This window comes from Brachycentrus maculatus, unplaced genomic scaffold, assembly GCF_059751285.1.
Source record: "Brachycentrus maculatus isolate JH-2025_06_01 unplaced genomic scaffold, ASM5975128v1 h1tg000454l, whole genome shotgun sequence".
Taxonomy (NCBI): Eukaryota; Metazoa; Arthropoda; class Insecta; order Trichoptera; family Brachycentridae; genus Brachycentrus; species Brachycentrus maculatus.
Window position 1 is genome coordinate 1,265,759 of NW_028281201.1, and position 72,089 is coordinate 1,337,847.

At 33.0% G+C, this 72,089-nt stretch overlaps 2 protein-coding genes across 2 annotated transcripts; both read left to right on the plus strand.

The window, feature by feature from the left end:
- Positions 1-7,698: 7,698 nt before the first annotated feature.
- On the plus strand, positions 7,699-44,051 carry LOC148302420 (uncharacterized). The gene is made up of 2 exons (XM_088271651.1): positions 7,699-8,513; positions 42,496-44,051. Exons 1-2 carry the CDS (start codon positions 8,066-8,068, stop codon positions 42,552-42,554), a joined length of 507 nt encoding a protein of 168 aa, XP_088127777.1. The 5' UTR covers positions 7,699-8,065; the 3' UTR covers positions 42,555-44,051.
- Positions 44,052-55,800: 11,749 nt separating this feature from the next.
- Positions 55,801-56,817, plus strand: LOC148302421 (uncharacterized). Its single transcript, XM_088271674.1, has one exon. The coding sequence runs from the start codon at positions 56,378-56,380 to the stop codon at positions 56,765-56,767; it is 390 nt and encodes a 129-aa protein (XP_088127800.1). The 5' UTR covers positions 55,801-56,377; the 3' UTR covers positions 56,768-56,817.
- The last annotated feature ends 15,272 nt before the right edge of the window (positions 56,818-72,089 follow it).

The window sequence follows — 72,089 nt, forward strand, 5'->3', positions numbered from 1 at the left end:
TTAGAAAGACAAAGGAAGTCCTGGCTCCAAATACTCGTATGTGAGGGAGTGGACCGGTATTCAACATCCTAGCGAGGGATTGTTCAATATATTCCATCATGGCAGCTCACTTATTGGAAAGACACGAGAAGAAAAAGAACTACAAGAAACGATTTGTGGAAAGAAAACCAAAAACGCAGGGTAAACAACAGAATAAACATGGTAGGACTCGATATACGACAGTTCGAAGCTAAGTGGTGCGTATCGCTTAAGTGGATAACTGCAATACCGAAACAAGATTCGAAAACCCGGATAAAGAAATCTCTATTACCTTTTCATATGTCGCTCACTCCTTTCAAGAACGTCAAAAATCAAAAAAAAACTTGTTTTTTCAGGAGAACGTTTATCTAGTTTAAAAATATAATACAATGTATTAAAAATAAATGTCAAGCCACTTATTGAACTTTTTACTGTGCAACAGATCTTTTTAGGTAAAACCTGAAGGTTTTTTCTCCATTTGAAAAATATTTAGCATACTTCAAAAAATAATTAAACAAAACCTTTTCTTCAAAATGCAAAAACAACACCTTCTGCTCTGTAGCGGGTAAATATATGCCGCTTTTGCTGGAATAGAGAACATTTTCTGGACATTCAGAAAACATGCACACATGTAAATTGACGATTTTTTATTTATGACGTTCTTGAAAGGAGTGAGCGATATGTACTTTAATTCCACTTTCCAACCGTTGAATCGTTGTCACTGTAGACTTATGTTTTATTATCATCGTGATATCCACAATTTTAAACATGAATAACTTTAACTCACTAAAATGTATAGTCAAAATCTATATCCTGTACATATATCCTGTACATCGGGAATCGAACTAAAAATATGATTACGTTTCAGGGAAAATTCGAAATATTTGTACAAAAGCTTTCTAGATGTAAAGGAACGAAGCCGTATAACATTACAGATGTTTCTTTCAAAATAGTAACCGACCCAAAAACTGGAGTTGGTATGTTTTACGGAAACTCGACCAATAAAAAGGATGACCTAACACCGACGAAGGTAACAACAATAAAAAAATAATAATAATTTAAACATCGCTTTGTAAAATACTACCTCAATGGCCCAGTCGGCTTCACACAAATAAATCATATTTTCCAGGGGATATTGCGCTTTTCAAAGTTTACCAACAGCACCGGAAAATCTAAGGTTGCAGTCAGTTTTTCAAGCAACGACGTATGCCAATTTGCAGATTTAAGAACCAAAGTATTTGACAAAATCGTCAAGATTGATAACCGATGTCATATAAAAAAGGTATGTATGTATGGTAGTTTAATAACATATATCGATAGTGTAATGGCAAAGAGGTAAATCTGTCAATTTTGTTCCACAAAATGTCTAAAATAGTGTAAGTATTCCATAACCTGGCAAAAGGATATAGCTGTAGTTGCAATACTTTATAGTTTTATTAAGATATGTACATATAAAAATACATAGAACAAATGAGTTATTTAATTTCACAAGTTTGTTTTGCTCTCCTGTAAAATTTGGTCTGAGACAGATATACCTATTTGCCTTTACACTACCGATATCTCTATGGGGGGAGAGATTGACAAAGTACGACCTAATGATTCTTAAAATGTATATGTATATGTGTGAATATATATATATATATATATATATATATATATATATATATATATATATATATATATATATATATATATATATATATATATATATATGTATATATATATATATATATATATATATATATATATATATATATATATATATATATATATATATATATATATATTTATATATATATATATATATATATATTTATATATATATATATATATATATATATATATATATATATATATATATATATATATATATATATATATATATATATATATATATATATATATATATATATATATATATATATATATATATATATATATATATATATATATGTATATACACAGGTGTCCCAAAATCAAACGTATTCCTTTTAAGGGCTCATGACTCACCAAAAATTAAAATATGACCTCGGTAAAAGTGCCTTAGTTTTCGAGATATTTCCACTTTTAATTATTTCCCGAACGCCTTAGATCAGTTTTTTGGGTGCCACTTCTTCAAATTTTCATATTTTAAGATTCTAATTTATGAGCTGGTCTAACACCCTTAAAAGGAATACCTTGGATTATGGGACACATTATATGAATAGTTCAATTCTATTGTGTCCATTGTTATACTCCAAAATGTCCAAATCGACAATGACAAAAAATAAAGGTGGAAACTGACCGGAGCATTTCGTCGTAACGTAACACGTTACGATGCGAGCATTCAGGCAGTCAGTACAGCGAGCCGAGCGCTCCATCCATAGTTTCGGATGCTCGGTGATGCTCGCCGCGAGCGATGTTACGACGTTATATTACGACGAAATGCTCCGTTCAGTCTCCAACTTTAGATGAGCTAGTAGTTGTTCCAAAATTAGGAAGTAGAAGAGATTAATTATTAAGTCCGAAACAAATTGAACGCTTTTAACATTTTTGGTTTCAGGGTTCAAGGCAAATAGTTGGAAATTTCAGCGAAGTATCGCACTTGTTTCTGGGGGAGCGTTTTTTCTTTGGAGTTTACACGACCAAAATGTATTTCTACACATCCAGCGCAGACATATTCTGTTTCAATTCAGTTGTACACATGATTGATGCCAACATTCTGGAAGACTACATGAAATCCGTTGAAGTGGATGAAATATTTTACGTTTAATACTCTGTATGTCAAAAATTACGAATTAAAAACCTTTGCACCAAAAATTTCATCATTCGTTGGTAAATGCACATTTTCGTGCCTTTTTTTGTCTTGTTTTGTTGACATCTCAACATAGATGAAGAAGAATATCGTAGTCATACAGGAGAAAGTGACCAAGTGCATTTTTGACAAAAACGTGATCATTGACTATTTGATATCTTACTAGCTTAATATTGACCTGAAAAAAATCCCAAAGGATTTAAACTTGGAAGTATAATTTATCGACTTCTTAAAAATGACTTACTGCATTGATGTTTATTTTCTTATCAAGCAAAAGTGATTTAAATGGCCTTCCTGAATATTTTGCGTTATGTTAGTTAATCACTTTCTCCTGTACGACTACGATATGGAAGTCTGGGTATTAACAAAGCTTATTACCTGCCATAAGCTGGCTAAGTGATCACTTTACACACGTGCAGCATTCACCATTCTGACAGGTCATTTATGACAGGTCATAAGCCCTGTAAATACCCAGACCTTCATTAAAAAACACACGCGTATTCGAATGCTACGTTGTGTCAAATTTCAGATCAATTGGTGAATAAATGGGAGAAAAGATTTATTTTTAATTGGTCTGGGTGTTAATGACGTATTTTTCACATTTACCTTCCCTATCCTTACTATCCTACCTACAGACAAGCCCCTAAATGTAGATGGTTTGCGGGTTATTCTTTTTTTTTAAACGTTAAGAGATTTAAGATTCTGAATAAACTAACATTTATATTTTTATTTTTATACATAGATTTACAAGTTCCCAGTATCTAGAATTAGTTCAGGTGATGAGATTGAAGACATATCATTTTTCAATATTTTTTTTGACATCTCAACACAGATGAAGAAGAATATGGAAGTCTGGGTATTTACAAGGCTTATTACCTGTCATAGGCTGGTCAAGTGATCACTTTATACAGTGCAACATTCACCAATTCTACCCATGATTGACAACCACACTACACAAATTCTTGGAACATCTAATTATATTGATTAAAATCGAAACAAGCTGTTTGAATTAACTAGAGACACTGGAGACATCTATGATGACATGAGAGAAGCTTTTTATTAAGCAGAAACTCTTTCATTTGTATGAGAGATCAGAATCCTGGATTATATTCACATACTCAATAAACGCTAGGAAATACCCTTTTCATTTTTATTTTCGACTTATAATTTGACCAGTTAGTTTATTTACAACATTTAGATTGTGACCAAATACTTGTTCACAAAACTGGATTATCTCCAAATACAGATTTTTTGAGTCTACTGAATTGCATTTTATTAAAAACACATAAAAATTAATATTGTGACAATTGTTTCGCTTAGTTATGGCATTTTCAAACGAATGACATTCGTTTGAAAATGCCATAACTAGGCGAAACAACTGTCACAATATTAATTTTTATGTGTTTTTAATAAAATGCAATTCAGTAGACTCAAAAAATCTGCGTTTGATTTAAAAATTAATTCATAAATTAAAATGGAGTTCTACAAATTAAACGCCAAATCAATAAATAAATGGATTATCTCCAATTAGGAGTTTTTTTATATCTCAACATAGATGAAGAAGAATATAGAAGCCTGGGCATTTACTGGGCTTACGACTGTCATAGACCGGTTTAAGTGATCACTTTACACACGTGTAACATTCACCAATTCTACCCATGATAATAACCACACTACTAAAAATCTAAGAACTCCTAATAATATTGATTAAAATAACTCCTAATTGGAGATAATCCAGATTTGTGAACAAGTATTTGAACACACTCAAAATGTTGTAAATATATCCTTTTGTTTTGTAGTAGTTTTGTCCGCCTCCGTAGTATAATGGTCAGCACGCTCGGCTACCGTTCTGGAGGTCCCGGGTTCGATTCCCAAGGGGTGATCAAATAATTATAAGTGATTTTTTTCACTCTAATATTTATTCAATATTACCCTGGAGCGAAGGGGTGATCACCTTTCCTTCGTGTGTTAACGATCAAGATAACACTGTGTTTATATAATGCAGTGCCCTATGCACCATTGGGGTGTGGATATGGGTTTGAATGAATTTGTAGTATAAATCTTCTCTCAAACATGTCTATACTTTTCAATCTACTTCATACAAATAAATACGACTTCATACATAATACATAATATGTATTCATCTCTTGAATGTACTCGTATAATGCAATCATGGAAATACAGTTAGGATAGCAATACGGCTATTTAGTGTAAATACCCACGTATGTATGTATGTATGTACGCAAGTTAGGGCATGCGTTACCGGTTGTAGATAAACCGTTTTGCATTTTTTTAAACATAAAACCGATTTGTCTCATTAACCTGAATCCCAAAATGAGTAATGGAAATTACTCATCGAGATTTTTTATTTTTTTATTTAATATGTTTATATTTTTTTTAAATAATTTTATAACATTTCTTCTTACAATGTTAAAATTAAAAACGCAATTCTCTCCAAAAAAGAGACTGAGCTCTTGTACTTGGAGAGGGACTTACACTTACACTTACACTTATTATGTATATATCGCTCACTCCTTTCAAGAACGTCATAAATCAAAAATCGTCAATTTTCAGTTGTGCATGTTTTCGGAATGCCCAGAAAATGTACTATATCCCAGCAAAAGCGGCATATTTTTAACATAATATTGTATTTACCCGCTACAGGGCAGAAAGTGTTGTTTTTGCATTGTGAAGAAAAGGTATTGTTTAATTGTTTTTTCAAATATACTAAATATTTTTCAAATGGAGAAAAAACCTTTAGCTTTTACCTAAAAAGATCTGTTACACAGTAAAAAGTTCAAAAAGTGGCTTCATATTTATGTTTAATATATTGTACTATAATATTTAACATTAAAAACGCTCTCCTGAAAAATCGAGTATTTTGATTTTTGACGTTCTTGAAAGGAGCGAGCGATATGTGACTTTTGTAAATAAAATGTTTTAAAATAAATAAATTATACATTATTATTAAACACAAAACAATGAATAGGAAAGCTTGGAAAATAATCAAAATTAATAATATTTTTTTGTGTTCTACATCATGCCTGAATAAATTTATTAATACAAACATTATATTTTAAGTATTTCGTTTAGTTTATTATTATTAATTATTTACTAAAAGAAACAGATTTAAGTACCTTCTTCTTTTAAACTTTTTACTCATATAGTACATATTCGTTTACTGTTTTCGTTTTCATGTTTTTATTTTTTTTCTGTTAAAATCAAATATTTATAGTTTATATTAGCGCTTTAAATCTAATTTTATTTCTGATAATATCTATTATATTCTTGTCAGCGTTCTTTATGACGTTCATATGACCTTAAAAAATATTATTTCACACTTTTATAATTAACATTATACCGGTATTAATGGCTAATTCATATTTTACATTTTTGACATCTCAACATAGGTGAAGAAGAATACCCAGGCTTCCATATTCTTCTTCACCCGAGATGTCAAAAATGTAAAAGTGGAGAAACCCAGATTCATGAACAAGTATTTGGACACACTCAAAATGTTGTGAGCTTCATATTTTTACCCGATTTACCGGTATTGCCGTTTTCCGGCTATTGTGCATGCCCTAATACAAATGAATGTGTGTGTATTGTGTATTGAACCATAGTTGAAGTCGATAACCAATACATAATGAGTTGAAATAAGATGCAAGATGCAATGTAACAGAGGCGGATTGTCTAACAGGCGCATTATTCTATTTTTTTACGTAGCGCTAATAGAAACTACTCCCACAATCACGTCATTTCAGTGCAGAGGTAGGCAAAGAGGGTGAAACGCCAGATGTGCTGCCATTGCATACAATCCTAGTTACCTCATTCCACACATTTACATAAATGTACTCTTCGGCTACGTCTTCCAGCACAGCCAAATTATAGATTATGATTTATTTAATCATTTATAAATATTTGTTTATATAATTCATGGGACGCGGATTAATTTATTAAGACAAAAACAAACATATTGATTTGATTGATCGAAATGCCTAGTCTTGCTTGGCCGTCCTCGCTCTTCTCTCCCATTCTGCCAAATTTGCGTTCTTTGCCATTCTCTTTTCGTCCATTCGATCCAAACCATCTTCAAAAGGCTTACTTTATCTTCTCAAGTATAACTAACTCGGACTTACACACCTTTCAAATTTATTCATTATTGACTATGGTCATTCATACATTTTTTTGCACATTCGTCCAAGGGATCGTATTTCAGCACCATTCACGCTTTTATCATCCGTTTGCCAATAATTTCATGTTTCACTTTCTAAATATTTTTTTTGTTAAATTTACACATGCTGGAACACGAATATAAAGGAAGGTTATACCAATAATATCTCCAAAATAATATTAAAAAGTACTTACGTATTGAGGTATGCACGTTCCAATTTTTAGCAGCTCAATGACATTGAATTTTGTCACTTTCTAGTGATGAAATTACGGAAAGTCTCTTCTCAAGTCGAATGGCACATATAATAATAAAATAATGACGTAATTACACGCACAGTAAAAATAAGTTTAAGTAGAATTCTGCTATTTTTCAGCGTTTATTATTCACACGTGCACGTGCATAGAAAAACTACAATAAAAAATGGCATTTACTGGATGACGAAATTTAAAAATAAAAGGTCAATTTCTGCCTTCGCTGTTCATCTCCCTCGCACGCATTGTAAAAGTATCCCGCTCGTAGAAGGCCCGTCCGCGCAGGCGCAGTAGACCGATTCCCGAAGACCATCTTCAAAAAGTAAATAACGTTTGTACGCACAAAAGTTCTTGATGGATATCGTGATATGTGACGTTTTTACGCTGTGCCAATGTATATTTTTTTGTTACTACCTGCATCCACACGTTCCTTTATTTTATTCCCGCCGTTTGCCGTAATCAGTTTGTTGCCAACCAGATAGAGGGGCGGTCGCGTTCAGCAAAAAGGCGGGAAACGTCACCAGGTGTAAAAGCGTCATAGAAAAAAGTGATTTTTTTCGCTGGGTGCCATACGATATTTGTGCTCACTCGCTTTACTGATTGATTTCCCGTTTAGTTGTTGAAATATTCATGTAATTATTAAAGTATTTTTAAATATACTTTCGTGTAAATTGTTGCAATAATATTTGTGCATTCGTTTTGCGGCGTAAATAGACTGCGTCTGTCTTATCGTGAGTTTTGTGAACCAGTTCGTAAATTGTCTCTAATTGGGTTAAATTGTGACAATTATACGGGTGTAATAGATTTACTTCCTGGTTCCTGTGTGATATGCTATTTGGGAACAGTATGCCCGGGGATACGAATTTCCTGTCACCAGCCACGATGTCCGTCCTAAGATCGGTAGAAAATATCGCCAGATACCCTAGCAGTAGGATTTGCCTATTCGGAAAGCCAGACCAGGCCTTCACTGCTAAACTAATATCCGAACAGTACGACAGGGAGAGGCAGAGAGTGATCGAAAGATGGGGCTTCGACATCTTTTCGGAAAGCTTGATAGCAAACAGCGAAGTAGACGAAGAGAAGACGCCTAGGAAAAATTCTAAAGTTCTATTAGAAGATAAAGAAAATATTAATGTGTCCAAAGGGAAAGCATCTTCACCCGCCTGTGTATCAAAGAAAGACAGCAAGAAGGACAAGTCAGAAAGTAAAAAGAAGTCGCTGAAGATGAGCAACGAGAAGTCCCACTTGAGGAGAGCGAGGCAATCTCACGTAACAGGTGCGTTTAAAAAATAAACATTTTTATTTTAATTTCTTACTGTAATACCTCACTTTGTCCTGATTCTTTTCCACTCGCTATCTGCCTTAAAAACCACTGAAGTAAGTGAAAAATTGAAGGTGAATTAATTTATTGTAAAATCGAGACACTAATAACAATTTTTCACCTTCCCATTTCAAGTCAAGGCCTAATAATAATAATGTTGGAAGGAATAATATGAAGTAAAAAAATTGTAGCGAATGAAATTTTTCACAAATATATATATATATATTAAAATTTGTGATATATCGTTACTTCAATACAACAAAATGACTTTTTTATTTATGTAGTCTCATTTTGAACGCTAAAACAGCAGAACGGATGAAAATGTACTAAATTTATCCGAGTTTTGAAAGAGCTGAATCATTAACAATAGTATTTAAACAGAAATCTGAATGTACTTATTTATTTTCCGTACATGAAGATTAAATAAATAAATAAATAATATAATATATCGCTTTGCGCAAATTATTTTTATTTGATTAATTTTGTGTGCTCAAGTCGCAATTTATTGAGGTAGAAATATATAGAAATTTACTGTCCCCAAAATTTTATACTAGTATTGTATATTATTAATTTTAAATATCAAAACATAATTCAAAACCTAGTAATTAAAAAAAATACATAGAAATAGTTGTTTATTTGAAAAGAATTCATTATTCAACCTTCTAATAGAAGACATTTTATCGTCAGTCAAAATTATTTAAGTATTTAGTAACGCCAGAATCAACCTAATATTAAGTGTTAAAACCAAACACTCTTTTTTAGAATCTAGCAAATTGTATTTTATAGTTAACCCGATGGTTGCCAGAGACGAGATATCTCGGCAAATGGCGGAGTGCCCGTATGGCCAGAGACGAGATATCTCGTCAGTACTTTTGATGACGTATTACTCCGCAGTTTTAACTCATATTGACAATCTGTCAAAAACGGAACATACATTGCCATCAGTTGAAGTTGTCACAAAATATTTTATAAAGTTTTTAAATACTTTTAAGTGATTTATCGGTATCACTTTCAGCTGACAGTTGACAGATGTCATTAGGGCTACCACTCAAACCACTTGAAATATTGATTATTTTAATCGATTGTTTTGAACGCCAGGGGTTTTTATTTTGCTCAATTTTTTTGTGTTTTTCTTATTATTTTAAAATATTCCATTGATAAATAATAGTTGTGTGTTAATATTAAATTTAATAAAAACTTGCGTGTGCGACTTAGTGTGACAACCCTGAAAATTTGAAACTGGTTTAACTTCAAGAATAAAACTCTAACAATCGATGCGGGATATAATATTTGGTAAGTAAATTATAATTCAATAAAAACAACAAAAAAAAAATCTTTAGACAACTTTTTTTTTTCAAAAAAATACTTGGCCTGTTGAGCACTGCGGCGTAATTTATTTGCGGCTATGAAAAGGTTAAAAACACATAAAAAATTCATTTGTGACAATTGATTCGCCTGGTTATGGCATTTTCAAACAAATGACATTATTTAAGTAGTGGAGATCTACGAATTTAATGCCAAATCTACAAATAATATAAAGTTACTTAAATTTGGACTAACGTGCTCATTTAATTTATTATTAACACTCAGAGAAGAAGGTTTTTACAACTCAATATCAAGGTGTTATAAAAAACTTATTTTCGATTCTAAGTTATCATGAATGACCCAAATTTAAACTGATAACCCAAAATAACGCTTCTAGACTTAGTAATTTATTCCACTTTACGTAAGTTATTTTTTTTCTACATCAAACAGTTCGAAATTTTTGTGTGTATTATATTCGGACTAACCGAAGTATACCTGTTCATCGCGCTTTGCTATTATTATTACTTTCCTTTATTGGCGTGCCATGTGTGTTAACTTCGTATTAACATAAATGAATATTGTTGTATGGAAAATTAACATAAGGGTGCATGGCAACACACTGGCGACTCTATCATCGCTCCCACGCATAAGGTCGAAAATTGAATTAATTACGCCGGTTATTAAACAGCCATCTTGAATTGAAAGTGATTTTGATTGATAAGCGAATATGTACCTTAAAGAAGAAAAAATACTAAAAATTAATTTATGACTGCATTTGAAGTGTGCGAACGTTCGAATTGTGAATTTCTCAAATTATGATAACTCTAAATTCCTACAGCTGAATTCTTTATTTAAATATAAGAACGTTTTATTTTTCATTACCAAGACTAAAATTCTTTATTCAAACTATCAGTAATTTTTGAGAAGTAGGTACCTACGCAAGAATATTAAATTGTAAAATGCTAGAAAATCGAAACACGAACACTTAAATTAACTAACTAACTAACCATCACGCTGCTTTCCGCGGGGGTAGGCAGAGAGAATAGAACGCCATAACAACCTGCCTTTTCATACATTCTTCGCCTCTTCGACATTCATGCATCTCTTCATACATACCCGCCGATTATTTCGATTCCTAACCCGGCCGCTTTCAAGCAATTCCTGATTGTGCCAAGTTTTCTTTGGTCTTCCTCTGCCTTTTTTTCCAACTACATTTGCCTAATTTTTTTAACCGTTCTTTCCTCACTCATACGTTCCACATGTCCAAACCAGCTCAACAAACCTTTGTTAATACTATCGATAATGCTCATCTAAGCCTTGCATTCTTTCCTTATTTCATCATTGGAACATCTATCATAAATCTTGTAAGCCGCACATTCGTCTGAGGGATCGCATTTCGACTGCTTTCAGTCTAATTTCAACCTTCTTTTGAAATGAACGTTCTCAAAATTATGACAACATTTGATGCCTACGTATAGTTGAATTATTTATGTAAATGTAAGATTTTTTTTTAAATTTGTTTTGTTTTTTTTTTCATTGCCAGAAGTTAAATTCTTTATTCAAATTTTGAGAAGTACCTACGTAAGAATGTTAAATTTGAAAATGCATCAAATGAAAACCAAAACACGATTAGTTAAATTCTTTATTCAAATCAATAATGAAGTTTGAGAAGTAGATATATGAGAATATATTACACTTTAAAATGAACTTTCTCAAAAATGTGAGAACTCAAAATACCTACGTAAAGTCGAATCTTTATTGTAATATTTGTTTTTTTAAATAAGTAAATGAGAATGTTTTTTTTTAATTGCCAGGAATTAAATTCCTTTTTATTTTTTTACATCTCATCAAAGATGAAGAAGAATATGGAAGTCTGGGCATTTACGGGGCTGACGACCGTCATAGGCTGGTTTAAGTGATCACTTTACACACGTGTAACATTCACCAATTCTACCCATTATTGACAACCACACTACTCAAATTCTTGGAAGTTCTATATATATGAACCAATTTAGAAACCTTGTTCTTGAATCACTAGAACTTCACTAGAGACATCTATTGGTGAGATGTAAAATTTGGACACACTCAAAATGTTGTAATTAAATTCCTTGTTCGAATTTACGGTAAATTATGTATCAAAAGTACCTGCGCAAGAATGTTAAATTTGCAAATGCATCGAAAATGGAAACACGAGAAGTCAAATTCTTTATTCAAATTAAGAATGATGTTTGTGAAGTGGACACGAGAGAATGTTACGCTTTGAAATGGATCTAAAGCCGAGGAGGAATTCTTTATCGAAATTTAGTTCGGATTCCCAAGCTCGAGAATACCTCAATGATGATTTTATGGCCTCCTTCCGTCTGTGAATGTTTTATGGACAATGCACAAATTTATGAGCAGGAAATGAGAACCTGCGGAGAACTAAAATAAAACATTATGTTTGCTATTTCCTTTGTTATTTTCAAATGCATTGTTTATTGTCTTACTAGTACTTGATTTTTGCCAGTCTAAGATAAAATTTCTACTTACCAATTTAAATTCCACATCTATTTTTATAATTTCACGTGTAGTAGAAAATGCCTATTATCGCATGACCAAAACTACGCGACGTCGTAGTACACCTGGCTGGGTTTTGATCTTAGTTCACGCTCGGTTAACGACTCACCAACAGTCTTGTGTTTTATTACTGTTAATTTACAATATTTATGTAAGTATGTCCAAATACTTCTTCACAATTCTGAATTATTTCCAGTTTTATATGTTCTCTTCCGTGGTGCAATGGTTAGCGTGTTTGGCTACCGTGCACATACCGTGAGGTCATGGGTTCGATTCCCATGGGGGGTGAAAATAAATATTGATTTTTCACTCTATATTTGTTTAATGTTACCCTGGACTGGTCCCTGAATCGCAAGAGTGATCACCTCGTCTTCATGTAACGATCAAGATAACACTGCGACAATACGATGCAGTGCCCTATGCACCATTGGGTGCGGATAAGGGTTATAAGAAGAAGAATGAATATATGTATATATTTATATTCTTTCTGCCAACCCCTGCGGGAAGCGGCATGATGATTTTTTATAATTTTTTTTTTAATTTAAATAAAAAAATGAGTTGATGAAGGCATATGGACGTTTCGAATAAACTCACTATATCTCATATTCAAGTTGTGTTGCAATTCTCGCATCTGGTCTTTTTAATAGTTTATGCTTCGTTGCACAAAAATTCTGACGTGAATTACAAAATCATTAAAATCCAATTCTCTACGCCCTGGTTAAAATACCCCATACAGAGTTTTGAAATATACGTCGACTTATTCCAGAAACGTTTTTATAATTCGATCCTATCTTTAAAAACTATCTTTGTACCGTCGGCAACCGAGCGAATCCAGTGAGGTGGATTCAAGCGATAATATACCTTAGTGCCTTAGTCATAAAGACTAGATGTTTTATGAAATCGTAGCATGACGGAAGGTGGGGTTTGGTTTACCATCATTATGTTCCCAGATTTTTAAATATTTTTATGTGATTTAAAAACACGTCTGGTTTGGTTACTGAGATTTTTAAAATTTATTCTACAAAGGGTGTGTGTTTGAGGGGCTCATTATATTCGCTTTAAAGCAATATATTCCAACCAACCAAAAGAAACTAGTATGAGTGGACTGATGTTTGTACCTTTTTAGGCAGTGTGGGTTATTGGGTAGATTCTACTGTGTATTTCAAGGTCAACATAATTTTAAAACTGCCATTAGGAGGTATGAAGAGGAAGGCATATGAAATAGGATAGAGTATTGGTTAGGAGTTGAGGGGGAGAGAGGGAGGATCCAAGGAAGGGGTGATATGGTGGACAGTTAGGGTTCCAGAGAAAGACAGTATTAATGAATTTAATTAAATATTTTTTTGACATCTCATCAAAGATGAAGAAGAATATGGAAGTCTGGGCATTAAATGGGGCTGACGACCGTCATAGGCTGGTTTAAGTGATCACTTTACACACATGTAACATTCACCAATTCTACCCATTGATGACAACCACACTACTCAAATTCTTGGAAGTTCTATATATATATATTAACCAATTTTGAAACATTTAAGGTAGAATCCTTATATCGCTCACTCGTTTCAACAATGTCATATATCAAAAATCGACAATTTTCAGTTGTGCATGTTTTTGGAATGCCCAGAAAATGAACTATATCCCAGCAAAAGCGGCATATTTTTAACTTAATATTAACCCGCTCACAGGGCAGAAAGTGTAGTTTTCGCATTTTGAAAAAAAGGTATTATTTAATTATTTTTTTTAAATATACTAAATATTTTTCAAATGGAGAAAAAACCTCCAAGTTTTACCTAAAAAGATCTGTTGTACAGTAAAAAGTTCAATAAGTGGCTTGATATTTATTTTTAATACATTGTACTATGTTTTTAAACTTTTAAAACGATCTCCTGAAGAAAAAAATAGTTTTTTGGTATACGAATATAACGTTGTTGAAAGGAGTGAACGATATGTTATTTAATGTATGTACAACATAAAACATTTGCCCGATTTGGTCATAAGTGTGACTGATCTCACGTGGGTGGTTTACATACAGACTGTGGAGTGCTCTCTTGACCAATTGCTTAGAGTGATAAGCCAATATGTTTTTCCAGGGTCTTATATGCTTTTTATTTAATTTCTATATATTTTTCCATTTCAATGGACACGTTAAGGAGTGTTTCGATTGGCCAAAACTCTTGGACCAGTTCCCCTATAAGGACAGAGCAAAGGCCTGAAATTTGTCGTTTTTCAACGGCGTAGGAAGATGTGAACAGTGAAGAATTTGAAGCGTGGGATTCTCAGAGCTTTGATTGTGCTAAAGTCATGGTTGATAGCAAAATAGCACTTAACTTTTAATACTGATTTCCGCCTGGTAACAACAGACTTGTACCTAGCTACAATTTATCGTACCTACCACGAAATGGAATACTCCTATCTTTTGAAACTCTTACGAAAACTATACAGTAGATGCTCCAATTACACATTGAACGTATTATTATGTATTTCTCGAATGACTTCGTGAGTCCTTGAATTTTATACGAATATACATTTTTCGACTATCATATTGTATTACAATATTTTCAACAACTATCATTATTTTGGGCTTCAAAGAACACGAGATGGACTATTATTACTGCTCTTTGAAATTCTCCGAATGCTCTCTAACCTAAATTCTCTACTTGGTCACAAATTATAATAATAATAATAATAATAATTTTGGATGATTTAAATAGCGCCATTTTCGTAAAATACTACCTCAAGGGCGCTTATACAGATATGGATTATGATATGAAAATGAGAATGACATAAAAAATATATTATAGAAAAACATCGGGGGGAAAGCGGAGCCGCCGTATTATTGCGCCTTTATTAAATTACTCTCTCATATTACAGTTTTATTTTAACAATTACGATGAATGCATTAAAAAACATTCATAACGACATTCATCAATTTTTACCACATTTTACATAAAAAAATAAACCGACTGACATCTGAAGAGTTTAACCTGTCCGGGAGTATGGCCGTACATGAACGGCCGCGCTTGTAATTAAATTGAATATTCATATCTAAAATGACACTTGTAATCACAAAAAAAAAATCATGTTTAATAGTGAAAATATATTTTTTATATTCAATAAAATATGTTGCTTATAGCATCGACTGTAATATAAAATAATAAAAAGTAAAAAAAAATAATAAAAGTCACTTCTCAGATACAGTTTTGTCCGCAAAAACTCACTCCTGGACAGCTTAAATTATAATCACGCGCAAGATCCTATTTCATTCCGTGTAAGACCAATTCCGTGTAAAAGACCAATCCAGACCATTCCGTGTAAAATACGAAGAATCATAATTTGTCAACTTGTAGTTTTTGCTGAATCGACTATGCCATGCTCCTCATACCTTCAACTCGAGCCGTTCAATACCTCCACTGGATGAATATGGTATAATAATTTACAATGTCACAATGCGCTTCGTGCGAAATATTATCTCTAGAAAAACTAGTCATTAGGTTCATATTTCGATGCCTTAGAGAGCAAACGTACTAATTGCCAGTTGTTTAATTTTCCTGGAATGCAATTAAAAGTTTAACACGAACACAAAAAGACTGATGTAAAGTTTTCGTGTTTATTCTCAAGTGATCAAATCTTTACATAATAACTATAGAAAACCAATATAAAAATGTTTTTTTAAAAAAAACTTTAATATTCACCTTCAATATATTTTTTAAAATTTTTGCAACAACAAAAAATGACATTACAATCTTTGTGTGCTTTTAATCTAATACAAGTTTTTTTTTATAAATGCTCTTTGCCGATAACCATTGTCAAAATGCCAATTTTTACCACCCTGCATTAATTTATGGTATTCAAATTTTGACAAAGGCAACATCGGTAGAGTGTTTATTTAGTAATTTATGTATTGATAGGTTAAAAATCCATAATTTTGTAGTTGGTATGTTTGCTCTCTAAGGCATAGATGATATTTTATGTCAACGTCGGACTTTTGCAAGTCGTGCGCAATTTCAGCAATTTAAGGAGTTAAGCGATAAATTATTTTTTCACAAAAAACGACCGAATTGTATCAAAGCAAGCTGGCGTGGAGGAATTCTCACTAATTCATCTCGACAAAAGACCTTTTGAGATAATTTCGATGGTTTTGAGCTAGCATCGGTGTCGTGATGAACTGCTGTGACTGGTGACGTCACAGGCGTCTCACGTTGGCAATGTTAGCGACGTTCTCACGATCTGAGAACTCAGGTTCTCGGTGAGAATGGACCGCTTCCGATACACCGTCATAGGCTTGGTTAAGTGATCAATTTACAGAAGTGTAACTGGACCGGTACCTGAAGCGCAGGAGAGATCACCTTGCCTTCGCGTAAGTAACGATCAAGATAAAACTGCGTCAATACGGTGCAGTGCCCTATGCACCATTGGGTGCTTATAAGGGTTAGAAAAGATAGTGCATTTTGCCGGAAAAAAATATACTTGGATGTAGGTCTTTCCAGTATAAAATGCTTTACATTTTAACTTAGCTGAGGTGACTGTTGACGTCACAGGCGTCTCACATTGGCAATGTTAGCGACGTTCTCACGATCTGAGAACTCAGCACCGTGAACAGAAGAGTTCTGGGTGAGAAAGGACCACTTCCGATCCACCTGCCGACCGCTGACTCGCTCACCTACAGGCCACGGGCATTGTCTCACAGCTCACAGCTGTTCGTGTCCGACTAACGAACCAACCCCGCCGCACATAACCCACACCGTCTCCGCCGTTGGTAATACAATATTAGCAAGGAGAAGCTAATTTCGTGGGTCACCTTCCGAATCCCCAAAATTTAACGTCCACACATCCCTCCCGAATATGATAAATTTGTTTTATTTTACTTGGGAATTTAGCAGATCAGGAACAGGAAAGTATAATATGAGCAAGGAGAAGCTAATTTTGTGAGTCACCAGTCAAAATTTAACACCCACACATCCCTTTCAAATATGATGAATTATTATTTTTTTTTATTTGGGAATTTAACACATCGCTCACTCCCTTCAAGAACGTCATAAACCAAAAAATTGATTTTTCAGGAGAACGTTTTCAAAGTTTAAAAATATAATGCAATGTATTAAAAATAAATATCAAGCCACTTATCAAACTTTTTACTGTACAACAGATCTTTTGAGATGAAACCTGAGGGTTTTTTCTCAATTTGAAAAATATTCATTATATTTAGAAAAAATAATTAAACAATACCTTTTCTTCAAAATGCAAAAACAACACTTTCTGCCCTGTAGCAGGTAGTTATTATGTTTAAAATATGCCGCTTTTGCTAGGATATAGTACATTTTCTGGGCATTCCGAAAACATGCACAACTGAAAATTGACGAATTTTGATTTATGACGTTCTTGAAAGGAGTGAGCGACATCAGCAACAGCAAGTTGCACACATCGCTCACTCCTTTTAAGAACGACATAAATCAAAAATCGTCAATTTTCAGTTGTGCGTGTTTTCAGAATGCCCAGAAAATGTACTATATCCCAGCAAAAGAGGCATATTTTTAACTTAATATTTACCCGCTACAGGGCAGAATGTGTTGTTTTTGCATTTTGAAGAAAAGGTATTGTTTAATTATTTTTCTTAATATAATGGAGAAAAAACCTGCATATGTGTTAGTACCCAATATTTACGATTTGATTGTCTGATCGTATTTATTTAAATGGTTTTCTGATATGTGCGAAAAAACTTTGACTGATATAGTTTGTGGTGCAAAACCAATTAACTTTTGATGATGCCTTCGGGCATATATATCTGTTGGCTATCAACATAACTAGAATTCGAAAATAAATCACATATGTACACGAAATCACTTATTTATAATGTGCATGTGCACAAATACTAGATTCCAAGCAATGGTAATGAATTTGGACGGGTTTTACTTGAAATAAGCTGAACGTTAGATTAAAAATACAGCCGCTTGAATGATGCTCGAATATGAATGAGACAATTGTTGATTAATCGGTTAAAGGGTGCAGTGATTTGGCTTGAACATTCCTGACGATGAAAAAAATATATTAAAAAAAAGAGGTGTATAAATTAATATATCGTTAGCAATCAAAATAGCGCAGAATTACAAATGTTACAAATACACTTTTATTCATCGACAAACATAAGTCATCTAAACTATACAGCATGGATGACTTATGTTTGTCGAACAAAACACTATTGAATTTTTTCACGGGTCAGTTTTATAGACTATAGACTAAGCTCTTGTGCTTGGAGAAGAACTTACTTACACTAGTTGTTTGTTGAGTGAAATAATTTTAAATTTTTTAATTTTTGGGTTTTTTTCGTTTAACATGTCGCTCACTCCTTTCAAGAACGTCATAAATAAAAAAAATCGTCCATTTTCAGTTATGCATGTTTTGTGCATGCCCAGAAAATGTACTATATCCCAGTAAAAGAGGCATATTTTTACTTAATATTTACCCGCTACAGGGCAGAAAGTGTTGTTTTTGCATTTTGAAGAAAAGGTATTGTTTTATTATTTTTTTTAAATAAACTAGTTATTTTTCAAATGGAGACTTCAGAAACTTCAGGTTCAACCTAAAAAGATCTGTTGCACAGAAAAAAGTTCAATAAGTGGCTTGATATTTATTTTTGATATTTATTTATATTTATATGTTAAACTTTAAAAACGTTCTCCTGTAAAATCAAGTTTTTTTGATTTATGACGTTCTTGAATGGAGTGAGCGATGTATATAAGGCGTTCATATTTTTTAGAATTTTGATGTCTCCATTTTTTTTCATATGTATGAAGATTATTTAATTTTTCAATGTGAATTAATTCACTTATAAGACATGTAACCAATGGTTTAAAAAGGATAGCCAAAATTATCACCTTCAACAATGCATTTTGCAGGAACAGATTATACAAGAATGTAACATCTTTTCCAGCTTAAATTCCCATGAATTTGAAGTAAGATATCGTTTGGCAGTCAAGGGGCGGAAACCTTCCAATTCGGGAATTATTTAGATAAAAATTTTGCATCCTGTTTTATACCAGCAAATTTAAAGGATGTCGGAAATTAAATGCCTCAAAGGATGTTTAAAAAAATATAAGTAGGTCGGTACTTCAAATTGTTTTTTTTTTTGTTAAGTAGGTATTACTTTTACACATTTTGAGTGTGTCCAAATACTTATTTTTAATAGTTATTTTTAATTTTTTGATATCAACATAGACGAAGATGTATATGGAATTTCTTTATTTACAAGGCTATCAACCTGTCATAGACTGGTTAAGTGATCACTTTTCACACGTTTAACATTCACCATTCAACTCATGATAGATAAACACACTATTTATATAATAAAACAACAACTATATATTTTTTTTACACATATTTTATTTGATTAGTAACCGGGTTTGATGATGTCGATAACGACGACACCCGGTCACTGGTCGAATAAAATATATTTGGAAAAAAACTATATATAATATGTAGTTGTTATTTTATTATATAAAATGCAGTTCCCCCAAGAAATGTCAGTACAAAACTGAAAATATTCTTTTCTTGAAGGTTTTTCGCAGATACTATGTGGTACATTTTATAAACTTTATAAAATAAAATAAAAACTTCATTTTAACCACTTTTTTATTGGAACAAAAGTACCAATAAAAAAATGGTTAAAAACAAAATTGTTTTATTTTGAAAATATTGTCAATATTTATCCTACTACCTTTTTTGTTTTATCATATATTTCGAATATCGTCATGATCTTTCGAAGTACAAATTGTCTCTACGCGACTTAACGCTTCTTGCGTGTGAAACACTCGATCCTTTTAGTTAACAGTCAAAAGTATTGATAAAAGGGCGCACAATGGCAAGACCTTTGATCCGAATGAGATTAGGGCATCCGTTCCCAAGTAGAATTTGTATCTTAACAGTGGTAAAATGTTAAATAGGGCGATATCAATTTGTTGGATTTTGTTCGGTGCATTTTTATCTTGATAATATGCTCTTATATATGTACATCTGTATATCGTCCAGAGACCTGTTTTCAAATCAAATCACAGAACTAAAATACATACATATACACAAGTTTTTTTTTAGACTTGGCGTTTAATTTGTAGAACTCCATTTTAATTTATGTTGTAAGTATTAAATTCAAAACGCGTTCATTTCATCGTTCACTTTGATATTAAGCAAAGTGAACGATGAATGATGAGGAGAGTGTTATATTACTATACCACAAAGTTAATAATGCTTTTAATATACAAAATATGTATATTTAATTCAAACACTGATTTTTAGAGTCTACTAAATTGAATTTTAGGATTAATAACACATAAAAATAAAACTTGTGATAGCTGTTTCGCCTTGTTATGGCATTTACGTTAGTTTGAAAATGCACATAACAAGGTGAAACAATTGTCACAACTTTTACTTTTATGTGTTTTTAATAATAAAATACAATTTAGTAGACTCTGAAACTCGGTGTTTGATTTTAATATTCAATTTAAAAAAAAAACATATACATTCATAAGTAACTTCATCGCTAACATAGAATCGTTATTTAAAATTATGCCTTTAACGAGATATTGAGTGTTTTTGCCTACAATTTTTACATGAAATTGTTGTAACTTTAAACAAGAAGATTAAATCCACTCACAAGTAGGTATAGGCCAGTGGTCGGCATTTTGATTTTATTTTATATATTTAAAAAAAATGAGAGCCTCTTATGAGCATTGGTTTATATTTAAATATGTATCAGTAGAAGACAATCTGTTTGAGCCCACCCTAGTGAATAAGCGTCGTATAATTAATCCATTCGGCGATTACAAGGTTACATTTTAAAATCATTTCCCGCCCTAACAGAATGCCCTTGTCTCGAATTAAATTTATGTACCTGTGACGTCAGAGGATCGCGTGAGTCAAGGGCCCTAGCTCAGAAGAAATCCTTCTAACAAAAGAGAAAGACGAAAGATTCCTGCTCGGTGAATCACAGGTGTTGGAGACAAAAAAAAATTGCACCTTTACCCGCATGCACGCCGAGTATGATCTCATAGCAGCAGTCTGCTAAAATAACATCCCCGCATAGAAATGTGCGCATTGAGTTCACCCTGATCTGTTTATTGTCCATAGACACAATGCTCCTTTTTATTAGTTCATTCCTTTGGGGGTGTTCGGCCGGGGCACATGTTCCACAAAAGGACTAGTAAGAAAAATCAGCTGATGGTCCCTCTTTTCCCGCGCTTTCATTCACTTCTCTTGGCTTTATATGGCTTTGGCGGGAACACGCGTGGACACGTGGTTCGAGGAGGAAATATTTCACATCGGAAGTCGATGCGTTCATGTTGCAACATTGCGGGAATTGGAACGCTCGTTATTTTGAAGAATTTTTTCACTGTTACTCATGAGGATAAATTGTTCAACATCGAAATCTGCCTCGGATGATTTCGAATGAAGCAATTTACAAATTTTAAAGGAAAACCATTATTTACATAAGTATATGTTCTGTAGAATGAAATGTACTTAAATGTTTTTTTTACCACATTTTAAACCTTTATATTTTTATTTAATATATATATATATATATATATATATATATATATATATATATATATATATATATATATATATATATATATATATATATATATATATATATATATATATATATATATATATATATATATATATATATATATATATATATATATATATATATATATATATATATATATATATATATATATATATATATATATATATATATCACAAAACAAATGAAGGAGATTATAATAGCCTTGGAATTCACAGGGCTTACGTCGTGGCTGGCACCATTATTCTATGAAACAATAAATTATCATGTCCCAACCTTCACACCCTACAACAAAGAGTATACAACTTGGTTTATCAAAGACTTATACAATTAATTAATTAGAAATTGCTACATAAAATATTCAAAGAAAGCTTAACAGCTACTGAACTATATATCAATATTTTTGTGTATTACTTAATATAAAACACTGTTCTTAATTGTTTTATATTCAATTGTAAACGCACCTTGTGCCGTATAAATAAATTAATCAAAATAAATATATCGCATATATTCAATTTTGAGTTGTGCATGTTTTCGGAATGCCCAGAAAATGTACTATATCCCAGCAAAAGAGGCATATTTTTAACTGAATATTTACCCGCTACAGGGCAGAAAGTGTTATTTTTGCATTTTGAAGAAAATGTATTGTTTAATTATTTTTTTTAAACATACTAAATATTTTTCAAATGTAGAAAAAACCTTCAGGTTTAACCCAAAAAGATCTGTTGCACGGTGAAAAGTTCAATAAGTGGCTTGATATTTATTTTTAATACATTGTATTATATTTTTAAACTTAAAAACGTTCTCCTGAAAAATCAAGTTTTTTGATTTATGACGTTCTTGAAAGGAGTGAGCGATATGTCAAAATAACTTATCAAAAATATATTTTTCTTAAGATCATAAATCTTTCTCTCACAAGTGAACAAATTTATTAAATACAATAAAATAACATCTACAATGTTTTTTTCCGCATAAATTTGATTTGACCAGTGTCTGGATTTCATCCCGACCCATAGACCCATCGATGCATGAGACACGAAAATGCATCCGCTGTATCATCAATAACTTGGCACATTGAGGGATTAGCAGATGCAAGGGTATTATTTTGTAAACATGTGCAAAATCCACCCTTGCAATTCGGCGCCAAAGGGGTGGAAAATTATCTATTTACCATTTGCACATTGCACCTCGTACCTGCCTATTGAACAGTATAGATATGCATAGAAATATCTATTCAAACCTTCCAGGAGGGGGGGACCTACTTTGAAAAAAAAAGTGCCAATTGCAACACGAGGTCATCTGTTTATTATAGTATCTATGGAGATACGTACGCGTGGAGTGTTCAATAAATAAAAATACATAAACGCAAGAGGATTGATAGTGTAGCTTAGATGTTAGTCCAATGAATACTTCAGACGGTTTTGTAATATGAATATGTTGTTGAACCCTCCCCGGGAACCGAATCCGGGACCACCAGCATGGTAGCCAACGTGCTAACCACCACACTATGGAGGTTCCTATCTCAATCAAATTAAATTTACTGATTTAAAAATATGTTTATTTATTTATTTAAACTTCATGTACAGAAAAGAAATAAGTACTATTGCTAAAAAGCAATATCTTCCAGCCAACCAAAAGCAGACTAGTGATATTGATCAAAACTTTTTATACCAAATATAGGTGTTTGCAATCAGAGGGTAGATAGTACTTGAACATTAAAAAAAACATAAATGACAAATTGATAAAAATAAGGAAGGCAGAGGAAAAAGGGAGTTTAGGGAAGGGTAGAGGGAAAAAAAACTAAGGGAGGAGGTTTGATGGACAGTTAAGATTCTAATGATAAATAGTAATGTGTCAGACGTTTCTTAAAAGTATAATACTTATATATTATTGTATGGAAGACAACATGCTTGGGATCTATAAATTCATAAAGTCTATTGGATGTTTGAATTATATTTTTACTTTCGGCCATAGATTAAGCTCGGATGGAGCTAGACAGTTTACAGATTAAACCGACAATATATTATACAAATATAAAGGAGTCATGAAAAAAATATTCCCAAAAATAATGTGCATATGTTAATTCAACTAGCAGAAACATTTGGGCAAAATCATAGTAGTTATACATATTTATTGATTTGGCGTTCAATTTATAGAACTCCATTTTAATTTATGTATTACTTTTTAAATCAAACACAGATTTTTGGAGTCTACTAAGTTGTATTTTTTTTTAAAAAAACACATAAAAATTTATATTGTAACATTGTGTCGCCTAGTTATGGTATTTTCAAACGAATGACATTCGTTTGAAAATGCCATAACTAGGCGAAACAATTGTCACAATATTAATTTTTATGTGTTTTTTTAAAATAAAATATAACTTAGTAGACTCAAAAATCTGTTTGATTTTAAAATTAATACACAGTTAAGTTTTTTATGTGTTTTTCTGATAAAAAATGTCTTTTTAGCTTTTTGGAAAGCTTATGAAACGAGGATGTTTTTTTAAGCAATTTGTACGTTTAATGTTTTAGTGTTTTTTAAAACTGTATTTTTTTTGGCAAGTAACGTAAAAAATATTATTAAAATTAAAATCACTTTTAGTCATAGTAATCAAATTATAACTGTTTTTCGGTATTTTATTGCTTATTAAGCTTTGTTATTAGGTCACCTATCGATAAAAAAATATGTTTATGGCATTCAATTAGCCATTTACCATAACCCTGTATATTACATTTTGTTTTAAAAACTTTATTCGTTTCGCTCATTCGTCCATGTTATTACGTATTCCGCGTTGCCCCGACGTTTCGGATATGTGATGCGGCACGTCTTCAAGCTTCCGTTTATGGGAACCGATTTTAGACACATCTCTACCGGTTGTTAATATTTTATTAATATATTCTGTTTATGTAAAGCTTTCTTCACGATTAGTATGCAGGACACCGAAAGACAATAGTAAGAACGTCTTTCTAAGGTACAAAGCAATATTACTTGAATGATATTTACATATTTTCATTGTTTTTTGTTATTGTAATGTTTAAATTATTTTCGGTGGATGAACTTGTGACTCTTTTAGCCTTTTTAGTGTTGAGATATTTTTCTCAAATTTATGCTCAAATTGCCAACGACTTTTTCGCAAAAATTGTACTTTATATTAAGGGTGTACAAGATTAATAATCTTGTTCTCAAATATTGACCAATTTTAGTATTTCATCCTGGTATCGGTGAAAAACACATCAAACTACTCAAATAAAATAGCATTTCGTCATAAACGTACCTATTTAAAAATGTTTTTTTTTTTAATAAACAGAATTAGAAAAAAACAGTTTTTTTTTGTTCGTAAGAATGTGTCAAGTCTTGTGAAATTGGCACGTCCTTGGATTTTCATTTTTGATGCGCATCCTCCGATTGGTGAACATTCTAATTTCATCGTCAATATCACTACTTTCTAACTTTGGGTATTACAGACATTTCTGTGCGCTTTCAATATCACTATTGGATGAATCCGACATTGCAAGAGTACAATAGGTTTTTACAACAAAAAAATCATTATTAATTAGCTAAATCTGTTACTTTTAATCGCCTAAAATTGCATCTTAGCAACGTCATTCTGTACCCTTGGCAGTGTAATGCACTTGGACCCCTGCCTGTGCTACCCACCCACCCACGACAGTAATAAATTAATGTAAATGGTCAATAAAATTAATCATGAAGATTTGGCAATTTCTGGCGTTAAAAATATTTCGCGTCCAGCGTTTAACCTTCATTCAGTCCCGCAACGTTGTTTATCATTAGAATCCAAACCTCCTCCCTTAATTTTTCCCTCTACCTCCTTCCCTAATCTCCCTTTGTTCCTTTGCTTTCCTTATTATCATCAATTTGTAATTTATGTTTTTTTTTAATGTTCAAGTAGTATCTACCCTCTGATTGCAAACAGCTATACATGGTTTCAAACTTTTTGACCAATATCACTCGTCCTTTTTTGGTGGTTGGAAGGTATTGCATTTTGGCAATAAGTCCGCCAATGTACTTATTTCTTTTCTGTACATGATGTTGAAATAAATAAATAAGCAAATAATTTTCTCTAAATCCAGGTTACATTTTACGTTATTTATTTTTTCCTTAAAACACCGTTTTTGTATTGAAAAAAAAATTCTATCGAAATAATTATATGATTATGAAAAGAGTTATTGGAAGGTAAGGGGTTAAAAAAATATTTATATATTGAATATGTATTCTAAAAAAAAATTATACCAATGTATGTATTTTTTTAAACGAGCGCGAAAAGACGTCTATCCCTTAGCGATGCCGATCGCGTTCTGTATTTGTACGTTCGATATCTCAGCCTTACGTTCGTTTAAATTACACAGCATAAAATATAGTAGGGGAGAGTGCCCATGGATGGGACGTTTTTGATTTTCCCTCTCTAATTCTTCTCTGTAAAATAAATCACAAAAAGTAAACGTGGTTTCTCTTTATTCAATCTTTTAGCTACAAATATGCCATACTTTGTTTTCTGGAAAAAGTAACCTAACTGCCTGAAAAATCGATTTCAAATAATGTCCTAAAATGTCCCATTCATAAACACCCTCCCATGAGAGGGACACCAGTATACCATGAATGGGACATTAATTAAAATGCTAGATTGATGGAATAATTTTATTTTAAAACAAAAATCATCTGTAGACACTTTCGTATAATACGTAGACACATGTAAAAGAAATTTTATTAAACATTTTTGCAACATTTTTGGCAATTTTTTTTTTATTTTTCATGGGCCACAAAATTTACATTTAAGCCATTGCATAAAACTATATTGATATTCTCCTTCACATATGTGACACTAATTATCCTCCTTTCCTTTTGTTTTTGTCAGTGATACACCTTCTATTTCAACTGATTTATCTGAACTGATCTCTGTCATCACTCATTGAAATATTTTGTTGAAAACTGAGTTTTTTCAAAACTCTTTTAGCGTTAGGCTTATTTTATGGTCTATCTATAGGTTTTCATTTTCCATTCTTCAATAATTGTATTTTCAAAAACTTGTCCTTTTCTGAAGTGTCAGATATTATACTTGATTTCCCCTTACTGATTTATTTCTGTACTGTAGAACATATTCTTCCAGCTGAATTTAAATACGTGGAAAGTATTTCTTCTCGCTTCAGACTAAACTAACTAACTAAAAAAACTAACTTACCATCACGCCGCTTCCCCGCAGGGATAGGTAGAAAGAATATAACGCCACACCACTCTGTCTTTGCAAACATTCTTTTCGCCTCTTCCACGTTCATGCATCTCCTCACTCATACCCGCCGATTGTTACGACTCCTAACCTGACCACTTGCAACTATTTGGCTTACCTGATCGTGCCATGTTTTTTTCAGTCTTCCTCTGCTCCTTTTTCCAATAACATTCGCCTAGTAAATTTGTTTAACCGTTTTATCCTCACTCATTCGTTCTATATGTCCAAACCATCTCAACACATTTTTCTTAATTTTATCGATTATGCTTATCTTAGCTTTGCATTCCTTCCTTATTTCACTATTCGAACATCTATCATAGATCGTTTTGTCGCACATTCTTCTGAGAGATCGCATTTCGACTGCATTCAGTCTACTTTCATCCATCTTTTGCCAACTCCATGTTTCACTTCCATACATTAGAGTTAGAACCAGGACTCCGTTATGCACTGCCAGTTAAGCTTCCGCTGATAGGCTCTTTTATTTCCTATCAGCCTTTACTTGTTTGACATGCCTATAAAGAGAAGATTTTCCTATTGCATATGTCTTTGCAACCGACCTAATATTTTGCTTTTATTTAAAACCTCTTCTACAGCAGCTTCAATTAAAACGTTGGTGATTGATGGTTAGTGAACGATGCCGTGTTTTTGGCATTATAACCTAAAAACAATATAATGTTTACAATGCGTGTAATACAAACGAGTACAAACGATTTTTAATATAAATTAAAAGTATTCGCCATGAATGGGGCAATTTTCCCTTGAGTGGGACCGTCCCATTCATGATCACTGCGCGCGTCCCATTCAAGGAAATGCGTGATTTTTAGAAAAATAGATAAATCGATACATTTATTCTAAAGTAAATTTGATGAAACATACTTTATAATATCCTGAGAGAACCAACTTAAATAATTGTATATATCAATTGCAGCACTTATCATAACCTACATGTACAAACAAATTCAAATTGCAATTTATAATTTACTTTTTGACGCAAAAAAATTGTAATACGTCTTACTCGCTTCACTGTCAGTCGAGAACTGAGGTTTGAGGATTAATCTGTCTAATATCGTAGCGTTAATGTTAGGTAATTTTCAATTTTTTTTTGTAACAATAGTTTGGGCTGGAGGACGATTGTCCCATTCATCCTCTGTCCCACTCATGGGCACTCTCCCCTAAATAAGAAAAATGTATAGCGTCCTTGAGACAGTAGTTCGTAAAATGGCGCTATATAAATTAGCCAAATATTATAATTTATCACGAGACGCGAGATGCAAGATGCAAGATGCAGTGTGGGCTGCTACGTGCAGTCCTATCCTTTTAGTAGGACACGTCTGGACGAAACATCTTGCGAACCCACCACCTGTCAGTAGTCACTTCATGGTATAAACGAATGCGCGAAGGACCAATTGCCTCTCAAAACACAGTGGACATGGGTCTAATTATAATAAATATAATAAATAAATTAGGATAATTTATATATCGCCATTTTCGTAGAATACTACCTCAAGGGCGCCTCACTGTGAATGAATTGGGGAAAATAAGATAGTGGATATGATTTAGCAAACAAATGTGTTTTTAGTTTTTTTCTAAAAATCATCTATTTCTAACTACTATTTATTTATTTATTTATTTTATCATAAATCTCTCTCTATTTCTAACTCCTGGTGACAGAGCATTCCAGCATTCCATGCCATCGGTTCCGCAACAACAAAGGCACGCTCGAAAAATTTTGTGCGCTAGCTGCGACCTGGTAAAATCACCCAAAAACTCCTACATACCACCTTGATAAAAAAAGTTCCCGGAATGTGTTCAGAAAATTAAAAATAAAATATTATTTACAACATTTTGAGTGTGTCCAAATACTTGATCATATATAGAACTTCCAAGAATTTGAGTAGTGTGGTTGTCAATAATGGGTAGAATTGGTGAATTACACGTGTGTAAAGTGATCACTTAAACCAGCCTATGACGGTCGTCAGCCCTGTAAATGCCCAGACTTCCATATTCTTCTTCATCTTTAAAAAAATTAAAAAAAAAATACAAGATTATTAATCAAAATTGATAGTATACCTTTCATAGTGCTCCCCATCGATTATTTACCTTGCTTATTATGTACAAGGTTTATAGATTATTTAGTGGATTTTTGATTCTTCTAACTAAATAAATAAGTTTTTATTTGAATCTGTGTTGGGAACAGGAGGGATAATCAAGTGTGGGCCAATCATGAACCTCTCAGCATTTGCTCATCGCTGGGAGGAAACCACGTTGCACTCCTCAGGAGAAGGCAGACTGTTGACTGTCATCAGCAGACCTTCCGATCCACTAGAAGAGGGTTCGACATTTCGTGTCCTAGCTTGGTTTATGTTACTAATGCCCTTCAAGGCAATCCGATTACTCACATGTCCACTGGGCTCCCGCGCGATGCGTGGCTTACTAGTTTACCTGGACCGACCCAAATAACACATGTTCCAACGGTTAAATCTTTTTTATCCCCCATTTTATCACTGTTCAAACCACACACCATCACACTACGAAGAAAACGTCGAATTAATCTGCACGTACTGTGTTAAATACACAAAGTAATTTATGTATGTATTTAGTAAGTAACGGTATATACACGGGTCTACCAAACAATAAAATGACTCGACTGCAATCAGTGTTAAACGCAGCAGCGAGACTAATTTTTGGAATTTCTAAATTCAGTCACATCACCCCACTACTTCACAAACTCCACTGGTTACGCTTTCCCCAAAGGGTTGAGTATAAACTCTGCCTACTCATGTATAAATCAATACACAATATGGCTCCAGAGTATCTTAAGGAGCTGTGTATTCCAGATGAATTGGTTGACAGACGTCTCACGCTTCGATCGGCTACAACATCTGCAATGGGCAAAGTGATCTTACCAGCTCGCAACCAACGCACTAAATTTGGCGAGCGTGCCTTTGCTGTTGCGGGGCCGACGGCGTGGAATGCTCTTCCACCAATGGTTAGAAATAGTGAGAGTGAGATGATCTTTAGAAAAAGACTAAAAACGCATTTGTTTGCTAAATCATTTCCACCATAATATTTTCCCCAATTCATTCACAGTGAAGCGCCCTTGAGGTATTTTTTTTTACGAAAATGGCGCTATATAAGTTATCCAAATTTATTATTATTATTATTATTATGGATTTCTCTCGATTTTCATCGAGAGGGTCGAGTGTTTCAAGTACTTGGGAGTGTTCACAACAATAAGAGGCAATCTTTAAAATGAACTCCGACGAATGATTTTTTTCACTGTAGTGTATTCGAATTTGGTGTAATTATTTCGAGTGACCTCATGCAAAAGTGTGCTTGATTTCTTATTAGTTCTTAGACAACAGCTGGGCTCCTGGCATATTGTTCTTTAAATTCATTTTCGTTCGTCGGGCACATGCCACTTGATGCAATCATCACGTTTTTTCTTGCCAAAATAGATATTACGCGGCAGCGATTATACCTCATTGGCCTTCTCGTTTATATTCACGAGAAATGATTTGCATTCAAGTTAGATTTACATAATTAAACCGAAAAGCGTTATATATTGTATCAGACATGGGTCGTTTGTGATCTACTAGATAATTTTTTGAGAAAAAGGCATTGCAAAAGTCAATCATCTATTAGTACAGTAAAACCACGATATAAACGATCTCGTTTTAACGAACTTCGGATATATCGTAGTCGTACAAGAGAAAGTGCACTAACAAAACGTAAAATGTTCAGGAGGGTCATTTAAGTCACTTTTGCTTGGCAACAAAATAAACATCAATGCAGTTAGACATTTTTACCAAGTCAATATATTATACTTCTAACTTTAAAATCCTTTGGGATGTTTTTCAGGGCAATATTAAGCTAGTAATATATCAAATAGTCAATGATCACGTTTTTTGTAAAAAATGCACTTGGTCACTTTCTCCCGTACGACTACGATATGTAGGTAACAAACTAAAAGTCCGACAAATCTAAAAAAAACTAAAACGTCATATTAATATTATACTTGCTAAAATTCAAGTGTTGCCGCATGTGAGTAATTTTTAGCGGCCATGATAATCACGTCATACGTCTAGCACTAGAATTTGAGACATAATAACTACACTTAGCCGGAGCAACAAAAATGTCAAAAATGAAGTTATCAGTGGTAAGATCATATCCTAGTAACATTTATTGAGTATCCGTCAGATAACGTTAGATAAGTTCAGCTATATTTTACGCATTTTTGTAATTTTAGAGTTAATTATTATTAAAAAATTGCCAACAAAACTTTACACCTTTTTCAAAGCAGGATTATTGATAGCAACGCGTCGGTATCAAACAGTAACGTCACTTCACGACGAGTGTCCGAAGACAATAAATAGATTTTTTGTGTTTTGTATTGTTCATTTATATCGAAATACAGTGTTAAAATTTGAAGAAAAAATTTTTTTTACCTTTTTTTGTATAACGGACTTTCGACTTTAACAGACACCCCCTCCCCCCCAATAAGTCTTTATATCGAGGTTTTACTGTATATTAATTCAACCGAATGTTACTAAATTAGTAAAAAAAAAATCAAATGTCGATTGTCGGCGATTGTTTGAGGTTTCTAGTTTGAGAGAACTGAGTCCATGTCGATGATATTCTTTTATTGTATCCTTTTATTATAGAAAATTGCATTTAAGTCTTATTCCCACTGTCGACCCTTGGGCGTTGATTATTTCTTGCGGTCACCGGTCCGTGCGGTCACTACTCCGGGGACGAGCTCGCTAAACCGCACGCGATATGGATAATCTGACTTCTCATTGGTTAACTAACTAACTAACCACCACGCCGCTTCCCCGCAGGGGTGGGCAGAGAGAATAGAACGCCACACCACACTGTCTTTGCAAACACTCTTCGCCTTTTCCAAGTTCATGCATCTCCTCATACATACCCGCCGATTATTACGACTCCTAACCTGACCACTTTCAAGTATTTGGCATACCTTATCGTGCCATGTTTTTCCCGGTCTTCCTCTGCTCCTTTTTCCAATTACATTCGCCCCATAAATTTGTTTCACCGTTCTTTCCTCACTCATTCGTTCTACATGTCCAAACCATCTCAACACACCTTTCTTAATTTTATCTATAATGCTTATCTCAGCTTTGCATTCCTTCCTTAGTCGGTTCTCATTGGTTTATATTGATTATTGTATTCAAACAGATATTCTATCTTCAAAGCGTTTTATGATAGATGTACGAACTAGGAAATACGAAATATAGAAAGGCTGCGTTGAAAATTTTGGATAAAATTGAGAAATACGTTTTTGACTCCCACCAACAAGATGATGTCGGTAACGATGAAACCGGGTCGCTAGTCAAATAAAATAAAATCGGGAAAAATAACAATTTAGAGATTATTATACTTTTATATGAATACATGCATTCTTACTTATCTTTTTGATAAGTTGTCCTTGTTTTTCAGAGAACTAAACTCGATATTTTTTTAAAGAATGGTAGATTGGTCACATCTAGTATGTGTTATTTGAAATGTAATATGTATGAAACTTTTTAATCGAGAATAGTCTACAAAAATCGTTTCATTATGAAATGCATCTAAATATTAAAAGGGCAAATAAAAAATATTACAGTAATAAAAAACTCCAGGAACTCTGCTTCCTGGGTAATAATTCAGATAATTCTAGTAAGTTTTAGTGTCACAGTTAACAAAAAGGAGAAGAAAAAAAACTATATTCACCGACTAGGAATGATCGTTAATATTTTGCATCTAACCTAAACATAATTTAAAAAAGTAGAAGTGTTTAAATCGGAATATTTAGTTAATTATATTTAATTTGACATCATTAGCTGAAACAAATAAATAAACAAAAATAAATAAATAAACAAAAGGGCAAAACGTGGATTTTTTTTTAAGAATTTAAGAATTCAAACTTTATTTGGATTTTGTTACTTATTAATAATACACTTAATTCAAGTAAATTTCGATGTATGAATGAACATATTTATAGACACATTTATTTAGTACGTTTTAGCAGTGCTGTAAATCAAAAATACTTTTCTTATGTAGCAAAAGCATTGTTAACTTTGTGATATGGTAATATAACACTCTCCTTATCATTCATCTTTCACTTTGTGTAATACCACTTAAAAACACTACTTCACGAATACCGGTATTGATAATTTGTAGTATGTCTAAATATTTACTGGCATCCAGTTTTTGTCACCGTGTATACATTATCTAACTCATGAATATATTAGCAATTAGTATTTTATGTAATTCGCGATGGTTAATTTATCGGCCAATGACGACACTGGTTCACCATTAGCAGTTTATGGGGTGCGGTTTATGGGCGCGCTCCGAGCGCTACCTGAGTTACGCGCTGCGGGCAGACGTAATAACGAAGTAACGTAAATAAATAATACAGGAGGCATTTAGAAATGTTATGCTTATACTCGTATATCATCTTCATCTTGTAAACGTCTTCAACCCTTTACGGCTCAGCTCTGGCGAATCGGACTCGACATTCTCGATCTTATACAGTACAATTATTTTTTTTTAGAAAAAAAAATATATCTAGTAAAATATCATTCGAATTATCATGTTCGTTGGAGTTGCTATGCTGTTATTGTAAAAAAATAATTGTTATTAATATTTGTAACATATTTTTTTTTATATGTGTTATTTTCCAATATGAAGTTCTGGCTTATGATATAACTAACCAACTAACTAACCGTCAAGCCGCTTCGCTGCAGGGGTTGGCAGAGAGAATAGAACGCCATACCACCCTGTCTTTGCAAACATTCTTCGCCTCTTCCACATTCATGCATCTCGTCATACATAACCGCCGATTATTTCGACTCCTGAGTCGGCCGCTTTCAGGTATTTGACATACCTGATTGTGCCGAGTTTTCCTCGGTCTTCCTCCGCCTCTCTTTCCGACTACATTTGCCTCATAAAACCATTTTTTACTCACTCTTGTCCCACTTGTCCAAACCATCTCAACACACCTTTCTTAATTTTATCGATAATGCATTGCATTCCTTCCTTGTTTCACAATTTGAACAACTATAATACATCGTTTTGCCGCACATTCGTCTGAGGGGTCGTAATTCGACTGCAGTCAGACTGCTTTCGTCCTATTTTGCCAACTCCATGCTTCGCTTATAACTGATTTTAGTGCACCATTCACCCTGTATGACAAAAAAAATGTAGAGATATTTGTGTTTACAAAAAAAAAATATTCCAAAAATATTCAATATAAGTATGCTTGTATCATTTTAGACGGTTAAACGGGATTTTATACGTTATATAAGTTTAAAAAAACTTCATTAAAAATTATTTTTAATTTTATATTTTTATAGAATATTTCATAGTTTTGCATAAAAAAGATATATTTTGTCAAATACTACAATTTTTACAATCCCTTTTTCCTTACGTCACAAGTCTCGTACACATTAGCAGAAGCTTGTACGAGTAGGGGTATGAAACCCCGAGTACCCCAAACATAGCTGGTATTCTCCTTTTCCTTTACTTTATTAACCATACCTCTTACATTTTCGTTCCCATATGTCAGTAATGTCCACCCTGAGCTCCTTCACTCAAGTCATCTGTGTAATATCAAATATTATATATTCCACTCCTAGAGTCACAAATCTCGAATCCAGGAGTGATCACCTTGCCCTTAAAATAATTAAGCATAGGAAATTGAATTATGTCATATTTCTGATAACAAAAATACTTTCCCTTTTTTTAGTTGCTATCATATGTAATTTTTCAATGGCTTTTCCACATTACTCGTATTAATGTCAAACTTGTGCCTATAAAAAAGCCTAATTGTGTGATCGACTACAATTAAAGTATGGGACTTGTTGATAAGACCGATATGATGTTAAGTAGATTGAGCTGTATGAGAAAATCGACGAAGTGGTATAAAAAAGTTTTTTTTTCATTTTATAGATTACTTAATGCACATATTCTGTATATGTTTATCATGGAAAAAAAGATAAGCCTCTCTGAATTTCAGTTGGCTGTAATTAAACAGTTGATTGGGAAATACCAAGAAAGTGTAATTTAAAAAAAGTTTAATCATCCATCTACATCATCTGATAAATCCTCGAGGTTGATTCCAAAAGAATTTTTAAAACACCAAAAAGTGTACATTCCGAAAACTGCAAAGTGTAAAAATCCACGTCGAATGTGTCGCCCATACAAAATTTAAAGATAAAAAACGTAAGGTGACCAAATTTATGTGTTCTGAGTGCAATGTGCCGCTATGTTTCGAACCGTGCTTTAAAATATATCACGAAAAAAAAACAATTTTGATAACTTATAATAAATTTAAATCCCTTAGAGTAATTATTCGGCTAGAGTTATATCTGTTTATTTAAACTATCTTCGTCTATATTATAAACAATATATTAAGTGTAAACCATTAATCACTCTTGAAGTGGGTGCGATGGAGTGCGACTCTGTAACGTGTCTGTACGGGCCTAATACACACATGCATGCTTACAGACGGCACACACACACGCGTCACCGCCAGCGGGTAAGTGTGACACACGATGCGTGCTTTTATTTATTTATATTCCGACCTTATTTGTTTATATTACGATATATTTCAAGAATGATGCGACTCAAGTGTATTATAGAGTACCAAAAAGGTACAATAAATCCCATTGAACGTTTTTGTTTAGTAAAATAAATCGTTTCTTATCTAAATACATCGTAAAAGTAATCATTTTAAAAACGACTAAATACCGCCGCGTACGGGCGACTCTCACGAACATCCATGTTAACGTTAGATCCATGATTAGATGACTCATTAATTAATTTTTATTTTAGCGTTGAAAAAGATAGATTTTTTCGATAATTACTTTCACCTTGAAAACATAATAAGAATGTTTACTTCGGAAGAATAGCTCGTTATTGAACCAAATTTATTCCGAATCATAAGAATAGATTCGTCGAGTGAAAAAATTATGTCTCAAGTAGGTACCCATTACGTATGTATAAAGTCCATTCAACTACTCCTGGAATAAAAGTGTTTTGATTGGTTGGCAGCGGTTTCCCGCGTTTTTCGCTGACACGTGACGGCGCATGCGTGGCTTCCATTTTTGTTTTAGTTTACGTTTCCACCGCGTGGCGGCGCCACTGTAAGTGTTTACAATAATGTTTGATTATTTATTAATAAATTTGATAATTTTACAGTAAACTAATTCTAACGCTTTTTATAATAACTCGAGAGTTTAACCTCCAAATGTGAAATTTTAAGTTAACGTAGTCTAAAATCGAACGGTTCATATGTATATCCTCTCATATTGGTTTCGCTATTTCCCGCCTTTTTTATGCTGTATCTTTTTTATCTACCTTATACTAATATGTCGACCTTTATGCTAATATATTGACATATTTTGTAGTTATTTCGCGCTTTGTATACAGCTATTGAACCACTTTATGTTTACAATACAGAAAGTGAAGCGATTTCCCGCCCAAAAGGTCTCCTTCCCGCCTTTTTCCTTGGCATCGCGCCATCTTGCTCGCTTCCTATCTCAGCCTGGGGTGTTGTTGTCACGGAAATAACTCTGTTCTTGCTTTACCGAGAAATCTAATTTCGTCACATCTTCACTTCCCAACTACCGAGATTATTGTATGTATTTATCAGAAATACCGCTTTGGTATATTATGACTCGGAAAAATGTTATGTCCGAAATAATTTTAAATGTTAACCTTACTTATTTATTTGTTAATTTTTACTTCATGTACAGAAAAGGACCTTGGCGGGATTATTGCTAAAACGAAATATCTTCCAACCAACCAAAAACAGACTGTGATATTGATCGAAACGTTTGATACCATATATAGCTGTTTGCAATCAAAGAGTAGATATTACTTGAACATTTAAAAAAAAACATTAATAACGAAAGGAGGGCAAGGGAAAAAGGGTCCTTATTTTTTTTATACTTATCATGTATACAAACATGAAATATTTTTGTTGTTGTTGCTTTTCAACCAATATTAAAACAAACAATTTTTAGTTAATTATATACTGGATTTTCAACTTGTCTGGTGATAGGGTAGTGAGTATGGAAAAGGTAAATGTGAAAAATACATCACAAACACCCAGACCAATTGATTTTTTTATTAAATTCAGTTTGCAACTAGCGGGAATCGAACCCGTGACTCCAGTTTCGCAGTTGAGCATCATCTACCTAATTACGCCACGGCGCCAGACTATCCTAAACTGCATAGATAATTTCTAAACAACCTTTTAAATATTTAATAAACCTTGTAGATAAATTGCACGATATTTATACACAATGTAAATTTTAATGCAACTCCCACTTGAAAATAAAATAAAATAAAATCTACAATATTTTGAGTGTGTCCAAATACTTCACAAATCTGGATTATCTCCAATTATAGGAGTTTTTTTTTCAAAACAGTTTCTGCTTAATACATAGCTTCTTTTTATCTCACCAATAGATGTCTCTAGTGGTGTTCTAGTGATTCAAGAACAATGCTTCAAAATTGGTTCATATATCGCTCACTCCTTTCAACAACGTCATAAATAAAAAAAATAGATTTTTCAGGAGATCGTTTTTACAGTTTAAAAATATAATAAAATGAACTTAAAATAAATATCCAGCCACTTATCAAACTTTTTATTGTGCAATAGATCTTTTTAGGTAAAACCTGAATGTTTTTTCTCCATTTGAAAAATATTTAGGATATTAAAAAAAATAATTAAACAATATATTTTCTTCAAAATGCAAAACCAACACTTTCTTCCCTGTAGCGGGTAAATATTAAGTTAAAAATATGCCGCTTTTGCTGGGATATAGTACATTTTCTGGGCATTCCGAAGACAGGCACAGCTGAAAATTGACGATTTTTGATATTTGACGTTCTTGAAAGGAGTGAGCGATATAAAGAACTTCCAAGAATTTGAGTATTGTGGTTGTCAATAATGGGTAGAATTGGTGAATGTTACACGTGTGTAAAGTGATCACTTAAACCAGCCAATGACGGTCGTCAGCCCCGTAAATGACCAGACTTCCATATTCTTCTTCATCTTTGAGGAGATGTCAAAAAATAATATGAAAAATAACTCCTTTAATTGGAGATAGTCCAGATTTGTGAAAGTATTTGGACATTATTGTTATAATTGTTATTATTTACTAATTCCAAGTAAAAATTAAAATAAAATCTAAATAATTTCAAGTAAAAATTACACGAACACCCAAGACTGCACCGGAAATACCACAAAATTGCCGTTTAGCTGCGTTCAGTGAGGGTGCATGGAACATCCCCTATCTAAATCATTAAGGGTATCTTTTTTACAAATGTAATATTTAATTCACAGTACAATACTTGTTGCATTCTAATAGCTAATTAGCTCAGCAGATGGCCCCGAATCGAGCTGTTGGCCTTTACGAACTCCGTCACACTCCGAAATTCGAATGAAGATCGTATTGTACGGCATTTTTGGTGTACCTCTCTCCGCACCAGATGGTGCTTAGGGCACCGCATCGATTATACAAGATCGACCAAGGAGACAATTTTTTTTTTTGTAATGTAAGACGAAAAACCAAAAGTTTAGAAAAAATGCAAGACCTAACGTGAGAGGCTGTACCCTCACCTTTCATATTTGTGAGACTTTGGTTCGTCTATAATATATTTCGGTCTATGGAGCAGTCTTCGAAAGATAAAAAAAAATCCAAAATATAGTCGATATTGAAAATTACCTCATCCGAATTCAATTCAGATTTTCATAAAAGCGGTATTAAAAATTAACCAATTAGATGGAGAGAGGTTATCAACAATGATAAAAATCATATTTTGGTAGTTTTGACAAAATATTTTTTTAACGAATAGTGGTTGAATTCCCACTAGGTAAACTTAATGCTTGAAGGCAGAGGCGTGCATTCTATACAGGCTGAAAAACAGTGCCTACCCTGGTTTACTCGTGTTCCAAATAGAAACACGACCAGTGCCTACTATTCCTCATCCTTACCCAACCTATACCGGGGTTCTTCTAGAAAATTTGGTGACGGATTTACAAACTTGTATTTATTTATTTTGGCAGTGACAGGTATATTGAAAGCTTTTAAATGTAAATTCACAGTAAAATCGGGATACAATTGTATATTGTTTCACATTTTTAATAAATTTCGCAACTTAGTTTAAAAAAAATTGCTTTGCAAGCGCAGATCTGTCAGGAACCCTAGATGCTTCTGTATCTGATCTGGGCATGCGGTGGGACAGCTTCCAGTAATATCCTTACCCAATGCTACTGCCTACCCTAAGTAAAAACTGTGAACGCCACTGCTTAAAGGAAAACTGATGACGTCCGCGAAAAAAATCAGTCTCTAGGAGATTACTGCTAAATATACGGTAGAAGTATGCCAGATCGTAAGTCCTGGAATTATAAGACTTTTTTCCTATACGAAATGATGAATCATCGGATAATTGTCGATATGTTTCGTGGTTTATTCGACTGCTGTGTAGAAGGAAGAAAAAGAAGCCCCCTTGACCTACCTAATTACCCGGAATCGACCACCGCACCACAGACCGATGCTTCTCTCGGAATTTGTAAGCAATTTAATGCCACGAACAGATGTTATGTTTCAATTATTGCACCTGGGAATACAAAAAACACAGTAGCCAAAACAGGGTGACCAAAAAAAATTATTTTGAAACAAATGACCTAATCATATCTACTTATTTATTTTTTTACAAAAATGTTAATAAAATTAGTATATAACCACTCACCGAGATTTTTACGTCTACCGGTTTCGAGACGTACCCGTCTCTTCGTCAGGACAATCACTAACACAGCATGCAAACAATACTACCCTTCACCACCATAGCACCATTTACACACTCAAAACTACACAAAATGTCTAACACATGCGATTTTTGGTCGACCCGAAGACCAACATGCACTATAGTTGGTTAAAATGACTAACCACAAAGTAAATGCTTTAAATATTAATAATATTGAGAATATAATCATATCTCTTTATCGTATCTTCGTCGTTCATATAAGGCTTGAAATATAGATCAGTGTTCCGCAAACTGTTTCTATTCAAGGTACACCTACCAAATTAAGAATTTTCAGAGGTGCACGTTTATCATATTATGGTGGCATATTTAACATGTTATGTTAAATGCGAAATGTGAGCCTAGTTAACTGAGCACAGGCAATCAAAATTTGGAGCAATTGTGTTATTTTCACAAAACTAGACTTTTTTCGTGGCACACGCAACTAATCACCACGGAACGTTTTGCTATTTCACTATAGTCAACTAGTTCTGACTATTCATAGTGAAATAGCAAAACGTGACTACAAATCAACTGTCGAATTGACAGTCTGTAAAAACCTCTAAAAAAACATCCAATTTATTGGGCGGTGTATTTTATTGGATGAAAATTCAGGGAGTAAAAATTAAAATAAATGTTTTGTCACTTGTTTTTTTCCGTTTGTGGTAACCCTGCCAGCGTTATATAATGTAAACAAATTAATTATTCATGTCGACATTTCGGTGCAACAATACTGTATTAACTATCAGGGCGCTTTTTGCATGTTTATTAGCTAGCGGTTCTGTAGTGGAATAATACATTTCTAAGTGGTCGTACACTTACGTATTAATTTTCGCCATAGATGTCGTCTGGTAAATAAAAAAATCATTTAAAATATATTTTCAATTGAAGCATTAAATATAACTTCTGAATGATTAAAGAAAACACTTCGTTTTTTACCACTTAAGTAAAAAACGAAGTGTTTTCTTTAATCATTGTAACACGTCTTACCACAAAGTTAATGCCGAAACAATAAATAAAATATAACTTTTGAAATTTGAGTGGTGTGGTTTTCATCACTTAAACCAGTCAATGACGGGTTGTAAGCCCTCTAAATTCCCAAACTTCCATATTCGTCTTCATGTATGTTTGAGATATCCATAATAAAATTTAAAAAAAAAACTTGTTATCCTAAAAAACTACTTATCACGCCGTTTCTCCGAAGGGGTGGGCAGGAAGAATAGAAAGCCCCACCGCTCTGTCTTCAATCGCAATCACGCATCTTCGCCTCTTCCACAATCGCGCCCAAGTATTTGAAGTACTTGACCAAGTCAAAATTTCCATAGTCTTATTCTGCTCCTATTTCTAAATACATTCTAATACAATTTTGTTATATTTCTAAATATTTTAAATGAAAGATTTAAATTGAAAACAGAATACTTATACAAAAGAAGGTATTCAGTTGAAAAAATTAATGAGGCAATAGGACATTAAGATTTACGGATTTAGTGATGTCTTATTTAGAAAATAAGACAAGACAAATAAATAAGCTATGTGCCAAATCTTGATTGATATAAGATATTGAATCCATTGTGTCGATTGCATTGTTTTTAGGGATCAACCTTATTTTTTCTTTATGAGCTTTTCATATGCCACTATCATTTTTAAGACATATAAACCAAATATGATATAAATCCTTGCACACAACAGACAAGGAGAATTTTCTAAGCCAACTAATAAATATAAGAAAGAACACTTTCCATTCGTCGCCATAACAGATCATTCTTCAGTAATTCGTTCTCTGTCCAAGCGGCTAGACAAAGAAATGAATTACCTATCCTTGTAAAAAATGCACTTTCTCTAATAACTTTATTATTTTACTATTTATCATTAGAATCCTAACTGTCCAACAATCTTCCTTCCTTAGTTTTTCCCTCTACCTCGTTCCTTAAACTCCCTTTTTCCTTTGCCCTCCTTATTATCATCTTTTGTAATTTATGTTTTTTTATATGTTAATTTGTAATTTATGTTCAAGTACTATTTACCCTCTGATTGCAGACAGCTATATATGGTATCAAACGTTTTGATCAATATCACTAGTCTGTTTTTGGTTGGTTGGAAGATAATGCTTTTTAGCAAAAAGCCCGCCAATTTCCTTTTTTATTTTCTGTACATGAAGTTTAAATAAATAAATTAAATATTTAAAAAAAAACATTCGCCTCATAATTTTGTTTTACTTCTCTTTCCTCATTTATTCGTTCCATATGTCCAAACCATCTCAAAAACACTGTTATTAAATTTATCAATAATGCTTATCCTTGCATTATTTTCTTGTTTCATCAATCCAACATCTATCATACATCGTTTTGCTTCACACTGTTTGTTATCGTGTTGAGCTTAAAATATGGAAAATGAATGTAATTTAAAAATTAATAATATATTAATTATATTTCCAGATTATTGGAGGTCCCGCAAATTCTCAGAGTCATCTTCCTGCAGCGACAAAGAAAACTGAAAAACACATTTCATCTCTCGAATTTGAACTACTGTCACACTTTGTACTTTACAATTAGTATTGCCACCAGTGCAAGAAATGTATTTAAAACGATTGTATTAATTACAGTTGTTGGAAAAACCACTGTTTTTTCCTGCCTTTTAATAAACATAAAGAAAACTTTGAATCTTACTAACCAAAGTTAGTTAAAAATTTAATGTTATTTACTAAAGTTATGTAAAACTTTGAATATTACTATCTAAAGTTAGTTAAAACTTTGAATGTTACTAACTAAAGTTAGTTAAAACTTTGAATGTTACTAACTAAATTTAGTTAAATTTTTGTATGTTACTAACTAAAATTAGTTAAAACTTTGAATGTTACTAACTTAAGTTAGTTAAAACGTTGAATGTCACTAACTAAAGTAAGTTAAAACATTGAATGCTACAACACCACAAATTCACAATATTTTGAATGTCATATTTTTTACTTACAAATTCCGGATTTGCTCCACTTAGGAGTTATTGTATTTGTATCATTTTATTTTAATTATTGATATCTCAAATAATGATGAAGAAGAACACGAAAATTTAAAAAGATTCTTTCGTCCATTTCACGAAGATTTTTGCTCATAAAAAAAAACTTACTAATTTCGATCAAAGATATCACCGAAGACGTTTTCAATGGAAGCGCAAATATGATTAACGAAATTTGAGTAGTGCGATCGTCAATCGTTGGTAGAAGGGTGAATTACACAGTGTATAAAGTGATCACTAAAACCAGCCAATGACAGGTCGCAAACCATGTAATGCCCAAACTTCCTCACTATATTTGAGATATCAAATCATTCCCAAATAGAAGAGTTGAAATTGATACTGATTTTTAAAAGTTTTTTTTTGTTATATTGAAATCATATTTTTACGTTGAATTTTCATTATAGCGTAACAACACTTTAAAAAAACCTTTCTCAATTTTTTTCTTTCTTTGTATTATTTAATTTTATTGTTATTGCTTCTGAAGTGGACGTAAAAATATCAATTTTCATTTTTCAATTTTCATTAGTCAGATAACGTCTATAGACGTCGTTGATGCGTATGGAAATATGTCACAACCAGTGGCGTGCATTTCATATAGGCACACAAGCAGTGCCTACCCTAGTTTGATGGGAAAAAAATATGGACAACTGTGATAGCGGAAGACTAGATAGCGTTTGACTATAATATATATTTTTTAAACTACAAGTTTTTTCAGTTATTGCAATTATACAATCATTATCAGAGTTATGACAGATAAGTTTTTAAGAAATTATAATAAAACGCTGTTTTTCATACTGTCTACTATGATTAAAAACTCTGTGCACGCCACTGGTCACAACGTTAATTGCGTCGTAATTTCTATCAGCGTATTATGTATACAGTTTTGTAAACTGTGCGACTTTGAAGTCGACTTTGATGAGAGCACACATTATTTAAAGCCATGTCAACCATATAACCACCTCACATAATATGTCAAATAAAAGAGAATTTCATAAAATAGTTGTAAAAAGGCAAGTTATCCTTTTGTGAACTGAAGTAAAAAAAATGTTTTTTATGAAAATGAAAAAATTAATATTTTTGCATTTTTTTTATTTAGTGTGGGTACGTACATTTTTTTCACTTTAAATTGGACGTTCTAAAAACTAAATTGGAGCCTCAACAAATAAAATTATACGTTTTACAAAACAAATTAAATTATTTTATTGTAATTTATAAAAAAGTTAGATTTCTTTATAAATATATGTATATATATGTATATATATATATATATATATATATATATATATATATATATATATATATATATATATATATATATATATATATATATATATATATATATATATATATATATATATATATATACATATATATATACATATATATATACATATATATATATATATATATATATATATATATATATATATATATATATATATATATATATATATATATATATATATATATATATATATATATATATATATATATATATATATATATATATATATATATATATATATATAAATACACCTTACACACTTGCTGGTCTTAAGGATTAAGTGTGGACAGGTATTCACACTGACGGTATATGTAGTACTAATATGAATACATTTTTCATAATACAAACTTTATTTATAAAATACAATATAAAATATATTTGCTTTGTTAAACGTCCAATTTGATTTGTAAAATTTCAAATATGAAGTGAAAAACCTGTACAACATATCGACGGCCCCTACTTAAAGTACTCTATCTCAAAATCTGTTACTTTACAGGAGAGAGCTAAGATTTTTTCAACGTATTTATTTTTTAACTAACGGTTTTATCTTAAATTCTAAACTAGTATTATACATTCAAAAACACGATAAAATAATGTATTGAATCGTTTTAAAACTTTATGCTTTGTCAAAATTAAGTAGTTAGCGTTTTAGGAGTTCAGTTCATTTCGAAAATTCAATGTAGATAGCGTCTTATACGCCTGAAAACTAGGCGTAATTTATTTTATATATTTTTTTGTTTGTTTATATTTGTAGATAACGGTCAGTTGATAACATACACCAAATATCTTAAAATTGACAAAAATGAAGTAAGAGCACTTTACATAGGTCACGTCGATATAATTGTTTGGTTATAATAGAAACTACCGAAAACATATCGCGATGAATGATGGTAAATATTTAGTTAATAAAACTAAAGTGTTTGATAGCGGGTGCAATAAATATGTAAATATAATAACAAAAACCGCAATAAATCGCAAAATATTTTTTATCTAATAAAAAAAAGTTTTTTTTATTATTATTAATTTATGTGTGACTTGCTTTTTTAGCCAACCTAAAGTAAAAGTTTGTAATTAAAATATATTGTTTGCTTATTATATACTCACTCTAAACTTTTGAAAGTTCCCTACTGCAGCCTTCATTAAAAAAAATGTTAAATGTTAATTTATGCCAATCGATTTATTGACTTCTAATGTTTAAAAAAGAAAACCAGCTATTGAAATGAAAATGGAAAAATATCAAAGAAAATTAGTGCTATGAGAAATACTTGTATAAGACCACTTTTTTTAGTTTATTAGTGTAAACACGACTAATTTCGAGAACTGCGGATATTCTCATAAATTATTGTAATATAATTTCACCTGTTATTATTTAAAATGATATTTTCCAAAAGTTTTTCTTGATTGATTGAGTGTTTCCACATAAGTACCGATTTTATTATTCCACCACGAAGCTATAAATGAGATTTTCATTGCTATTTTTACATGTTTTTTATTGTTGTTTTTATAACGTATGAAAATGATATAAGGAGTATAAATTTAAGAGGGTCCCATTTATTAATGTAAACACGACTAGTTTCGAGAACAACAGATCGCTCACTCCTTTCAAGAACGTCATAAATAAAAAATCGTTAATTTTCAGTTGTGTATGTTTTCTGAATGCCCAGAAAATGTACTATATCCCAGCAAAAGAAGCATATTTTTAACGTAATATCTACCCATTACTGGGCAGAAAATGTTGTCATTGCATTTTGAAGAAAATGTTTTATTTTATTATGTTTTTAAATGTGCTAAATATTTTTCAAATGGAGAAAAAACCTTCAGGTTGTACCTAAAAAGATCTGTTGCACAGTAAAAAGTTCAATAAGTGGCTTGATATTTATTTTTGATACATTGTATCATATTTTTAAACTTTAAAAACGTTCTCCTGAAAAATCAAGTTTTTTGATTTATGACGTTCTTGAAAGGAGTGAGCGAGATGTTCTCATCAATTATTGTATTTTCACATTTTCATCTGTGGTTCTCCAAACTAGTCGTGTCAAAAATGTAGTCTTATACAAGTGTTTATATTATCCACTGACTCTTCGTGATGGAATTGCATTTTAATGTATTATTAGATTAAAACCAATATTTTTAGCTTTTCCACTTTATTTTTATTTGACCAGCGACCGGGTTTCGTCGTTACCGACATCATCAGACTGGTCACCCAGTCTGATGATGTCGGTAACGACGAAACCCGGTCGCTGGTCAAATAAAAATAAAGTGGGAAAGCTAAAAATATTGGTTTTAATCTAATAATATATTATAAAAGTGTTTTATTTTTTAATTTAAATCTGTCATTGATCAACTATATATATACGAAAAACGTCCACAATCAAATTTATTGTAAAATCAATTAATTTGATCGTATCCATGGGTAACAGCCAAATTACTTTAACAATATTTAAAAAAAAGAGCATATTTTTGTGAAATAAACAAATTGTTCAGTCACCTTTTTCTACTGTACAGTTGAAATTAAAGGGCGGCGCGACGAGAATTGCAATTGTAAATTCACAAAAATCATTGTAAATAAAAAAATTAAAATAAATCATTGGTACCAATCTAATAAGTACACGTACTAACGAAAGGTGGCCAAATGGCCTTTTCATTTTCACGTCATTTTCCATACATAATTCACATGTGTTCCAATGTATCCTTATTCATGTATCCAACGATACTGATAAACAATATAAATATTTGTTTCTTCATCAAATTACAAAGATGTTTTGTTTAAGTATATTAATACTAGATTATACTGAATAATATTTCGCCTTGCGATTGCATTGTCAAACTGTGTCTAAAAATCCATTTAAACATCAATAGAAGTACATTTTTTTAAAGCAATAAAGTTGGATTCTTCTATCGTGTAGCGGATGCAATTTTCTTTGGATTTTTCGAAACAGTTTGTGAAACAGCTGTCGTTTTCATTGGAAGCTGTATCAACCGCATTCCTGGATCTGATACAGAAGCATCTAGGCTTCCTGACACACTCTCTTGCAAAGCAATTTTTTATGAACCAAGTTAAAAATTATAGAAATTGTGAAACAAAATTTCATCCCTATTTTACTGTAAATTAACATCTAATAGCTTTCAATGTCCCTGACAATCTAAATACTGTAAAATACAAGTTTGTAAAACACCCCTAGTGTAGGCAGTGAAATGGATTTAATATTTATTTGTGTTCATATTTGCAAATACAAGTTAGTATATTTTATAAAATAAAACAACTTTGTTTTGGTTTAAGCAAGTGGTTAAAAACAAAGCTGTTTTATTTCATAAAGTTTATAAAATATGCCACATAATGTCTGCGAAAAACATTCAAGAAACAAGTTAATATGTTGAAAAAACTATCAGGAATGATTTTTTTCTCAATTGCAATCAATGAAGTATTGTTAAGTGATTTTTTCTGAAAAAGTTAAAACATATTTTGACTGTTATCCGTCGATATTATTTAAACTGTCTGTACGGCGAAATTAAATTGCCAAGTTTTTCAAGTACAGTATTATTTTTATTTATTTTTTAATTCGATTTCAATTTTCCAACCAGCCAAATCTAAACGTTTTGAATATTTTTAGTACTAATAAGGTGGTAGTTAAATAATACACGCTTGTTTGTGGTTGAGGAAACATAATCATATTCAACCTATATTCCAAAGAATGGATAGCCTGTAATTAAAATGTATCAACTGCGTATTCTATTCGATATATTAACTCAATATAAATTATCTGTTCACCCAACAGATAAAGTAAGTTTCGTTCGGTTTTTACGAAATGTTCATATACCTCTACATACATTACTGATATTAATAAATAATAATAAATTCGACTTTCTTATCTATTAATCGTTTTAAGTTAAGTACAGTAAACCCCCCTTTAACGTTGAGATAGGTTCCGCGTTATCAAGGGGAACGTTATAACGGGTTAATGATTTTCAATTGTATTTTTACACTTTAAACAGTAAAAATGACTCGATTCGTATGAGGATTTTGGGCGAAGTAATCTTCCTACTGGGTTATACGGAAATCTTCGCTAGAGGAAAAACAATGCCGTAAACGTTATAGGGGATAACCTTATACGAATAGACGTTATACTTAATAGACGGGGGTTTACTGAACAACCAATCGTATTTAAAAATAAACAAGTCGTTAATATTTTACTCTGCTTATTCAAAGGAAAAAGACTTTTATCAGTGAGCCATCAAGCAGGTTCTAATTTTTAATCACACATCTTCAAAATTACGTTTTATATATTTTTAATGACATCATTACAGTTTTGATTAAGTAAGAAATATGATATGGCTGAATTTCGAGAAAATTTAAAAAAATTAATAAAATATTTGTGTTTTTACTACAAACACAATATTTCAATTTCAAACTTTATAAAGTTAAACACCTTTGTTTTAACCACTTTTTTATAATTAGTACACTTTTTAACCATCCGGTTTCGATAAGAACCTTGTCATCATCAGGGTTTATTAAATTCTAAAACATTAAAATACTTAATAACATTCTCTTACCGAAATTAAAAATGTAACTGAGTATTTCAATGGGTTTAATGTTTTAAAATTTAATAAACCCTGATGATGACAAGGTTCTTGTCGAAACCGGTAGGTTAAAAAGAGTACTAATAATAAAAAAAGTGCTTAAAACAAAGGTGTTTAATTTTATAAAGTTTATAAAATGTGTCTGAGAAAAACATTCAAGAAAATTTCATTTTCATGCTATATTTGCAGTTTGCACTTGCGAAAAATCATACCAGACCGAGTGAAGTTTGAACATTTCGTAAAATGCGAGTTAACAAGTACGTACGTACAATGTTATCTTTTTTTAATTATAAATCCCCATGTATTTCTTTTATAAAGACTGTGCATTAGGTTTAAGAAGAATTATTGTAACAAAGAAAATATTATTATATACTTATCACTTGTTTAATAAATTCTAGTCTATATGAAAAAATGTTTTTATTTTATTTGTTAACTGTTCTAACCCGTCTTCAAAACAATGAGTACTTTTTTATCATTTGGGCATATAAAAGCCTGCGATTTTTTAATGCCAAGCAATCAATGACGTCACCAAGGATACATCTCGTAGAGCTCTAATCTACCTGGTGTAAAATAATTTGATTCACATATTGCTCACTCCTTTCCACAACGTCATATATCAAAAAACTTGATTTTTCAGGAAATATTTTTTAAAGTTTAAAAATATAATACAATGTTTTAAAAATACATATCAAACCACTTATTGAACTGTGCAACAGATCTTTTTGGGTAAAACCTGAATGTTTTTTCTCCATTTGAAAAATATTTAGGATATTAAAAAAAAATACTTAAACAATACCTTTTCTTCAAAATGCAAAAACAACACTTTCTGCTTGTAGCGGGTAAATATTATGTTAAAAATATGCCGTTTTACTGGGATATAGTACCTACATTTTCTGAGCATTCCGAAAACATGCACAACTGATAATTGACGATTTTTGATAAATGACGTTGTTGAAAGGAGTGAGCGATATCGTCACTCTCCTTACTGACTGTCGTATGTACTTACTTACTTCAGCCTTCTTCTTGTGTCCAGTATTGAATAATAGTTTCCCTCTTGGACTTTCACAGTTCTCTGTTGGACTGGAATGTCTTCCAGTGTAGGCCCGCCACTTTTCTAATGTCCTCGGACCATTTTGTCTGGGGCCTACCCACTGTTCTAAGCTTACAGCTAAGCATCTTTTTTGTCCATATATCGTAGTCATACAGGAGAAAGTGACGAAGTGCATTTTACACAAAAACGTGATCATTGACTATTTGTTATCTTACTAGCTTAATATTGCCCTGAAAAAAATCCCAAAGGATTTTTTAAACTTGTAAGTATAAGATTTTGACTTGTTAAAAATGACTAACTGCATTGATGTTAATTTTCTTGCCAAGCAAAAGTGACTTGAATGACCCTCCGGAACATTTTACCTTTTGTTAGTTGGTCACTTTCTCCTGTACGACTACGATATCTTCAGGCACACGTGCCACATAACCTACCCAGTTCCACTAGATCCGCGATCCGTTGAGGGACATCTGTTACTTTGGTGTTTTCCTTTATGTAAACGGATAAAGCAGTGGTGGGATTGAGCCGGTTCGCACCGGTTCGCTAGAACCGGTGACTAAAATTTTTAGAGTTCGCCGAACAGGTCCTTAACCGTTTGTTGTCACACAATATTCCGATTGAGATCATGTATCGGTAACTTATCGGTAAATCTGTACCTACTATTATAATTGGAGCATTCTCAGTTTTTGTGTGAATGTTCTGTTTATGTGCAGAATAAAAAACAAATAAATGAAAAAATGTAAAAAATATTATTATGGGGGGTGGTTAGAGGAAGTACCTAAAGTGCGAACCGGTTCTTGAAATTTTTTAATCCTATCACTGGGAAAAGGATTTTGATTGCCGTATGTAGTCCAGGCGAATTGAACATCAACCTCAAAAACAAATAGATAGTTTTGAAATGTTCTCTAGAAGTTCTCGCTTGATATCTAAGTTAGAACCCCAGAAGTGTTCGTTTGAGGTCTGAGGATCAGATTTCGATTGCGTCAAGTCAATATTGTTTTGCCAACTCCATGCTCCATTTCCATACATCAGGGTTGACTGTTAAGGCCCAGTATTGGTTAAGTCGCAACTGAATTTTCATTAATTTCAGGTAACATTTTACTAATAGATTTTTTTCATAAAACATAAGTTTTTCTTCGAAATAATCATATGTTTTTATAAAGGAAAGACATTGAAAGGTGAGGAGTTAAAAAAATATATTTTTCAATATATATTCTAAAAAACAAACAAAAAATATCTAATATACATTTTTTTAATTGAGCGTGTACACATGTGCACCCTGAGCGTGCTGAGCGCATTCTGATTTTTAATTTTTTTATTTAAAACAAATATGGAGTTATGTTTTTCTTTTACAAAAATGCTTTAATTTCATACTATTTCTGTGAGTCTAAGCGGCTCATTGTCAGAAATCGCTTTCCTTTTCATGTTTTGAAAAGGAAAGAGACATTGAAAGGTAAGGATTTATTTTTTCTAAACATGCGTGACCAGACATGTCGCGCACTCCTTTCAAGAACGTCATAAATAAAAAAACTTGATTTTTCAGGAGAACGTTTTTAAAGTTTAAAAATATAATACAATGTATTAAAAATAAATATCAAGCCACTTATTGAACTTTTTTCTGAGCAACAGATATTTTTAGGTAAAACCTGAAGGTTTTTTCTCCATTTGAAAAATATTTAGTTTATTTAAAAAATAATTAAACAATACCTTTTCTTCAAAATGAAAAAAACAACATTTTCTTCCCTGTAGCGGGTAAATATTAAGTTAAAATATGATTCTTTTTCTGGGGTATAGTACATTTTCTAGGCATTCTGAAAACATGCATAACTCAAAATTGACGATTTTTGATTTATGACGTTCTTGAAAGGAGTGAGCGACATGTGACCTCTCTTATGGTATGAAATCTGTGTTTGCACCTTACTTATTATTTTTTTTAAATCCAATACTTTTCTATATTGATTGAGTGCTTCAAAATTACCGATTCTATTATAGACCACGAAGCTATGAATAAGATTTTCATTGTTATTTTTACACGTTTTTTGTTGTTGTTTTTACAACAGGGTGTCTGAGAAAATGATGAAATAGGGGTACAATTTTAAGAGGGTCCCGTTTATATAAAGAATGATTACTAACTTATGTGTATTGTGTGACCCCGCATGATCGATCGCATAGGGTTAAAGTCGTTTAGAGACTATTCAAAAAGATATAATGTGTTAATATTTAAATTTTATAGGGGCTACCGTTTTTGATTTTAATTCGGGGTGCGGGTTGAACATGGATTAATAACAAAACTAAATGCCGATAGTAAATAATGCACAGCGTTTGTAATATCGTTATCGAAGTATTTTGGAACACTCCTTTCTTTTTGTCCTTGACTTTGTGTAATAAAAGTTAAATAATTATTTTTTATTTTATTTATTTTTTGTTTTTATAAACGAGAAATAGTTGTGTTTTTATTATTTACACAAATATTTCAATTTCATACTATTTCTGTGAGCCTAAGCGGCTCATTATTATGAATATGTATCAAATTGTGGAAGAGTGGGCTCGAGCCGAGAAACTCTGACTTAAAGAGTCCGCGACACTTCCACGGGACCACAACCCAATACAATAATCTTCTTCTTCATCTTCTTGCTCAATGCTGAGCGTCGTGGTCTTCTGGAATGTCAGGCACTTGGTGCACAAGTCCTTTCCATTCTTCCCGGTCCTGGGCCAACTTGATGGCAGCGTTTAGCGAGGATCCGGTTAATTCCTTTATTTGGTCTGTCCTGTTACTACCAGTTTTTCAAGACTCTTCTCGTTCTTTCTGGCGATATGCCCAAAGTACAATAATAAATTTGGATAATTTACATAGCGCCATTTTCGTAAAATACTACCTCAAGGGTGCTTCACTGTGAATGAATTGGGGAAAAGAAAATGGTGGAAATGATTCAGCAAACAAATCGCTCACTCCTTTCAAGAACTTCATAAATCAAAAATTGCCAATTTTCAGTTGTGCATGTTTTCGGAATGCCCAGAAAATGTACTATATCCCAGCAAAAGAGACATATTTTTAACCTAATATTTGCCCGCTACAGGGCAAAAAGTGTTGTTTTTGCATTTTGAAGAAAATGTATTTAATTATTTTTTTAAATAAACTACTTATTTTTTAAATGGAGAAAAAACCTTCAGGTTTAACCTAAAAAGATCTGTTGCACAGTAAAAAGTTCAATAAGTGGCTTGATATTTATTTTTCATAAATTGTATTATATTTTTAAAGTTTAAAAACATTCTCCTGAAAAATCAATTTTTTTTATTTATGACGTTCTTGAAAGGAGTGAGCGAAATGTGTTTTTGTTTTTTTTTCTAAAGATCATCTCACTCTCACAATTTTTCACCACTGGTGGAAGAGCATTCCACGCCATCGGTCTCGCAACATCAAAGGCACGCCCGCTTAATTTAGTGCTCTGGTTGCGAGCTGGTAAGATCACTTATTTCCTTTATCCTGTTGTTCCTTAAGCTATCTCGTAGGCTCTTGCCAGATATGCTTCATAGAGTCTTCATTTCTGACACTCCTAGCGCGTTTTTTGTAACTACGGTGTCCGCTCTGCATTCGATGTCATGATGGGTCGCACACAAGTTTTGTACATATTATTATTATTATTAAACCATATACGCTCCCTAGGTGGAGCATTTGGAGTCCACAAACTGTCTACAGTATTTTCTGTCGACTGCCAGCTCCCTTGCATCCTCCCAAGTCAGATCCGCGTCTAGAAGTTCTGACGAGAACTTCGGGACATATTATGTTCAGTAATTATATTAAATTTTATTGATTGATTGTACAGTCACTTTGTGGTAATATCTAGCTATTTTTAGTTTACATTTCACTTGGTAAATACCACATGTGATTCGATACATCATTTTCAAACACCGTATTCGAAAATGATGCAGAATGCATCGAAACACGTATAGCAATAGATTTTTAAAATTAGTGGTATTTACCAGGTGTAATTTAAATCATAAATTATATTTGAGTTTCTTATTAAGCGTTATTTTAGTAATTTATTACCTCACGGACGTTTTGATTTAAGAACTACATTATATAAAGCTTTATTGTATTAAAGCGATCAATCAAAATATGGCCCTAGTGACGACGTACAATGGTGAACGATGAGCTGCCTAACCCCTTAATTATGTTACATAATATATGTATATTATATACCTATTAGTTCTCACATCTGGCCAAAAATGCCGTCTGTACTGGTTTCTTTAAAAACTTGCCGTTCGCCGAATCTTTTTTACTAATTGAGTCAAATTATATAAATATTTCACTTCAAATGTAAAGCGCCTTTGAGGTAATTTCTGAAATCTTTTAACTAAATTGACTGGAAATAAAACGTTTGTACAATGTTGTATGATTTCTACTATCTGATAAATTAAGAAAACTGCATATCATCTTCTCGAAACGTGAAACAGCAACATAATTATTTTTACATAAGAGCGAGACGGTATCACCTAAATGTCCTAAATGAAACAATATTTTATAGTTTTCGAATTTTAAGCAACATAGTAAAGAAGTTCTGTGTATCGCTTCTAAAGAAAGTCAGATCATACTGCATTGTGCTTTCCTTTTATGAATGTTGATGTTAATGTTTCGTATTTCAGCCACTCGTGGCAGCACCTTCCGGATGGGTACCAGTGACACCTCGTGGCAAATAGGGGGAATTGATTACAACGCCCCCAACAAGTATGGCGTCTTTTTTTGTAATTGGCGCTTTCTTTTTACGCGGCCAGAGGGCTCGAAATATAAAAATATGATAACCGCGTGACAACATTAAAATTTTATATGTCTCATATGCAACAAGCGTTGTTAATTAGATACGTACTTTTATAACGGGCGTTTTATATACACATAAATTTAAATGTAATGCTGTTTCACTAAATTAATTTTTTTTTTAAACCGAATGTTTGTTTTTATTATTTACAAAAATACTTCTGTGTTATACTATTTCTGTGAGCCTAAGCGGCTCATTATTAGAAATAGGTATCAAATTGTGGTAGAGTGGGTTCGAACTGAGAAACTCTGACTCAAGAATCCGCAACACTAACCACGGGACCACAACCCGACACAATGTGCAATTTGATTTGTATATGTAGGTACCGAATTTTATTATATAATTTAATATTTTCAATACATAGTCATCTATACCTCACGTATTGCTTAAAATCTTGTATTAATATATTTATTTTTTTGTAAATAGATAACGCGATTTGAAGGTAACCTAAATATTTAAATTGATGTGTAATTTTATTATTTGTACTTATTAAAAGATTAAATAAAATCTATGAATAAAGTGAGTATTCAACAATATATAAGATTCTAATATGATCTATTTGTTATTGCCTATTATATTTGGAAACATGCCCGTTTCTTATTTTCTATAGGTATGATAAGAAAATTCAAATCTTATTGGAAAAAAATATATAGTTATTGAAGTTATGAAGTATTTTAGGTAGTAAATCGCAGTAAAAAATGGGACAGGTGAAGAATTTAATGCGAATTAATTTGATTTGTTTCTTCATCTATAGTTCGCCCTACAAAGAATTTAATTAATAGCTATAATTATTTAAAGATAAGTTTAAAATATGTGTATCAACAACACTTAAAATCTCCTTATCCTATCAAGCATTTCAATGTTATTTCCTATATTTACATATAATATGTAACTGTCACTCGACTTATCTCGAATTGTGATGAATGATCAACAAAGCGTAGTGTGTTTAGAAAATAACCGATTTCACGAGTCAGCACTGAATTAGTTTCCAACGCGCGTCGCGACTGGCGCTAGTCGTTCGCGAGATACGTTCGGAGGCGGACCTGTGCCGCGCGGTTCGCTTTTTTATCTGGGCGAATCCACTTTTGTAAATTTTGTTCTCAACAAAAAAACCAAAGACCGCGAAATATATTTATGTCAGTGTTTAAATATTATGCATGTTGCATAAATGTGGTGAAATTACTTAATTCGTACTGCCTTAAGTGGCGATCTGATCGCCCGATGTGAGTTTTATTGAAAATTTTGATGTGTGCTGTCGTTGAAATTTTACGAGGACTTGTCACTTTATTTCTGCAAAAAAACTCTGGATTTAACCAAAGATTCAGTTAGTGAAGTGGATATTTTTGTATTTTTATATCGAATATGTAAAAATTACGTGACATTACTGTTGAATTTTCGCATTTCACTTACGCGAACCTAACACGTAATTCATTATTTTTACTACTCTCGCGTGTGTAATTTTGCTACAGCGTTAAACTTTCGTTCGGAACAGAAGTCGCTTGTTTACAGTACTCGCGGAACAAAACTGTTGCGGGACTTTTGTTAAAATATAAGTGTTGTTATTTTTTCATTGACATTTGAAAATGTCAACCATGAGCGCGAGAGTTTTGAGTCCCGCGGTTCTTAACCAGCTGGGACAGATGAGGGGGCCGAAGAGAAAGGAGTTATCCAAAGTGAGGAAGAATCTCTTCGGGCCTCCGGGAGAAACGGCCAGGACGCTGGCGGAGCGAGAGATGAAAACTGCGACCCAACAAGGGTCCCTGAAATGGGGCTTCGACTTCATATTGGAGCGCCCGCTGGACGGGCATACAAGATTCGCGTGGATTAAAGTCCCTGGGGCCCCGGACATGACAGCAGCTCCCGTTGCAAGAAGTACCCCCGTTGAAGTGGAGACCCGTCCCGTTCTAGAAGCGAAAAAACCGATCCTTCCTCCACCCCGGTCGCAGGTTAAACAAGCCTCAGTCAAAGGTTAGTCTATTCTTATAATTATTTCAATATATTGCGCAATTAGTTCACTTCACCATCCCGCTATAATGACACGCTTAAGCTTTGTTCCGAAGTTTGTGCCGCGGCACACTGGAGTACCGTTGATTAGTTGGTGTGCCGCGGAAAAAGTCTAGTTTTGTGAAAATACAATATAGGTATATATATTATATATTTTGATTGCCTGTGCTCAGTTGAGTGCGCTCACATTTCGCATTGAACTTATCGCTCACTCCTTTCAAGAACGTCATAAATAAATCGTCAATTTTCAGTTGTGCATGTTTTCGGAATGCCCAAAAAATGTACTAAATCCCTGCAAAAGACGCATATTTTTACCCGCTACAGGGCAGAAAATGTTGTTTTTGCATTTTGAAGAAAAGGTATTGTTTAATTATTTTTTTAAAATATTTTTCAAATGGAGAAAAAAACCTTCAGGTTTTACCTAAAAAGATTTGTGGCACAGTAAAAAGTTCAATAAGTGTCTTGATATTTATTTTTAATACATTGTGTTATATTTTTAAACTTTAAAAACATTCTCCTGAAAAATCAAGTTTTTTGATTTATGACGTTCTTGAAAGGAGTGAGAGATATTATGTTACCACAATATGGTAAATATGCACCTCTGAAATTTCTTAATTTGATAGGTGTACCTTGAATAGAAAAAGTTTGCGGAACACTGTTCTAAAGAACGCCAGGTTGTGGTCACGTGGTTAGTGTCGCGAACTCTCGAGTTAGAGTTTCTCGGTTCGAACCCACTCTATTTGATACCTATTTCTGATAATGAGCCGCTTTACCTCGCAGAAATACATAGAATTAAATTTAAGTATTTTTTGTAAATGATAAAAATAAAACAAATAAAATTTCTTTTAAAATCAATTTCCATTCCCGCTTAAAACAGTTTGAAAACAATTTCATTCGAATTCTAAATTTGTAATATTCATTGAAACCGTTCCGTCCAATTTCTAGTACCGCCGACGCACTAACGAATAAAAACGCTCTAAATTTGAACTAGGAAATCTTCGGTAGTACAAAGAACATTTGAGAAAAATACCCATGAACACATTTTCATATTAATTAATATTTTATTAAAATTTATCAATAATTTATTAAAATTTTAGTAGTAACTGTCTTATTTTCGTAAAGTATATTTTATGTAATACATATTATCTTAATCTTCAGTGCTGATAATTGCCATGATAAATTTATCTGCCTGATTATTTTGTGGTTTTTAAGTACATAATTAAAAAAATATATACATGTATGTATATATGAGATCTATGCCTTGGCGTAAAAATAATACACAGTAAACCAACCCCCTACAACGTAAAGATAGGTACCCCTTTATCAGTGGCGTTCACAGAGTTTTTAATTAGGGTACGCAGTAGGGTTGAGTGAGAATAAGGCATAGTAGGCACTGGTCGTGTTTCTATATGGAACGCGAGTAATCCAGGGTAGGCACTGCTTTGTTCCGCTATCTTACGGAATGTTATAAGGGATTAATGTTTTAAATTGTAATATTACATTTGAACTAGTACAGTTACATATAAAGGAAAAAAATATATGTACTGTAAATAATTTATATTTGAAGCACTAACTTTGTGATTTTCCATTTGATAATTAAAACATAACTTTGTTTTAAAATCACTATAAAAGTGATTTTAAAATATATTTTAATTTACAGTGATTTTAAAGCAAAGTTACATTTCAATAAGAAAAAAATAAATGTGCAATGTTTATTTAAAAACGTATTATTAAGTGTCCAGTCACGGTATCCCTAAAACTTGCCTTGCAGTGTTGTTTTCGTTGTAAAAATTATAAATACTCGTTTCTTTAAATATGTTGGCATCGGTCTACTGAAAAAAATACGATCGTAGTGAAAGCAAACGTATACCCACGAAGTCGATGTTTTACAGCTCGGATCTAAAATTTAAAAAAAGAACAAAAACAAAAAAAAACAAATTGTATTATTTAACCGGGTCACCTCTTGTTCCCGCGCTTCTGTCTTATTTACCAAAGTCTCAGGAATATATGAAAAATGCATAAAACGCTTTGGTTTTGGTATTTATTTATTTCAAGTAATCTTTGCATTAATCTTGAATCCAAAAATTAAAGTTTTTTTTCTTTGTAAATATAATTATAGAAAATTACGAAAGCTATGAGAATTAAGGCCCAGTATTCGTTAAGTCGCATCTTAATTTTCTCTAAATCCTGGTAACATTTTACATAATTGATTTTTTTCTTAAAACACCGTTTATGCATTGAAAAAATAAGTTTTTCTATGAAATAATTATCGTCCGCCTCCGTAGTGTAATGGTCAGCACGCTCGGCTACCGTTCTGGAGGTCCCGGATTCGATTCCCAAGGGGGGTAAAATAAATATAAGTGATTTTTTCACTGTCATATTTATTTAATATTACCCTGGACTGGGTACCTGAATCGGAGGGCTTATCACCTTTCCTTCATGTGTAAACCATCAAGATAACACTGCGTTTATATGATGCAGTGCCCTATGCACCATTGGGGTGCGGATAAGGGTTTTGTTATTTATTATTATTATGAAATAATTATGTATATGATTTTTAAAAGAAAAGAGTTATTGAAAGATATGGAGTATTTTTTTTAATGTTTATTCTATAAAACCAAAAATCCAATATACATTGTTTACAAAAAAAATGGGACGTTACATGACGCTCACTCCTTTCAAGAACGTCATAAATCAAAAATCGTCAATTTTCAGTTGTGCATGTTTTCAGAATGCCCAGAAAATGTACTATATTCCAGCAAAAGAGGCATGTTTTTAACTTAATATTTACCCGCTACAGGGCAGAAAATGTTATTTTTGCATCTTAAAGAAAAGGTATTGTTTAATTATTTTTTTAAAAATATTTAATATTTTTTAAATGGAGAAAAGCCTTTAAAAGGTTTTACCTAAAAAGATTTGTTGCACAGTAAAAAGTTCAATAAGTGGTTTGATAATTATTTTTAATACATTGTGTTATATTTTTAAACTTTAAAAACGTTCTCCTGAAACATCAAGTTTTTTGATTTATGACGTTCTTGAAAGGAGTGAGCGATGTGACCTCTCTGGTAGTCTTCGGTGGAATGAATTATGTGTTAGCGAATATCCCCTTAACTCTGGGTATTGTGTACATGTACGACGGATCCCAATTAATATTAAAAATGTACGATATAAGACGTCGATTTAATTGTGTTTTTTTTTAATCAAATAAATTAACGCTCGAATGTGAATTTAACGTGTTGCGTAATGATAATATTATTACCATAGTTGAATTCATTGAAATAATCTTCTTATCTTTGCGACACTAAAAATATCATCGCCAGTCGTAAAAGAGATACCCTCTTCCGTATTGCAACGCATTGCACGCGATTGTATAATAATGAATTTCACTTCTCGTTCCTGAATAGATAATAACTTTTAATTTACAAAATTTCCTTCCTGTAATATTTTCGAGTATCGATCGAGCATACGTACCATTATTGTTTATTTATTGGTTCCTTATGTATATTGTATTTACCTTACTATTACATAATTATAAAAAGAAAATGTTATAATTTTTCAATTCAAAAACAGTGTTTAAAAAAACAATTACGCCAAATGTAACCTGCGTTTAGAGAAAATTAAGTTGCTATTTCGTGTCTATGTCCGCCTCCGTAGTGTAATGGTCAGCATGCTCGGCTACCGTTCTGGAGGTCCCGGTTTCGATTCCCAGGGGGGTCTAATGAATATAAGTGATTTTTTCACTCTAATATTTATTCAATATTACACTGGACTGGTACTTGAAGTGGAGGGCTGATCACCTTTCCTTCATGTGTAATCGATCGAGATAACACTGCGTTTATATAAAGCAGTGCCCTATGCACCATTGGGTTGCGGTAAGGGTTTTATATATTTTATAAGTTGCTATTTAACGAATACTTGGCCTTAACGAGATTTCCAATGATAAATAATTTATGTTCGCACTGACCTGTGCAATATTTCACGAAATATCTCCGCTGTATTTTGTCTTTCCATTGGTCGTTTCAAGGTTACATCACTGTATCTATTACTAGACCATTTCTTTTTATCAAGAGTGTGTAATCTGTCAGAATGAAAGGTTGTGACTTGCTTTATCATAAAAGAATGAACCCAAATTATTGTTTCGATAACATAAGGATCGTTTATTTAGATTTTTGACCAATATTTGATGAAAACATATATTACTCTCTCAGTGTATCGAAGATTGACGGCAGTCATCTGGCAAGAAATGGACATATAGCAACTGGCGGTATCAATCAACTATAGAACAATAGGTCGTGGAATGCTTTTGAAATAATTACGTTATGTTGAAAATCAATCACCAAACCTTTTTTTCAGATTCAGGGTAAATAAATGAATACCGTTTTCTCATCAACATAACACATCTCCGACATATTTTTAGTACGTAACATTAAAACAGAACAGTACAAAGAATTGCCATTCATTGTTTTGCGAAAATTATATTAATTTAATTTATTAATTGGATGGGGAGGGGCATATAACAATATCATGAAATCAATCAAAGCAGTACAAAGTAATATTAAAATAAAGATCAACATTCTCAACACAAACCCTTTTCGCAAAATTCTCAGTACATAAAAAAGAATATATCTAAAAAACATATATTATACATCTTCTTATGGTCTTCTTCTTATAGTACCAACAAAATTACACATACTTAGGAATAAAAAAAATCACACAAAAAAACATCCTCGCTTTAGAAATTAAAAATATAAAAGACACAAACACTCTAAAAAAGAAACTTAACGAACACTATTAACATATACAGACTATACAATAATAAAACTAAACAAGATAACTCTCTAGTACAGCATAAAAATATATATTCCCCAGTAATGTCACTATCAACAAAAAAAAGAAGAAAAATGTCCCTCTCCAAGCACAAGAGTTCGGTCTCTTTTTTGAGAGGCTCAACGCAACTAAAATCATAAGATTGTAAACAGTAGAAATGTATATAAATTGTATATTTTTTTTAATAAAAATAAATTCTTAGCGTGTCGATTTCATTCTCACCCCGGATGGCTAGTTGCAATTTTATAATAAAAATGCAACAAATCTCTCATTGTGTTCGAATTACGCACGTCCTCTCTTTTCCCGCCTCGCGAAAGTATTCGCATTCATTTGTTTGCTGTTGTTGAAGTAATGGCGGATTGTTTATCGGCTCCCGCGGACCTACGTGAAGACAGACAGATATATAATATGTACCGAAATATCATCAACCGGCCGCCATTCGGACGCGCATTCGGGCTACCGAATACGCACCCGCCGACTCACTTCATCAAACAAAACGTGACGTCGCAAAAAGGCGAAATCCTTGCCGCACTAAGAAATTTCTTCATCTTGATTCTCCCGCTCTTTTTTATGTATACCCCGCGTATATTAGCGACCTTGTGCGCTTCTCTCGTACGTACATTTGTAGCGATTGTATTTCCGTCTCTTTCTGCTTAGTGCGCCAGAGCAGAGGGGATATACTCTTCGTTGATGTATGAAGCTAGCCGCGAGCGCATTGGAAATTTGAATTTTTAACGGTTCGCTCTTGCACTGCATTGACATCTATTGACATTTTTTTTCTTAATTAGGGCGGTAAATTTTGAAAAAAAAAACATTACATTAGTAATATCGCTCAGTTTGTCTTTTTTATCGGTGTTTATTTAGAATATGATATTATCCTTCCCTCTAAATAAAAAAAATATCTCGCCATATTTCGCTCACTCCTTCCAACAACGTCATATATCAAAGAACTATGTATTTCTAAAGAGAGTTTTTTAAGTTTAAAAATATAATAATGTATTAAAAAATAAATATCTAGCCACTTATTGAACTTTTTACTGTGCAATAGATCTTTTTATGTAAAACCTGGATCTTTTTTCTCCATTTCAAAAATATTTAGTTTATTTAAAAAAATTATTAAACATTAATTTTTCTTCAAAATGCAAAAAACAAAACTTTCTGAATTCATTTGTTATTTTTACCCCAACCTATGTAACGTGGATATCAATAATGCAGGCGTTTGTTTATCGAGGGCATATCTGAATCAAAGAAATCGAAGAAGATATATATTTTGTACATTGAGAGCATTGTTAACTTTGTGGTATGGTAATATAACACTCTCCTTATCATTCATCGTTCACTTCTTGATATTACACAAAGTGAACGATGAATGATATGGCGTGTTTCGAATAAGATATAACTATTTTTGACATCTCAATATAGATGAAGAAGAATATGGATTTTTAATTAATGTTTTACTTAGTAAATACCACTATTTCTTAAAATCTACTGTGACACGTGTTTCGATGCATTCCGCACCATTTTCAAACACCGTCAAAAATTTATTTTCAAACACCGTCGGTGTTTGAAAATGATGCGGAATGCATCGAAACACGTGTCACAGTAGATTTTAAGAAATAGTGGTATTTACCAAGTAAAACATTAATTAAAAATTGATAGATTTTACCACAAAGTGACTGCCGAATCAATTAATGAAAGAATATGGATGTCTGGGTATTTACAGGTCTTGCCACCTGTCATTGGCTGTGATTAAGTGGATACTTTTCCCCTTTAGAATCAGCGAATTGACAACGTTTTTCTTTCATATATATATTTTTTATCTATCATTATCTATCATTTATTTATCTATAATTTTCATATCATAATCCACTTCTATATAAACGTTCTTGAGGTAGTATTTTACGAAAATGGCGCTATATAAATTAACCAAAATAATATTTATTATTATTATTATCATATCGTCGGATTAGTCGTTATAACTTCAGTTACACGTTTGTAATATTTTTCAGTAGCACGAGCGGAGGGCGTTTAGTATTCTCATTTATTAATGTAACGAAACCGGTTAGTCGCAAGTCACAGCTGTTTTACCCCACGTGTCCTATCACCCCCCGCATTTGTGTTGTGCATTTCCACCCCAATATCCGACGATGCTGTTTTGCGCCGAAAGCTCATGTTACTCGCGATAAACGCTGCACATTCACGAACTAAAAATATTACGTTAATTTAGAACGCCTGATTTTTTTACAAGAGAATCATTCCTTTTCTATCAAAATCAAACCCTTATCCGCACCCCAATGGTGCATAGGGCACTGTATCATATAAACGCAGTGTTGTCTTGATCGTTTACATATGAAGGAAAGGTGATCAGCCATCTGCTTTAGGTACCAGTCCAGGGTAATATTAAAGTAATATTAGAGTGAAGAAATCACTTATGTATATTTGCCCCCCCCTGGGAATCGAACCCGGTACCCCCAGTACGGTAGCTATGGAGGCGGACAACGAAAATTAAAAAGTATGTTTAATAAATAATTACCAAGGTATTTTTTGAAATTATTTAATAGCGGTAAAATCGTTGGAAAGGTAAGCGGAAGCGGTTACTCCTAATGTCTGGCTAGTGTGATTCATGCGAATTTTACGTGAAATTTGTATAACCACAACACACATTTCCTTTTAGCATCACATCCACACTTCTAACTCATTTAGTTATCAGTGAAAATGTACTCGTTAATGCGTTTGACGATTTGCTAAATAAAATATGCGTTAATGGCAAGTATTGGTAAGTCGCAACTTAATTTTCTCTAAATCCGTGTAAAATTTTACGAAATTAATTTTTTGTTAAAATACCGCTTTTTTATTGTTTTTTTTTTTACAAAATACATATTTAAATAATACAAAATAGTCGGTAAAAATATTTCAAATATGTATAACGTTTCTACCTCTCTAATAAAGTAGACACTTGTGTTTAGAGAGGGAGTTCGTTTTAATATTATTATTAGCTTTTATAAACAGTGTAAATTAAAACAAAGTAAATAAAAAAATAAAATAAAAAAATAAAATAAAAAATATTCCTTGGTATGGAGGGTTGGGGTGAGTGTTTGATAATGTCCTAAGAAGACGAAACGCGTCACGTATTAATAAATAAATGTAGAATTCAATCCAAAAAACCGCGTTTTATTTTGGATATAGTACCCAACAATTTTATTTAATTTTTTTATTCTCTCTGCGGCTTCCAACAGTTCTGTCAGCAACCCCGTGAACACGTTTTCGATCCCATCTCCGTGCACTATCTGCCATCTACCGTCTAGTTATCGGGCCGACGCGTCGATGCCTCCCCCGGAGTCGAACTCGCGTTCCGCGGGTCGACATCCTGATCCCGCCGCACATCTGTCCACCCGTCGGCCCTACCCCCTTACCTTGCCCTCGCCATATCGCACTGTGCAACATTAGCATTAGGAGGGGTGGCGGAAAACCGTTGGCGCATCCCGCCGGCCGTTAGCTGCGCGACACCCCCCATTGTTTCTGCTCGCCTGGAACGAGGAATGCGTAATTTTTATACTTTTACACATAGCGCTGGCCTTTTTGCGGCCACCGACTTCGGGTCGTATGATTATGGGTGCTTGTGCACTACGCGGAATTTTACTGTCCGGCAGTCCGGTTTTTTCAAATAAAAAGGTGTCTCTTAAGTCAGAGTTTCTCGGTTCGAATCCACTCTACCACAATTTGATACCTATTTCTAATCATGAGCCGCTTGGGCTTACAGAAATAGTATGAAATTGAAATATTTGTGTTAACAATAAAAACACAAATATTTCTCTTTTGAAAAAAATTAAAGAAAGAATAGTGCAAACCGATACAATTCAATATTCCATTTTTCTTATTAATATTTATAGATAAAACAGTTTGATCTTTTATAGTATATGTAGTATATAGTATAAATAATAAAAACAAATATTTCTCTTTAAAAAAAAAGCGACTACGACAGTTTAGCGTGATCGAATTCACGCGCTCCGTGATCGCGCACTGATCGAGCGCACCGATCCGAAGAAAGACGGTCAAAAGCACAAGCCAATCATCCGTTTTATCATGCTAACCGGACTACCGGACAGTAAAATTCCGTGTAGCGCACAAGCGCCCTATGTAGTCCATTATCGAAGGTTGCGGTTTGCGTTTAGGACGCCCGCTCCCCGACAACAGAGAGTCACATCACCTGAGGTCGAGATTTTTATTTATTTATTTAAACACATTAACATAAGTCTCATACATAATATTACCGATGGCTAATTTCCATTTTTTAATTACTGTTCCATTTACTTAACAATGACGAGTCTTAGTTATTTTGTTTTGTATTTCCGTCGATAGTGCGACTATAGTGGCATTCCTGTACCGACACATTAGTAACCAATTTCGTATATTGTAAATTGATTCAATTTGGCATTGTACATCATTTTAAGTGGGTCAAATTAAGAGAGCTCGATGTTGTCAAAATTATGTCACATGTTATCAGAGAGAATTCCAGTGATTGTTTCAACTCGTAAATCTCAATAAAAATCCTCCGCGTGGAATGTAAATTGATCAAAATGGAAATAATTTATCTATGACGAAAATATATTAAAAATAAATACCTTGGATCTTAATATCCGTAAAGATTTTTCATCCGAAACAAAAAGAAGTCAAAAGAAATCAAGACGATTACCTGTTTAAAATTAAGGCGATTTTCGCAAACACAGAATTCATTCCATCGGAGATCAACAAAGACGTCACATGTCTGTTCACGACCGAGTTTTTTGAAGAACGTATATTGGATATTTTTGTTTTTTTTTTAGAATATATCGCTGGTTATATGCCACAACGCAAAAAATCTTCATTCCAAAAATCGTATCTAAATCGTCAACACTTTCATATTCTAAAGACATCCATGATTTTAGCGTTAGAAGTGGACATTTAAAATTATACAAAAAAAACTATATTTATAATTTTTTGAACTCCTAACCTTTCAGTGACTCATTTTTTTTCAAAACCATTTAATAATTTCGAAGAAAAAGTTATTTTTTCAATGCGAAAACGGTGTTTTAGAAAATCGATTACTTAAAATGCCACCTGCATTTAGAGAAAATTAAGTTGCGACTTATCGAATACTGGGCCATAACTGTTTAAAATTAACATTATAGATTCGAGCTTCAATAAATTGTAGATGAAAAATCGAAAGGTATGTAAATTTAGTCAGCTGGTCGCGTTTCCGAAATAATGCCACAATTTGAATAAATTATTATTAATTGAAAATGTATTCCAGACCAAATTGTTTATTGGCCATCATACATCATGGCATGGGAAGCGTATCGATTAGCGATCCCGAACGGTATTTTATTATTTAGTAATGTGCGACCACTTATCGACCCCAGCAGAGTAAACAGCCGTGTGAAAACGTTATCCGTATCGATCCGTGGGGTAGCCAATAAGGGGTGGCTCCTAATTGTTTCACAGCGATCGATAGTACTAGACACCTCACTCTAGGTAGGTACACTAACGCCAATAAACGGACTCTCCATCCTCCTGAGAGGGCTAATGTCGTGGGAAAAGGTCAATCAGCTGGCTAACGGCTTCGACTATTTACAACATTTTGAGTGTGTCCAAATACTTGTTCACAAAATCTGGATTATCTCCAATTACACGAGTTATTTTCATGTTTATGAAAATAACTGAATGAAAATAACATTAATATGTTAATGTATTTTGTTTTTTAAATCTTAAATCATTCGTAAACGAGTGGAGGCTTAAAAATAAAACGAACTAACCATCACGCCGCTGCCCCGCAGGGGTAGGCAGAGAGAATAGAACGCCACACCACTCTGTCCTTGCAAACATTCTTCGCCTCTTCCACGCTCATGCATCTCCTCATACATACCCGCCGATTGTTTCGACTCCTAACCTGACCACTTTCAAGTATTTGGCATACTTGATCATGCCAAGTTTTTCTCGGTCTTCTTCTGCTCCTTTTTCCAATTACATTCGCCTCATAAATTTGTTTTACCGTTCTTTCCTCACTCATTCGTTCTACATGCTTGAAAATTAAAAAAATAAAAAAGGTACATTGTTACAAGTCCCGTGTTCTTGGGGTTAACTTATAGTCTCCGGTCTTTTGGATCAAACTTCTATACAACTAGAAAAATAAAAACAAGAGCTTGAAATGTAATGATTTTCGGCAGTAACGTTGTTGCGCTGCCTTTGTGTGTATAACAGGAACTAACGGTATGGTACAAGCCATGTTTTCGTGGTGTCATAGTATAATACTCCGAGTCCCGTTCCTATCGATTTATGGTAATTAAGAACGGCCGTGTGTTATTCGTGTCGAAATTAACGCATAACAGATGCTCCCGTATGCAGATATATGTTGGGGAATTGAAGAGTGATCGCTATCAGATCGACCCAGCGCGCACGATGATTATTCCTGCCGATTACCGTTTGAGCAGTCATCATCGTGGCTGCCTCTCTTAATTAAACAGCGTCATCGCATTATGTCCCCCGATCAAGAGGCAGAGACACATATCGTTCACTCCTTTCAACAACGTCATATATAAAAAAAAACTTGATTTTTCAGGAGATCGTTTTTAAAGTTTAAAAATATAATACAATGTATTAAATACAAATATCACATCACTTATTGAACTTTTTAATGCGCAACAGATCTTTTTAGGTAAAACCTGAAGGTTTTTTTCTCCATTTGAAAAATATTTAGTGTATTCAAAAAAATACTTAAACAACCTTTTCTTCAAAATTCAAAAACAGCACTTTTGCCCTGTAGCGGGTAAATATTAAGTTAAAAATATGCCACTTTTGCTGGGATATAGTACATTTTCTGGGCATTCCGAAAACATGCACAGCTGAAAATTGACGATTTTTGATATATGACGTTGTTGAAAGGAGTGAGCGATATATATAGCCACACGTAGTACATACTAGGTATCCGGTTCCGAATTTGATGTACCCAGATGCCCTCGCAGGAAGCTTATGTTTGTTCATGGTGAAATTAATATTAACACGATATGGCGTGTGGTATTTAGTCTCGTTAATTCGTAAAATAAGAGTACAACAACCCGTTTGTCACGAGCGTGTCATGTAACTCACTGCTCCTCTTTTTATAACACAATTGTTTAATTTCCCAATAAATGTCTAATCACTGCAATATAAGGGTTTCTCGAATGTCAACATCTGATAAAATTCAAGTTTTTTATTGATTAAATGCGTTTGACATTGCAGGGATTACAATTGGGCTTTGTAGACTATTTGTCCACTTCCTTGTAATTGTAATGGTCAGCACGCTCGTTTACCGTTCCCAGGGGGGGTGTCAAATTTAGTGTCGGGCTGTGGTCCCGTGATTAGTGTCGCGGACTCTAAGTCAGAGTTTCTCGGTTCGAACCCACTCCACCACAATTTGATACCTATTTCTGATAATGAGCCGCTTAGGCTCACAGAAATAGAATGAAATTGAAATATTTGGGAAAATAATAAAAACACTAATATTTCTCTTTTTTTTAAATAATAATAAAAGTGATTTTTTCACTTATTCAATATTACCCTGGACTGTTACCTGATGCGGAGGGTTGATCGCCTTTCATTCACGTGTTAACGATCAAGATAACACTACGTTTATATGATGCAGTGCCCTATGCACCATCGGGTGCGGAAAAGGGTTTGAACGAATGAATACATGTAATTTGTTACATTAACAGTCCCACAGAAAAATCTGTGTTAGAGGTAGCAGACCCCCAGGAAGACCACCTAAACGATGGAGAGATAGCTGGTCTTCCGCTTCCCAGGAGCGGACCGGAGAGACAGCACATAGTCCTAAATAAAGAGGAAGAAGAAGAAAAAGAACAGTCCCACAGGTTGACACTTTCTGGCGTGACAATATCGTGGAATTAACCCTTATAGTGTTGAACTTATTTTCACTTATTTTGCATAATTTGCTAATTGCTTTTCATCATCACTACTTGACGAATTTGACATTTTGTAGATAGAAATAAAAAACTTTTACTTAAAAAAATACAAAAATAAATGTTAAATTCACAGCAACATAATTTTAAATGGTTATTGATGAATGTTATTAATAATAATAATAAAACCCTTATCCGCACCCCTATGGTGCATAGGGCACTGCGTCATATAAACGCAGTGTTATCTTGATCGTTTACACATGAAGGAAAGGTGATCAGCCCTCCGCTTCAGGTACCAGTCCAGGGTAATATTGAATAAATATGACAGTGAAAAAATCACTTATATTTATTTTACCCCCCTTGGGAATCGAACCCGGGACCTCCAGAACGGTAGCCGAGCGAGCTGACCATTACACTACGGAGGCGGACTTAATGTTATTAACTTATTAAAAACGTTATACATGCGCGCGCTAAGACACGTCCGTACAGGCCGATACCTAAATCAAATTGCGCAATAGTCGGTATTCCGACGCTCCGCACTTTATACGCATTAATAGAGAGTCGATCTATCGACGGTTCGCACTCTAAGGGTTAAGTAATTATAATATTGTGTACGCTACAAATAGATACCGAGTTGGGCCCCCAACACGTGCCACGTTAACCTACGACAATAGTACCTACATAATATTATAGTAATCCATGCAGGAGAGCGCCAAACTGGTGGGGATGCTTCTATTCCGGGACCCTCGGGTTACTTATTACCGTCACATGTGCCAGCGTAAACACGCACTGTAAATAAATGCAGCATGCCGCGCTCAGAGATTGCCGGAGAAATACGGAGAGTGGAAGACGTTTTGGGGACAGAGTGCAGTCTCATGTTTATATTTTCGAGTTGTGCAGAAGAAAATATATTTAAACAGACAGAGAGAACGACTCAGAAAGTATATGTGGCGAATGTGAGCGGGAGAACAGAACGAAGACGGTACGATTAGATCAATCAAAATCTAAAACTGGGTGGTGTTAAAAGTCGGCGTAATCGGAGGGCATGTATGTTTTACATAATAATTTTGGATAATGTATATAGCGCCATTTTTTTTGTAAAATACTACCTCAAGGGTGCTTAAACTTTGGATATATTATATTTTGTTCTTATGATATGAGAATGACAATGATGGATAATAATAAAATATTAAAGAAAAACGTCGAGTCTGAAGGGGGGAAAGTGGAGCCGCCGTATTGTTGCGCCTTCTTCTCGGTCTTCTTGGGCTGGAGCGTGGCCAAGATGTTGGGCAGGACATTAATGTATTCAATTGCGGGGAGTGTATAATACCGAGCGTTTGTTGTTGTTGAGTCGATAGTAAGAACAACCTCGCTTCTGAGGTACGCGATTCGATCTCAAATCTGTCAGGACCTTAGTGCTCACATTGAATTGCGAGACTCTTTCTCTTACGCGATGTTGTCTCTGAAAATAAGCCTTGATTTTATTAATGCACCTAAGTATCTGACGAAGGTATTATCCTCATCAGTTCTCTTTCTTTATGTCTCCACACTTAGCGATCCTGTGCGGCAAGGCTCCAACCCTCCTTGCTGGATTTCGATCCCTTGCTCCTTGCGCTTGTACATCACTATCTTCCACTTCTCTTTTAGCAACATTTCCGAAGTTATAAACAATTATTTTCCTACATGTTGTGAGCAGTGGCGTGCACAGAGTTTTTAATCAGGAGAGGCAGTAAGGTTGGGTGAGGATAAGGCGTAGTAGGCACTGGTCGTGTTTCTATATAGAACACGAGTAATCCAGGGTAGGCACTGCTTTTCTGCCTATATAGAATGTACGCCTCTGGTTGTGAGCCTCTCTTGTATAAGGAGTTTGGAGAGAGTCGAGATACATAGTCGAGTTCGCTGGTAGTCCATTAAAAGCGCAAAAAATATGGTAATAATGATAAATTCTGAGAATTATTAAAGTTGTTAATAATATTGACGTTAAATATACAGTAAGCATTCTTGTATGAAAAATGCAATTTTATCCATTGCACCAAAACAATACAGTCTTATTTTTATTAAATTCAAGCATGTATCTCAAGAGATGTATCTCAGAAAACCGACTTTCTTTAGCTTTTTATTCGTCACGCGTTACGGGCGCTTCTGTTGTCAATTAAACATTCCAAATTTAAATATAAACGGTAATGTTCCGGTGCATGGTCGCGTGCCGTACCGCGAGTGTATCTCCCTCGCTTTATCTGCGTGCTCCGGTCGGTATTATATCGTCGCTCGAATCTAATACTTATATAGCAGCTGCGTGGTACGCAACCTTACCTTACCACAAAGTGCTGTCATTACACGGAAATGGTTTCTGCGTATAGTTATTTTACCTTTCTATGTCGAAACTATCTGTAAGTTTGTACGATTCGAGTATAAGGACGATTGTCAGCATTCTACATACTGCAACATTTTGAGTGTGTCCAAATACTGTTCAACGTTTTAAACCAATATCACTAGTCTGTTTTGGTTGGTTGGAAGATATTGATTTTTAGCA

Coding starts and splice junctions, on each gene's coding strand:
- LOC148302420 (XM_088271651.1), top strand. CDS start 8,066: ATGCTATTTGGGAACAGTATGCCCGGGGATACGAATTTCCTGTCACCA. Junction 8,514..42,495: donor GAGGCAATCTCACGTAACAG/GTGCGTTTAAAA, acceptor TTATATTTCCAG/ATTATTGGAGGTCCCGCAAA.
- LOC148302421 (XM_088271674.1), top strand. CDS start 56,378: ATGTCAACCATGAGCGCGAGAGTTTTGAGTCCCGCGGTTCTTAACCAG.